The following is a 65,010-nucleotide window of genomic DNA, read 5'->3' on the forward strand; positions in this document are numbered from 1 at the left end:
CGAATCCTTTACTAGAATTGGTCCAAACTGGCATCAACAATTAAATCGAATCACAATGTTCATAAGTACCTACGTGGTAGTTACAGTAACTCATTTTTTCTTCGTCCTGTGAGTGAACAGGATGTATTCATTGAAATCAAACACTTAGATATAAGCAAATCGTTTGAGCACGATAATATTCACCCTAAACTGGTTATACATTCGGCAAACATAATTAACATTCATAACATTTCTCGTCGTTTTGCCCACATTGTCAATTGTTCACTTAGTAAGGGTACTTTTTCCGCTTCACTTAAAATTACAAAAGTCCTCCTAATTTAAAAGGCTGTTGATACATTAAATCGTGACATATTATTATGTAAATTAAACCATTACGGTATCTGTGGGACTCAAAGGCTTTGGTTCAAAAAACTGTTTATCAAATCGCCAACGACATAGCCAACTCTTCTACTGCATTTGACTTTAGTCTTTTTGCAGACGTTACAAATTTGTTTAAATACTATAACACAAATTGTATTAATCTTCCCCTAATTAATAATAAACTTCATAGAGTCCGTGAATGGTGCAGTGCCAACAAAGCACCATAAATATGACAAAACAAACTATATGCTTATTACCACACCCCATAACTCATTGCGTATTCAGGGCAGGCTATGCATGGATGGTAAACAAATAGAGGTCGTACGTTCGTCTACTCACGTGGGAGTATCCATTGATCGTCATATGAACTGGAAGTCGCACATTGAAAAGGTTAAAAATCAGGTTGCCCCGAAAGTAGGTCTTATTTCGTCATTATGTCCCCCAGTATAATTATCCTTCTTCTATTGTACAATTCGTTATTATTACCACAAATTATCTATTGTATTGAAATCTGAGGACAATCACATTTTACTTCATTGAAACCTATCCTTTTATTGCAGAAAAAAGTTGTTCGCCTTGTCACTTTCTCTGACCACCATGCTCATTCTGCCCCTCTATTTAAACAACTCAGTCAATGATAATTTTAACATCCCACAACTTAACCTCTCATTATCCAAACACAGTTTCAAGTATGCTGCAACTAAACACTGGAATGCTCTTCCAATTGTATAAAAACTGTTAAAACTATCAAGGCTAATTTAAAGAAATACCTTCTTCAAAACTAATTATAATTTTATTTAGATTAGAATCTAATATTCTGAATTAACTTTTAATTTGAAATATTTATACATTTACTTCAGTTATTTATTTTGCATGTAAATCAATTACTCATTAGTTAATGCAATGCATTATGATGAAATACAGCTGTTATTATCTGTTATGCAGGTCATGCAAATTTATTCATTGTGGGGTCACAGACTCGATTAGTCCAACATGACTACAACTGTGATCCTCACCAAATTATTTTTTGAGAGTTTTTGCTTTCACTTTTTTTTCATTTTCTGTTTACTATTTTATTGTCATTTGAATTGTCTGTAGACATTTGTATTATTTGGTGAAATAAACAAACAAATTACAGACTCTGGCTAAAAGTATGACGCTATATTCAACAACCCATATTCTCTCGTTGTGTTCTATTAATAAACGTGCAGACAGAACGTCAGACAGAGTTTGTTGGTAAGAGGGCACTCATGCGACAGAGCGCCGGCACACACTGTGACACAAACTAATCATTGCGTGCTGCAGCGATTGAGTGCAGTATAGGGTAGGTTGTTGTTTTATATTCTCTACATATTCTATGTTTTAGACATCAATAGACAAGTTTCCATTGAATTCTGAGTTAAATCCTGAAACATATAATATGTGGCATTCCATTTGTCTTGACATTAGAAAGCCTATTGCCACACTGGAATTGTTGCAGTAGTTTAGCATACAATTGCATATGTAATTATGTACATGGTGGCTCACAATTAATAATAACAATACTAAATGTACATCGATATTGAATAGTGTTCACTGTATGTATATATCAACTAAATTCATGCGGGCAGGTTATGAACTATTTTTATACCACTAATGGCCACATGGCCTATTGTTCTGTCAGGCACGTGTATTAATGAAACACAACAAGAAAGTGTTGGATGTCGGATATAACGTCATAATTTGAGTCAGAGTCTATAAACCGCACATTTCAACGTCGAGTAGTGTGCATTGAACTATTCATGAGAGAATTACAAAACGGGCATTGCATATTTTGTTTTGTATATACATTTTTATACGTTCAGCGCTGAGCACTGGTATTGCAACTGATAGCTGAATCTTTCAATTTTAGATTTTCACTCGCCTTACAGCATGAGTAAAATTGATTTGCAAAATAATTTTACGATAATTCGTTGTATAAATGTTTTATAGGTATACAATTTTTAACATTCATTGTGTGTCTGGAATTTGTACTAATAATAGACCAGTTTCTGTTCACTGGAACATAGAAACAAGACAACTAAGGTCCTAGCGTCATCGTTATTTCTATACTTGATGACGCGTTTTTCAGATTCCTACAAACCAGGACAAGAATACCAATCTTTCACAAAAATACGGTCCGTTTGAGTCATATTAAGCCAACCGATAACAAAATTCGGCCTAATTCGTCGTTTTTGTGTGGAAAAATCCCTTCCTTGCATACGAACACCTAATTACGCGAAGAACCTGGAACACTTTCCTGGGGTATTTAAAACTAAAAAATTGCATTCCAGCTCAGCATCCAATCAGCGACGGCCTAACGCTTAGATGACAATTTCGGTTTCAAATACCCCGGCTTAGTGTTCTAGGTTCTTCGCGTAATTAGGTGTTCGTATGCAAGGGATTTTTCCACACAAAAACGACGAATTAGGTCGAATTTTGTTCTCGGTTGGCCTAATATAACCCCAACGGACCATATTTTTGTGAAAGATTGGTATTTTTGTCCTGATTTGTAGGAATCTGAAAAACGCGTTTCACAACTTGTCTCTTATTTAGTTTTATGCGTCATTCAAGATGGCGGCCCCATGTAGTAAATATTGTATTTATTTTATTATCACGTGTGCGCCAACTGACTGTGATTGAACTATAAAAATAGAAGTTTAAAATCAAATCATGCACCAGATGTTCGATCCGCGCCTTTCACACATCATGCCAGATCTCGCACCTATTCATTGTTGCATTCCATGGTTTAGTGTGTGCATTTCACTTTTGAATTATAGTTTCGAGAATTGTTTTATTTCGAGAATAGTTTGAATCTTAATTTTTTTAAATCTGTTTTTAATTTCCAATACTAAATTGTTCACCATATGTGTTATATTAACCAAATAATCATTGTGCTTCCCATCGGAGAACAATACTCGACACAATTTGACACTTATGCTGACAACAATAATACTACATGTGGCATATTTGTTCGTACATACAATAATGTGGTCATAAACGGTCCTCCAGTTGCAATTATACATATGTGATATATTTGTACATGCATATAAGTAACTTATTAAACACCAAATCACATGGGTTGAATTGTAAAACAAACTTAAGTTGTATAGCAATTGTTTCTGTTATGTTATGTTTCTGTTATAATACGGATTTCAGTGGAGTTAATAATACTAATAACAACTTATTTACTGATATTGCGAATGTGACAGACACGCCCGATGCATGACAGAAGAATAGAATATTACAAAAACAGAAAATAATAATATACAGAAACAAGCACTAATACATTTTCAAAAATGAACAAATGGTTATTGAAATGGTTAAAATAGTTCGATACTGTTTTTGATAGCGTGTGGTAAGCCGTTCAATAAAACTAAACCAGTAACAGGAAACGCCCTACCACCACAAGCTACTAAATTAGATTTTGGTACAACACACTGGCTAGAGAAGCGTAACCAAGATGCCAGTGGCATGTATCATATCATCATGTCGCTTATATAGACTGAGGCCTTGTATCTTGAATTCTAATTTTAACCAATGTAGTTTAATAATGGTTGGAGTGATATGGTCATATATTTCACTGCAAACGATAAGTCGAGAAGCAGATTCTGAGTCCTCTGCAATTTAGAAATCAGAACACTGAATAAATCAGGAAATTACAGTAGTCTATTCATGAACTGACAAGGCCGTGTACAAACATTTCGATAGTTTCAATGGATAAACATTTCATAATTTGTGATATTCTTTGAAGGTGATAAAATGACGTTTTACAGCTGTATACAATATGTATGGTTAGCACCATCTACCTGTTAAACATAACACCATGTGTCCGTACACTATTCGTCACGGAAACCAATGTACCATCAATGTTTACATAATTTATACTGTTTTTTGCTGTGGCTTTCCAATTAATACAAGTTGACAGCTTTTAATTTTGACATAAGTATGTATATACGGGACTTAATATCGTAAATTATCCTGGCCATTCATGGAATTGAGTTCAAACTTTATGTACCCAAATCAAATCCAGCACTCTAAAAGAACTGAAATAATAAAGTTTTGCACTCGCCCAAAATTTCTACAAGAACACTTTTAGTACTATAGAACCTCTTATTGGCTGACTATTGAATTCTTTCTAATGTGAAAAAAATGATATCCAGCCAAATCTATATTGCCTTATTCCTAATGTAAAAACAGTGGAGATAACATGATACAACTTTGACGACTGGTCCAGTTAGTCAATAGCACCTGGCTCTAAAACGAAACCAAACCTGTGCAACTATTTGACGGGTCGTATATTATCCCCACGAACCACATCATCACTCAGTTCTAAGCATTTGTGTTCACGCCACTCTCATACATAATCAACTGCACAATGATGGTGCAATTAAATTCACCGCCGTTTATCATCATCGTTTAATCTATATTGAGTATATATTTACAGACTATTCCGCATCAAGTTGTACCAAAATGGTTTTTGTGCCAACTGATCCTGTATCACTACTGGTGTTGTTGATGACAATGCTCTTAGCATGGATAACCACCCAACACTACCTGGTACCTTGCAAGAACTTCCCACCCGGACCTTGGGGCTTACCTATCATTGGCAGCTTTATGTACTTCGGATCTGACATACACACAGACATGATGAAACTCTCGAAGAAATATGGTGATGTTTATAGTCTGAAGATGGGATCTCATACAGCCATTGTTGTCAGTGGAGTGAAGGCTATACAAGAATGTCTCGTGCAGAAAGGAAATGATTTCGCTGATAGACCTGATACGTGGACGATCGACCTCTTTAACCCAAGATATGAAGGTACACATTTCTAGCAGTGGATTGTCAGTCGTTTCTCCAAATTTCAAATGATACAATGTTATGTAGTGTTATGGTATAAATGTATATCCTTCAACAGGTATTGTTCGTGGTCATTTCGACAATAAATGGCAACACCGTAGGCAATTCGCCCATGCAACGCTTAGAAGCTTCGGATTTGGTAAAACAAGTATGGAGAGTAAAATATGTGAGGAGATCTTGTTTTTGTTAGACGAATTTCGGGTAAGACTATACTATAAACCCAAAATCTAATATAATTCACTCTATTTAATAACAAATTGCTATTATCGCTGACAAGCTTTCAGTTCATGTCAATGGAAGGTTATCATATATCCCATGATTTGATTTGCATGTTTCTGCATGGCTATTCTGTGGCTAGACTATTCACTTAGCATGTATAATACGTAGTACAATACCCTTTGTATAAACAATTTCTCCAAAATAAATTCAGTTCACGCAAAAACAAAAATATCCACTGTGTGATAATAATTTTATCTTATTTTAGGATATTCAAAATCAACCTATCAACGCAGGCAATATCATTAACAGGAGTGTTTCCAACATAATTTGTTCAATAACGTTTGGTAAACGATTCAAATATTCTGATCCAAATTTTGTTTTTATTGTTGATATCTTGGGGAAATTATTTGAGAGCCACGGTAAAGTGTACGTCTTGGATTTTCTACCATTTCTGAGACCATTTAACCAGTCAAATATAAAAACTTTCATTGCAACTCGTAAAGATGTTGGGAAGTTCTGCAAACAGCAGATTGATGAGCATCGTGAAGTATTTGATTCAAACCACATTGGAGACTTCATCGATGCATGCTTGGCTGAGCGGACCAAACACAATAGCAAAGTAGATTTCACTGACGATCAGTTAAAATTTATGTTAGTGGATATCTTTGGCGCCGGCACTGAAACTGTAATGATTACACTTACATGGGGATTACTGTTTATGGTTCTACATCCAGAGATACAGGAGAGAGTGTATAATGAATTAGATCAGGTATGTGAGGTATATAATTATATATCTATATGATTATATATGATTTTCGAATGACCTGCTCAAATTCAACAGCATTCATGTAAATGATTCTAGCAATTGTACAAATTGGATAAAGTCCCAACTGATGTAATCTTGGTTTTTTAAATCTTGAACAAAGGTTGTTGGAGCAAATCGCCTTCCGAGACTCAATGATCGTAAACACTTGCCTTATACGGAAGCCACTCTTTTGGAGATACAACGAATTGGAAGTATTCTACCATTCGCACTACCACATCGTGCCTTGAGAGATACTGCTCTTGGTGGATACAATATTCCCAGTGGAACTGCAGTCACTATATTACTTTGGTGAGTGATATCTGTACGTATTCAGTGAGCAGCTGGCCTAATTATATGCGTATTATCGCCTGTGTATTATACATAATCACTATATATGAGCATAATATAATTAGAATAATTAGAAGAAATTGATCAACTGCATACAATGTACATTCAGGAATACTTGGTTAATAAATTAGTGTACAGTCGTACTCGAGATGTTATGAGGTGTATTATCTTTAACATGGTGCCAATTTGCACTAATTCTTTTTTATAATAACCCTTGCAACAGGTCGATTCATAGAGATCCAAATACGTGGCCAGATCCAGACAAATTTGACCCTATGAGGTTTTACGATGAAAAGAACAATACAGTCAAGAAGTCGGAAAATTTCATGCCTTTTTCTGCAGGTGAATAAGTTTTATTGTAAATGTTTTCTTGGTTGGTGTTTACGTTAGGAGTTTTGTAATACGTAATGTCACAATCCGATGGGGGTATAAGGCTCCAATTCATTTTTTATATATTTTATTGTAATTTATGAATAGTTTTTGATTTACTTGACGTTGTTTTGTTTTGTATATGTCGTACCTCGGTCGCCTTAACTACATCTGACTCAATGCAATATCGTGCAAATCTAGCTTAAGAGTCAACCTATCAGAGCAGGGGTTACCAACTTCTGAAAATATAAAGAGGAGAAAAACAAAATACCACGTGTTTCTAAAATCCAACTAGTTTAAAATAGTTTTATTATTTTTATCTATGGTGAATACACCATGTAAAATAAATCTGTAAAGTAAATCTTGCTAGGGAAGTAAATATTTATTCCATGTGATGAAAGATGTTCTGTATCTGTAACTTGTTCCCGAATAGTTGAAATAGGTCATTTTGCACTTGTGCATGTCTTTACCATGAAATATTAGATCAAAATACCAGTCCAATAAATGAATTGAAGATGATAAAGTATCACAAGTTCTGAACTGCAGAATTTCTCACTATAGCACCAGATTCCAAGCTTGTCCATTAAAAACAACCAGCTCAATTGCTCTGATACTTGGTATCAAATTGCGCTGGCAGTTTTCAAGAAGAATTCATTGCTCGACTTTGCTACCACAATGTTCTCATTGTAGTACAAATCACAGAAATCGACTCATGGACTGATATGATCGACAGTTTGCCAAATATAACCACAGATATGGGTGAATGCAAGTGTTGATGAAAACACAAGACCTGTGACACAACCCCACCGCCGTATTCTTTTCCATGTGAGAAAACAAGTTGAAGAAAACCTAAATTAGCTTGAAAAGAGGACACCATCGAGTGCGCACAAGGTCACCTTGAGTTCACCCAATTCTAGTATCAGAACCCAACAGGCCCAACAAGATTAGAATATGCTCGTAGTTTAAAATTGTTTTAAACCACTAGAAATATGTGTGACGATATCTACATTGGTGGCATCGATAAAACAGATCACGACAAGCACCTAGAGCAAGTTTGCAGACAACTGCACGACAATGACTTCACAATCAACCAACATTTTTGCATACAAATGGGTAAACTCGATACATTCCTCTACAAGCTAGCACCATAATTTGTCTGCTTTAAGCATGAACATGCTATTTACCGGACAACTGTTGAAGGAATGGAGGAATTAATCTGCCAGCAAGAAGCACAATGTGTTTCCATTGGAATGCCGATACTTTGTTAAAAATATATAATACTATATAGGTCACGTTTCACGATTTAACTGCACTTCTAATTAACGTTCGGAGAAGGTTGGAGGAAAATGCAATAGCCAGCTGGATTTAAGTCTCACGTCTTGATTGTGTTATGCATTTGTAGTTTTGTATTTCAATGTTGTATTTTTGTAGGTCGACGTGTCTGTATGGGTGAACAGTTGGCAAAACATGAATTATTTCTATACTTCTCAGCCATGATGCATCAGTTCAAGTTCACCTTGCCAGTCGGAACCAAGAAACCCTGCACTGAGGGTGTTCTGGGTATAACATTGGTCCCCAAACAATATGACGTTGTCATCAAAGAAAGACACACTTGATTTGTTTGTGTGATGTCATTATTTGTATTATATGGAACATGCACACACATGTGGATTTTGAATATTTTTACTAACATTAGTGTTGGATTTCAATAGAACATTGACATACAAAAGTATATATATATAACGTACATAACAAGGTAAAGACGTGTCATGTTTCAATGGGCACACATTAAAAACCATATAAAATAGTTTAGAACATTTTGGGATAATATAGGTTGGGAATTGCCATTGTACTATTATACAGTTAAGATGAATATTGTTTTAATCAAAAGGCGCCATTGCTGGCTATCACAAAATGCGTCAATATCGAAATAGGTTGGTTGTTTACTATATTATTTTATAGGAATTATATAATTTGAATATTTTTAGAAGCATAATATAAAGGCGCAAATATTCGAGACGACATTTCAAATACCCCCAAACTGAATTATTGGAACAAATATAATTTACTACACTATGTAATAAAGTAATAAATTTGATATTGTAGAGACACTCGTGAAATGTTTTCTATCTGTAACTCAAATTGGTTCCAACTGTCATTATTTTTATGTTTAGACTACATTTATGTTATGTAAATATCACTATATTGAAATAATGTATGCAGGAATAATAAAGGAAGTTGATATATTTATTGTGTGTTGTAAGACATGTGAAATGTTCTTATATGGAGGGGAAAATATACCTGTATGAAATATTCTGTATATAGTGATTTATTATAGAAAATAGCAAAAGCGCAGAGATAATATAAATTAACAATTATTTCAACTAATGGTATATATTTATCATGTCATGTTCTTTTCAGTACGTTGTTCGTGAAATTGTGTGGAACTGCTTTTTCCTATTGAGTTTGAATGAGTGTGAAAATCATGTGACGTTGTGCTATTTTAGCAATCAGGGTACCGCTCTTTACTGAGCATATAGTATTTGAAGTAATAACCATGCTCATTCAGGAATCCAAAGTTGTATTAATATGTTTATTTACAAAACGTGTAACGTACATAACACAAACTATTATACATTTCAAAAGTTAAGATCAATAATACCTAGTTTCTGTTGCAATTAGGGGAAATGTTAGTCCTGCTAAAGATAAAGTAATGTGACCACAAAAGCAAGATTGTTGCATATCTGTTGTCTTTTATCTGATCACAAATTTCTACATATTAATATGCAATCAAATTGGATATTAACATCATTGGTCATGTGACCATGTAAATTGTTTCTGAATAAATTTGTAGTGTCTGGTCAGTAATTGGGAGTGAATAATATGTTAATATAATGTCAATACAAATCAGATTTTCAAAATTTGCAATCTAATATATGGTCACAAACTTATTTGCTATTTTTTGTATCCAAACTCAAGTAAGGTGCATGTCTTTAGTATCGTAATCGTGTGTTATGGTATTACACAATTAAACAAACACAAATTAAAACACTTTACAAATTTATGAGTACGAAGAATAAACCCAACACGAACGTGTAACAAGTGACTAACATACAATGTATGTTTGGGATTATACAACTTTGTGTCAGTTAAAGTTTACTCATCAGATCTATATTTGTGATCTGTTGTATAAGTTGATATGCATGTAGGGGGTAATCGAACCATTCATAAATATATTTGCAACCAGAAACGCACATATCATTAATCAAATCACTAACTGGACATGTATCAATTTGTTTTAAATATCAATGAAGAGGGTAAATGTGTGAAAAGATATAATAATATAGCAAAATATTAAGGAAATTGCTGTCAGTCGATCATATTTGATGCAATTGTGAAACTAGATGCCTTGACACATTTAATTGAAGAAAAAACATGTTACCGATACATTTTGTAAAAAAAAGATGGCTGCCAGTCATCATGTATTATGTATGTACCAAATTTGAATGAGAACTGACAAAGCATTCCACATTTTCAAAAAAAAGATGTCTGCCAGTCGGCCACATTCGATTTGATTATGAAACCAACTGACGTAATTGTAATGTTGTTATCTGATATGTAAACATCGTATCTGTTCCTGCCATCTGGCGCATGAGTCATGGTCATTGCTATAAATAAATCACTTGTACTTTAGCATTGAAACGGGTTGTATCTAGTCTTACTTGCTCCCTATTACCCAGGCATTGATATACGGGGTTGTCAATACGTTACATTGGCGACGACGGATTCAGGAACTCATGGCGTCCGAAAGCATCCCTCACTATGAACCATTCCAAGTCCACGAGGAACCTAGCACCTCTGGAAAAAGGTGGGAGGAATGGTTGGAAGGATTTCAAATCCTGATGATCGCGTGTGACATCACGAGCACTAAGAGACAACGAGCTCTACTTATCCACTACGCGGAGAAAGAAGTACGACGTGAAATCAAAGCACTCCCAGACACCGGCGAAGAAGACGATGTCAAGAAACTCATCGAAGCTCTCAACAAACGTTTTGCTCCAAAACGAACGAAAGCGTACGAAAAACACGTGTTTCGTCAAGCAAAGCAAAAAGATGGTGAGTCGACGGTACCACGCCCGGTTACAACTTCTTGTGGCAAACTGCAATTATGCCAACCCTGACGAGGAAGTTTGCACACAAATCATTGAACACTGTACGTCGCAAAGACTAAGACGGCGAGCATTGAGAGAAGACATGAAGCTAGAAGACTTGTTAAACTTTGCCAAAACGATGGAAGTCTCTGAATCTCAGGCTGCGGACATCGAGGGCAACCTGCATGCGTCAACAGTCAACGCAGTTAGCCGAGGCTTCAAGTCTAAACATAATAAACGTGGAAAACCAAAACGGGTAGCCATCAATGAATCGCGATCAACCTCTCGATTATGCTACTTTTGTGGGGGCGATTATCCTCATGACGGACCGTGCCCGGCAAAAGGCAAGAAATGTAAATCATGCAGGAAAGATGGACATTTTGCCAAAGTTTGCAGATCCAAACCAAACAAGGAAAGAGACCGCAAACCAAAACGATCTATAAGGCGAGTGGACGCTGACACAGATTCGAGTAGTGAGTCCAGCCGAGACACCGACCAAGCGACATACGTATTCGGTATACGCACGGAAACTATTCACGCAACCAAGGCAAAGTTTCCAACAGCTGACATCACAATTCACGGTAAGAAAATTAAATTCTTGATTGATACTGGTGCATCGATCAACATAATGGATGAAAGTGACTTTGAAAAACGGGAAAGTCAAGTTGAGACAGACTTATACAAAAGTATTTCCATACAAGAGTCAATATCCAATCGAAACCCTAGGCGAATTCCGGACAGACATCAAATGTAAAACGAATACTGGAAGAAAATCGCTATCGAATATATTAATTCATGTCGTCAAGCGCAACGGTAATTTCGGGGAATCGCTACTAAGTTTTCAGACAGCAGAAGATTTGGGACTCATACAAATAATTAAACAAGTCGGGAGACAGACCGCAACAGACAAACTAGTGAGCGAATACAATGATTTATTCACAGGCCTAGGCCGACGACTGATGAAATCATTCAAGATCTGAACAACTCCACAGTGTTTTCCAAACTTGATCTGAATCAAGGCTATCATCAACTCGAGCTAACACCGGCATCGAGGTACATTACTACATTTAGTACACACGTTGGTCTACGCCGGTATAAGCGACTCAATTTTGGAATATTATCGGCATCCGAAATATTCCAAAACGCTATTAGACAAGCAATCGAGGGTATACCAGGCGCAAAGAACATTAGCGATGATATACTCATACACGGCAAAATGCAGGAAGACCATCAAAACAGTCTGAAAGCTGTATTCCAACGACTACGCAAAAGAAAACTTACTCTAAACAAACGAAAATGTGAATTCAACAAATCAAATCTCATATTCTACGGTCATCGATTTTCAGCGGAAGGTATGTCACCAGACCCAGATAAAGTCGCGGCTGTCAAGAATGCCGAAGCCCCAACAAACGCAACTGAGGTGAGAAGTTTACTCGGTATGGTAACATATTTCTCACGATTTATACCCGACCTAGCGACTATTACGCAACCCCTTCGATTATTAACCGTAAAAGACACGGTATGGGAATGGTCGAGTACTCATCGTAATGCGCTCAAAGATCGATTAACATGCAATTCATTCATGGCATACTTTGATCTGAATAAAGAGACTGAAATCGTAGTAGACGCAAGCCCTGTTGGTCTAGAAGCAATGCTCACTCAGAAAAATGGTGATGAAGACGCACCACGAGTTCTGAGTTACGCGAGCAGATAACTTACTCCAGTCGAACAAAGATATTCTCAGACAGAACGCCAGGCGTTAGCTGTTGTATGGGCGTGTGAACATTATCATTTATACGTATATGGCAAACCTGTAACCATAGTAACCGATCACAAACCGCTAGAGCGTCTCTACAACAACCCAAATGCTAAACCGCCAGCCAGAATCGAGAGATGGGCTCTACGGCTACAAGACTATTTATTCAAGATCGTGTATAGGCCGGGAAAAGACAATCCAGCTGATTAGATGTCGAGACACCCGAACACGAAAAGCACGCCAAACAGGAGACAAGAGAAAGTCACTAAAGAATATATCAACTTTATCGCTGGTCATGCAGCACCCACGGCGCTAACCTTGGATGAAATCAAAGAAGAAACAAAATCTGATCCCACACTGCAAGCCGTAAACATGGCGATTAAAACTGGTAGATGGTACGACCACACGAATTCTTCAGACATCGATTCTACAGACATCGACCGAATTTCTTTCGAAATGGTGCGAAAAGAAAGGGAATCTCTAACACTGGTGTCAACTCAAGATCTAATTTTACGCGGATCACGAATTATCATTCCAAAATCGTTACAAGAGCGGACAGTTAGTCTTGCCCACGAAGGACACCAGGGTGTAGTCAAAACGAAAAGATTACTGAGAGAAAAAGTTTATTTTCCCAACATTGACAAGCTGGTGGAAAATAAAATCAAAACCTGCTTAGCCTGTCAAGCCGCCACACCACAAAATAGGCGCGAACCGTTACAAATGACGTCACTTCCTGACTACGCATGGCAACACGTGTCGATGGACTTCTGTGGGCCGTTCCCCAGCGGAGATTATTTACTCGTGATAATAGATAACTATTCCAGATTTGTTGTTGTTGAAATAATACGATCTACTTCATCGCGAATCGTAATTCCGATACTCGACAAAGTATTCTCGGAATATGGTATCCCTGAAATCGCAACATCAGACAATGGACCGCCGTTCCAGGGCCACGAGTTTAGAGACTTTGCAAGACATCTTGGTTTTAAACACCGTAAAGTTACTCCCCTATGGCCACAGGCAAACGGAGAGGCGGAACAAATGATGAGAACGCTAGGAAAAGCCATCCGCACAGCGCAAGTTGAAGGGAAGTCGTGGAAACACGAAATGTACACATTTCTGAGAAATTATCATGCGACACCACACAGCACTACTGGTCAGTCAAAATGTGGGTCTACGGGGTCGATAAGGCGTCTCTGAGTCAGCAGTGTTATGTATGTTGGGAGCTCCACAGCTGAAAACAGCTGGGACTGACAACACAGCTAGGACTGACAGTGATGGGGAACGCGTCCCCCTCCTTGTAGGAGACCATCACTGTGTTGTCTGTGTGGAGCAGAACTCTGTGGTCTCGAACTACAGGTAGAAAGTGTGGTAGTGCTAAGTGCACTGCTTTCAGTTCAAGCCAGTTGATATGGCAGTCCCAAAACTAATGCGGGGGCCATATACATTGGTCTTGATCGTCCAATTGATGCGCTCCCAACCCAAGGGAGGCATCTGTTACCAGAGTCATAGCTGTGGTGAGTGGGTCCAAGGGAACCTCCTGTCCGATGCTGGCAAGTGACGACAACCAGGGCAGGGCTTCCTTCGCTTGGTCCGAGATCAATACCCACCTGTCTAGTTCCCATAGGTGAGCTCGGTGTTGTAGCAATAAGCATTGTACCCTTTGAGCGGCATTAGTTCTTGGAGGGACACTGAGGGAATGCTGACCAGGTGTTCGGCTAGGCTGCTTAGCACCAAGCAACATGCTTGAAATAGATATACCAAGCCTACCTATGTGTCAAACTCAATGCCCAGGAGCACCAACTGTTGCATTGGGTAGGAATGGAACTTGTCTGATTTACTAAAGAGCCCAACTGGTGAAGTCAATTCTGTGTAAGCCTTACTTGCTTGGCTAATAATCGCTTGTTTGAGTTATGTAATAACCAGTCGTCTAGGTACGGATTGATGTGTACCGACGTTTGGTGAAGCAGCAGCACCACCTGTCCCATCCATTCTGGTGAAACGAAGCGGGCTGTGCATAACCTGAAGGGGGCACCCGAGATTAAAATATATGGCCCAACTGGCCAACTCAAAGGAGATGGCAACTCGCCGGGTACATTGATATGTGCAGGTAGACCCCGCTCAACTCTAGTGAGGCTAGCCAGTTGAAAAGGTGGATGGAGAGAACGCTGAATGGCGTCTCCATGCAGAACCGATCGAGGAGCACATACTGATTCAGTCTGCATAGGTCCAGAACTGGATGCCCACCACCTGTAGATTTGGAACTACAAACACATTTGAGTAGAAGCCTTCACTCAATGCCGGCTGATCTACCTTGTGTATGGCGCTCTTTTCCAGCAAACAGTCTACTTCCTGTCTGATTGCCTCCACCTTGCGAGAGTCCCCTGGCAGTGCCCTCAATGGGGGAGACATTGACCGGGGAGATGGATAATTCAGCGGGATCCTGTAACCATATGTCACCACCTGTAAAATCCAGGGATCAGTCACCCGCCGCCTCCAAACTGGACTACACCGGCGAAATCTGTGTGCGACAGGGATATGTGTCCATGGGTTCAGCAGTTGCGAGGTGTGGGTGCTCTCTTCTCCAAAGAGGTGGATTTCCCCAAGGCCTGCAGTAGTCACTAAGTTGTGACCTGGCTATTCGCCGAACACATGCCCCCTGTTGCAGAGTAAAACAAGTGTAAAACATGCTTCCCTCGTTGCTGGAATGGACGATGGCCCATCAAGGATGATGAGCCACCACCTGGTTCCTTCTTCTCTGGGGGTGCACCACTACTCTTCCCTCCCGCTGAAGGGTATGAGCCCTTGCCTCCTGGCTGACTCTGGCTAGCGGATGTTGCCTTAGGGCGTTGTGTTTTCTGTGCTTGGGGCGCCCTCCGTTTACCCTTGTCAGTGACAAACTGGCTAGCAGATTTGATCTGAACCATCTGGTTTGTTGCATTCTGAAGCTCTGAGACTGCACCCGCCATCTCCCCCATCAAAGAGGGTGGAAGATGTCCAGTCTGTGTAACTGAGGTGGTGACATACTCCCTGACTCAGTTCGCAAGACAAAAACTCACGCGTCTAAGACAGCATCTCCTGACCCGAAAGTCCTGCCCCAAAATCGGAGGCTTGGCTGCCAGTATTCCCATTGATATTCAGTGCCGGAGGTTCCAGAAGCGACCCAGTGCAACTAGCCTGAGCCTTTGCCTCACCCAAATCAGTGGACGAGTCACAGCTGAGAATGGGAGGTTCACCGGAAGAGACATGTTTTGAATGCGAGCAATGCTTTTGTGTTTCTTCCTGCTTGTCGGCCGAAGGGCCGCAGTGGAGACAGCTCACTCCGACTGCATCTGATCTACCCAGCCTGCCAGGGACGATTTTTCATGGCTCTGGAAAACATCCCAGGCTTCAGAACTCCAGTGAAAAACACACGCCTTCAAGGCAAAAATCCTGAACGCTGCATGCAGTCATGGCAAAAATAGCATTTCAAATGCGGGTTCTATGCTGGTAAATTCTGATTATAACCACTGCACAGTCGCCTCGGAGACAAAACTGCATAAAATGAACACGACATGCATGAGGGAAGTGAAATACAGTTGGAAAATACGCAGAAAAAAACTTACAACGTGGTTAACCTGTGTTGCCGGGTTTTAAATTCTTGTAAAAAATTATACACAAAAACCGACACGGTGGTAAAAAAGAAGGTAGCAACTCAAGCCAGAAACCTGGACAGAAAACGGCAGCCTAGACTTCATCCCCATTGCTGTGGAGAAAAGAAAACAGTGAATGTCAAGGTGAGGTGGCGTAGCCACATTACCTCGGTCACGTGGTTCGTGACGTAAGGAAAAAATCTTAGGGTCATGGGGCTTCCCCTGACCTATATTGTATCTCTCCGTCATTTGCAGAATCGCTGATTAATGCCTACAGTTCAAAATATTCATTTTGACTGACCGGTGTCTATGGTGGGTAATTAAACGTAGTGAATTATCGTGCTGAGCGAAGACAAGGAAATCACTGATTTCATCTTGATACCACAAAAGGCTGACTAGAAAGACCATGACATTTGCTGCCGGTAACTCATACACACATTCGTATTAGTGTAGGGAATTCCAGAGGCTGTAGTAGTATTAATTGTTATTATTATCGATTGTATTGTTTGGAGATAATTATTTATTGTACGTGGTAATTTTACCAATATTGTGTTTTCATTACATGCGAGTGCCGTTATAGTCTGCATCTGGTTATTTATCGAAAGGTCCATATGACCCAGTTTATGAAGGGTAAAAAAAAAGGACCCAAAATCACGGGTATTGGGTGGTGTCCTTAACGGACCGGATTGTTTGTGCTGGCAATGTTGATAAAAAATCAAGAATATATTTATTCGCTAATCGACCGTTTTAATATTATCTAACTAAACATGTATATAGATTTATTTATTTATACAGACTACACAATTGTATATGTCCGTACAGCTACGGAAGTTCAGAGGAATACATATAGATGAAACCTACCATAGTAAAATAATTAGTTCCGTCCCCTTGGGAATAGTATATCCACCAAGTGAAGTGTCTTTCAACGCACAATGAGGTAGTGATAATGGTGCAATACTACCAAATCGCTGTATTTCCAAAAGCGTGGCTTCAGTATAAGACAAGTTTTTACGATCGTCAAGTCTCGGGAGACGGTTTGCACCAACAGCCTGGAATCATGAGAAACCGAATAGTGGTCGGGATTACAAACAACGTGCAACATAAGGACACTCAATAGTTTGAAGCAGATGTGGCTATTTCACAATTATGCGATTTAAGATACACCCTGCTTAATTTGCACATGCATGTTGTATAGTACGTACCTGATCAATTTCATTAAACACTCTGTCCTGTATTTCTGGATGAAGAACCATTAATAGTAACCCCCATTTAAGTGTTGTCGCTGTTGTTTCAGTTCCAGCAGCAAAAAGATCAGCTAATGTGTGTTTTAACTGGTCGTCTGTAAGATCTTTATTGCCGTCTTGTTTCATTGTCTCAGCTAAGCATGCATCGATGAAATCACCTATGTTGTCTGGGTCGAATACTTCACGGTGTTCATCAATTTGCTGCTTGCAGAATTTCCTCAGATCATCACCAAGTGTATTGTAGTTATGTATATTTGATTGATTAAATGGCCTTCGAAACGGTAGAAAATCAAGTTCATACATAGTGCCCATAAGCTCAGACCATTTGCCCATAGTGTCAATAATGAAACTGAATTTTGGGTCCGAATAGTGGAATCGTTTACCAAACGTTATCGAGCAAATTACGTTGGAAACACTTCTGTTAAGGATGGCGCTTGTATCGATAGATTTATCCTGAATATCCTTAAAATATAACATAATATAATGGTTTCACATGTATTATCGAGCAATTTCACAGACGATGTTCTAGCTAAGGATATATCCATAATTTTGCTGTCCATGTACAATGACTTTGCTACATAAACTTTTCTCACAAATTAGATCAAGTCTTAGCTAATGCATGTAACACGAGTTCTGATTGGTTGCACAGATGTATGGAGCGAATGGGGCCTGTGTCGATCGAATTTTAATAGTGATCCTTACCCTAAATTCATCCAACAAGAACGAGATTTCTTCACATATTTTACTCTCCATGCTGGTTTTACCAAATCCAAAGCCTCTAAGCGTTGTGTGGGCAAATTGTCGACGACGTTCCCATTTCTCATCGAAGCGTCCACTAGCAATACCTGGCGATAGACGGTTATTACATGAAATGAAACTATAGAGAATAAATGGCGCTAATCTACTTTTTTTTAGAATTAGTGGTCTCAATCGTTGGTTGTTTTAATTATTTTATTATTTTATTGAATACAGTTTTATTTGATTAGTACCTTCATATCTTGGATTATATTGTTCAACTGTCCAAGAATGTGGTCTATCAGCAAAATCGGTTCCTTTTTTTACCAGACATTCTTTGATGGCATTCACTTCATTTACAACAACGGCTGTATGAGATCCCATCTTCAGACTATAAACATTACCATATTTCTTTGAGAGTTTCATCATGTCTTTGTGTATATCAGATCCGAAGTACATAAAGCTGCCAATAATAGGTAAGCCCCAAGGTCCGGGTGGGAAGTTCTTACAAGGTACCAGGTAGTGTTGGGTGGTTATCCATGCTAACAACATTATCATCAACAACACCAGTAGTGATAACGGATCAGTTGGCACAGACACCATAACGTTACAACTGCATGAAAAACAGTCTGTAAACATATATTCAAATACGTAACGGAGATTAATCGATGATGACAGCTAATTTAATGGCACCATCATTGTTCAGTTATGTGGCACAAGTTTAGAACTAATACTTCAACGATGGTTATGACCATTCAAAAATATATGTGTATAGTAGGAATGATATACGACCTGTCAAATAGCTCCACGGGGTTGATTTTGCTTTCGGGCCAGGTGCTATCACAACATCAGGGAGAAAGTCATATAAATTTGGCCGCACTTCGTTGACTGGGACAGCAATAATGTCCACTTTGCGCTATAATAAAACTTAACGCACTGTACAAACAATTTTGTTTTGACTCTGGTGTGCCAGAAAGGTGTGCCAGAAATTGATCACAAATATTACAAATAAAATAAGTTGAGTAAATCGTGTCAAATGTAGCAGGACACGCTTTTCCTAACAGGTTGGAAACCAAATGTAAAGTAAACTTACGGAACAACAGAAGTAGATATATGGAATACCTAAATTATATTGAATACCTTTATTATCAATCTGATTTATACAACGAATCATTGTTAATAGTACTATAAAATATCATGCAAATACATTTTAGCCATGCTGTAAGGCAACTGAAAAATACAATGGAACGATTCAGTGATGAACGTATGCTATTTTATTTAAATACAGATATGTAATGTCCGCTTTGTAATTTGCCTGTGAATAATTCAATGCATACTACGACTATTCTAATACCTTTTCGCTTGTGTGATTTACTGGCTTAAATAATGACGTTATATTCGACAACCATCACTTTTTCGTTGTGTTCCATTATTGAACGTGCAGATAAAGCAATGGGTCATGTGACCAACGGTGGTATAAAAATAGTATAAAACCAACCTGCCATTGGTTTATATATACATACAGTTAACACAATTCAACATTTATGTACAGATTTCATTAAATAACATATTATTATTATTATTATTATTATTATTATTAATTGAGAATCATTATTTCAATTTACATAATTACATAGGTTAAAATATTGTTGTAATCTACATATTCGACACTGTAGATTTTTGCCATTTTTAGATTTTTTTAAATTTGCTAATAGTGTTACACTGGTTCGTGACAATGGACTCTCTGTTGTCCAGAGAGATCAAATGCCACATATTACATTTTTCAGGAATAAACTCAATGAATTCAATGGAAACTCGTCTCTCAATGGGTAAAACAGGGAATATGTAGAAAATACTAAAAATCAACCTACCCTTTAATGCTTTAATGATGGCTGAAATCACTCACTGCAGTCCACACAATGTTTAGTTTGTGCCACTATGTGTTTTGGCGCTCTCTTGCATGACGCCCTCATACCAACAAGCTATCGTGATGCAGATAAATTTTTAACACGTGTTACACATGTCGCATGGGACCCGTATCGAACTTGATGTAGCGTGACGACCATCGTCTTTTAGACGTTTGCAAAGCGCTTATTTTTAGTAAATTCATATTTAGACTCAGCTGTCATGACTACATCCATCATTTAAACAGATTTATTCCAATGTACGCTATAATAATCAATATAATATTCCCAAGTGTGGTTTGAACTAGATAATTATCGCAATTTTTGTCAGTTACTGTGGAGCTCGACCACATGCTGTAAATACAGGATATTGTTTCTAAAGTAACTTGATGGAGGACGAGTCCCACTGAAATACTAGATGTGAACCAGGATTTATACTTTACATCGCGTATCAATATCAAATTTGTGACAACTGTCACAAAGCAAATACGATAATTAAAAAAGATAAACAGATAAATATTAAACATAAGTTTCTTCTGATAAATCTTTTCTTGAACATACGAATCATACTTTATTTTCACTGTACGAGCGAATATATTGTAGCTTAACTAAAAATGCGACAATGGAATTTATTGTTAATAATGATTTAATCTAGTTATATGAACAATGAGATTTATGTATTATTAGCAAAAACATGAACATATGTCGCCTTTTTCCCGTCTAACTTTATAATATTATAATGAAAATTGTCAATGTATATAACCATGTCCACAATGCACTAAACCATTATATCCAGCTGATTTTAATATGGAACTCACTGAACACATCATTATTTAAGTTGATAGACTATTGGTCTGTCAGCAAAATCATTTTCCTCTTCACTAGGCATATGTATTGCATTCACTTCATTGACAACAAATATTTGAGAACCCATCACTATATTTATAGTTTCATCATGTCAGATAAATAAATAAATAAATAAAACTGCCAATGACTGATATAATATGGAATCAACAAAATCAATAAGTAGAATTACATCACTTTGTAACCATTTATAATATGAACACATATATATATAAATCAACATGCATTTGACACACAGAACAGTATGGCCATCGCGAATAAGTTTTCACCACCAAGTGATATAATTGTTTATACTAGATCTACAACACACTAAATCATGAAATGATGAGTGTTAATGTGTCTAGGTACACATTACTGCAGTTCTAAACCGTCACATTATGCACAAACAAACGCAATAACTCCACTTAGTAGTTTTTCTTTCAACAAAGTTGATAACATTGTGTACGATGAGATATTAGTTAATAGTTAGTTGCCATATTACGAACATGGCAGTTTATATGGTTGTTGCCATGGCCGATTGCAAATGTTACAAAACTCACGTAGGTCTACTATACATTTCTTTATTTCCATTTTTTAGCAAAAGTGGATGTAGGTGCAGACGAAGAATGAATGCATCCGCGGCAGCAATCACCTTTTTTAGCTCCGATCTTCAATGACAACAAAGCTAAATAAATAGATAATCCCATTTCAGTTGTATCACAGTTATATCTTCGACCTCAATAACACGAGCTACGTCTTTATAGACGGTATGTATGTGAGGACTATTGTGCATGTTGTAGATTCAACTCTGCTTGATATACATCTATGCTTCAAATATATTTCTCTTACAAAGATTTGATTGTTCAAATTGCGAGGTTGTCACCCTATTTTAACAGACCAAAACGTATAATACTCCATAAGTGGATCGATCTGTTTTTAGAAATAACACCTGGTATTTGAAACAAAATAAATATAATCAATATTATTCAAAATTTTTAATTTTTACTTTGAGTTATGTGGGAAAATCTGCTCTTTAAGTGCAAAAAGTGTAAGTAAATTTGAATGTAACACCAGTATTGCAGTGAGTCAAAGAGGTCACGAACTTATAACAATATAATGCCACGCTGACCTCTGGATGAGTGTGCATACATTCACAATTGACATTCCGATTGATAAGTCCCACGTTTAAACCCTGAAAGACTAACAAGATCATTGAAAAATGACCCTTTCATGTTCAAATACACAAGCCACTGAGATAACGTAATGCGTCTTAGACGTCATATTAATTCCTGTGATTAATAAACAGTGACAATGCGTTATATGTTGACATGGTTATTGGATATGTATAATAAATTGAATCAAAGTAACGAAATCTATTTAGTCGCTGTGGCCTAATTATATCATGGCATTGTCGATATGTGTAGAATGTTATATAATATTGCTATTTCAGACGATATATATTAATAATTTGTTTCGGAAAATTTCGTCGGCTATTTTGACAAATAAAAAAATGATTTAACATGTCAGGTATTCCGCGATCGTGGTGTAAGAATAAGACCACAATATTCTAAAAAAACACTTCACATGTAAATAACAGTAAATGCATCAATAACGAGATTTCGACTATAGGAGCTTTCTGGTAGTTTTAAATTAAAAAAAATATATTACGACTTCTATTTAAAGGCGTTATTCTCTTTCTCAAAACTGAACGGTTGGCGGTTTAGGTGAAATATACTTGTATACAATTTATACTGATGGATAATCAGCGTGATCGAAATCACAATCGAGCGTTATAATATCCCGAATATGACTACAAATCACAAACACGCATGAACTTTGAAGGCCGCCTACATTAAAAATACTTATGGGGTCTGAAGAGATCAGGGGGTACCTGATATTTATTTCTGTTGAGAGGGGGGGGGGGGTTTGAAATAAACTGTACTGTTCAGAGGGACTTAAAGTTTGTGTAATATCATCTACTGGTATGTACTTAAAATAATGTTAGTATCAACAACAAACTGCAGAAACTAACAATACTTTATTATTAAAGTAGTACACCATATCTTAATACATGGCCTACATGGGTTGTATTTAGATGTTCACATTTTACAATGGGTAAAACAATACTTAACATGCCAAAACTGTAACATAAGTAATATACTGTGTTCGTCACAAACACCTGAGTAATAAATCAGATACTTGGAACAAAGAAATTCTGTATATAAAATGATTAATTTGAGCAAAAGTAACTTATTAAAACAATTAATAACAAACAAAAGTTGATCAAAAGCATTTTGGAATAATTTTGACCTTTTTTCTATTTAGTTAAAGTCCCACAATCTGCAACAATTTTCTTCAATTTTTGTTTTCACTGTATAATTGTTGCAACTGAGTATCAATTAATTACCAACACATATTTTATTTTTAACCAGTTATGGCTGAAAATATATTAAAACGGCTCACCCCCAAAAAGATGGTGGACAACAAAAGTTCATTGAACTAACATGTTCAATAACATAAATAAATTTGTTATAAAAGTGGCTTTGGTTGCATAAACATGTTCAGTGAATTAATACAATGAAGGGAAGGGGTTTTTGTGATTTACCTGTGATCATTCTTAAGGAAATATCATATAAATATCAATTTACCAGTTTTAATATGTCAGTCATGAATTTCTGTTTTCATTGAAAATTTTACCAATTTGGCATTGTCATAAATCAGGCTAGGTTGCCGAAGCACGTCTTTTTGTTTCGCTATTTAATTCAATGTTGGTGACTAGCGGACATTTACTCGTTTTTCTGATACATTTTAAAAATTAGTTACATGAGTGAATGATAACCATGTTGGTTTAAACAAATCAAGTTTTAAAAAGCTTTAGATACTGGAGCTACTATATTCGGAACATGAATGAATCAAACAAAGCTAGATTGTCCATACACAAATCTGACATGTTAACCAAAATGACATGTCTAGTTTATGAAATTTTTGTGAACACAAGCGTTGTGTTCAGGGATCGGGGAACTTCGTCTCGCTTGGCTGATGTCACTTACACGTAGAGGTACCAGATTCGACCCTAATGAATACACATAAGTTCATTACAGGTAGTCCAGCTTTATTCACACAAGCAGTCAGCCGAGGTAACCCCTCGCTGCACCGTTCTCTCGTTCTCTCTCTCTCTCTTAACAAAGTTTACAAATTTTATATTATAAGTAAAATCTCTAAGGCGTGGCAAAGTAACCGTGCGACTAGCCAATCGCTGCAGTCGTTGGCACGATCACGTGATTACCATGGATGTGCCTCACGGTTAAAGACTTGCAAATTTGCCACTACTAAATACAATAAGTAAACAATCTATTAATAAAATTCCTGTAATATATGTTTAAATTCTCAACCCTAAACATGCAAGTTGTTTATTCTAAAAAATAGCCTAACGGCGTGTGAACCGTATGTGCAAACGTGAAGTCGCTATCATAACAAAATAAAAGGTACAATTGTGTTGATATTGTTACGAACGGGAATACGAGATAGTCTCCCGCGAACCTGGCCGCCAATATCTCGCACTCCAGAACGCAACACTAAAGGGTCAAACAAAGGCACACAGTCAGGATATGTCCAATAATACTAATTTAATAATACAATAAGCATAAACCAATAACAGGAGTGATATAAATCACAAACCGGTCAACAATATACATCACAATAAATATAACATTAATGATAATAGCCCAGCTCGGAATTGCCTACCCTACCTAAGTGCAGAACTCGTACTGCGTAGCTTCAGCGATAGTACAGTTAATCACAGCAACGTCGACGGCGATATCAGTTATACAGCTCCAAACTACGAGGTCTCGGGGAATGCAAATTACACGACACTGACCGTAATGTTACACGACCTCTATACCGTCCGTGCAGAGAAAAGACCAAGATCAGCAAACCACGCTTTCTGGCGAAAAACAGGTCTTTGAATAAGGCTGGTTTTACAGTGCAGAACCACAGAAGACTGTTTTGCATCTATTAGTCCCTCATGCCGAATTGGTCATGCATTATCTTGAGACATACGTTGGCTGCCACGTTGACACTGCACCGGAGTTGAGCTGAACTGCCCTGCACTGGTCGGGAGCTGGGTGACAACTTGACCAACTCGTGTTCACGTTCGTCTTGCACAAGCACGAACAAAAAAATATTAATTAGCAATGACAATACATGCTGTCTATTCTAATTCCGCAGCTGGGCAGGCCTCACTAGCTAACTGGGCATTATCAAAATACATTCATTTTACAGCAAAAATAGAATATCATAACAATATGTAGAATTAACAATATATCAACAAATTAATTATTGATTTATGCTTTAATACACAATTATTATGCCCAACTATTTGACTTATATCACGTATCCACACTCTGACAAATTTATTCAGTTCAGAAGCAGTCAACTAATCGTGTAAATAGCCAGGGGCCGACGGGTAAATATAGGTTTGCTGGCGGTATATTTTTTCGCATTTGGAATGGTAGTTTTATTGCTCTGTACATAGTTGAGTGGATAAAATACATTTTGGTGACATGGCGGTGAGATTTTTTTCTCGTTTGGGTTGGTATTTTTATTTTTATTCATGTAGTAGGCAGTTTACAATGAGCCACTAAACAACTCCCGAAGTTCATTTGGGCACATGTATTTTTATTTGTCAATATTTACGTGCGGTACAATACATACTCTTAGACCCCTCAGCGGGTAGGACATCCGTTCTTTTTACCATCGAACCGACCATTGTATCACTTCCCTTGATTGCAGAAGCTGTTTGACTAAAACGTTCAGTAGTAGGAGGGGGATGTATGTACCTCATGTTTTCTGAATGGAGTAGAGGGGAGGAACAACCGAGCAGCTTTTGGGGTATCATAACGTTCGTCAATAATATTCCAAATTGATAGAAACAATTACATGAGCATTACCAAATAATTTGAATAATCAACACAAGGAACCATTACCTAATGTATGTAGTTAACAATGGAAGTAATCTATTAGTTCATTTCACCCAGTGCTCGTATTGTGACAGTGACTATCATACGACCTCTTGATACGCCGCCAAAAATTGACAATCACGTACATTTGGTCAATTAGCGTCCTTACAAACGGCTCAAAGAATGACAAATGATAAGCCGGACTTATAAGTACGTATGTATATAATAAGGAAGCCCATGGTTGGCCAGTTGGAACATAACTTAGGAATGGATGTTCACTAAATATTTTCTTGTCCGATCTCCTCCATATTTGCAACAAAGCAATGATCATTATTATAAATGAGCATTAATAAACGTATTAAACGTGAATTCCTTTACATAGATTAGAAAATCTTTAACACTACAAACTACACATGACAAATTATTCCGTTTTAACTGTACGATTTTGATCAGAGACACATAATACATATAGTTTTATAGATAATTTTCCGTTCACTCCGAGATCTCGCGTAATGCATACTATGAACTTGTTAGGCATGAAATAACCAACAGTTTTGCGTTTGTCGAATCCCACGTTGAAGTCACAGCGACACTATGACCTTTGTATGTTCTGTTTTACGTTCGGTTTGTATATAACATACAAATCAATTTGAAAGCTATTCTGCAAATTAATGGACATATATCCTCATTTACCTAACACGAAGACTCAAGTCAGTTACTATTTAAAAGATCTGTATGTATCATCAACAATATATAAAGATAGTAAGATAGACATTATGAAGTAATTACGAGAATAACTTTAAGTAAATACAGCAGGGCGTGTTCATATCACACAATCGTTTTATATTTGGAATTTACGCTTCCTAACAGGGTATGATATAAAAACCACAACATTACGATTCTCACAAGTATAGAGATACTCTGATTGATGTATACTCCTATCATATATAGTAAGCAAGGTTTTTAGATTCTGGCATTTTGAATTGTTATACACAAACATCAAGTGCTTCTCTCTCTCTGATCACAACTTGATATGGTTCAGGAACCAATGTTAGCCCTAAAACACCATCAGTGCTGGGTTTCTTGGTTCCAACTGGCAAGCTGAACTTGAATTGGTTTATCATGGCTGAGAAGTATAGAAACAATTCATGTTTTGCCAACTGTTCACCCATACAGACACGTCGACCTATAAGAAGCAAAGCAATGAGTGGTACACACAGAAATTACTTACAAATATATTATAAGCAAGTTACTGGTTTTCAGTAAAGTGGTTACAGTGGTATAAGTAACAGTATCAAATACCTATGTATGCATGTATCAAACTGAAATCCCCTCTGGCTAAATACTATCGAATAATAATTATCAACTGTATTCAATGTGGTTTGAAATACGCTTTATATCAGTATCATGGAGATAGATTTGCTACAGTTTCTGAGTTAATATTTGTAAACATAACAACATGCACTTAAATACCTGCAGAAAATGGCATGAAATTCTCAGACTTCTTGACTGCATTGTTCTTTTCATCATAAAATCTCATAGGGTCAAATTTGTCTGGATCTGGCCAAATAGTTGGCTCTTTGTGAATTGACCTGCGTTAAAATTGTAAAATAACGTTGGTGTTAGGAATAGTAAACTCTCAGATGTCGAATATTTTCTTATAAATATCGGAACACGTCTTAGAGTTCTATACTGTTTTACCGTATAAATATGTTGACAAAACATCATAAATATATTTTTTCGCCAATTGACCGTTTTAACATTATCTAATTAAACATGTATATAGATTTATTTATTTATACGGACTACACCATTGTATATGTCCGTACAGCTACGGAAGTTCAGAGGAATACGCATAGATGAAACCTACCATAGTAAAATAATTACTTCCGTTCCCTTAGGAATATTATATCCTCCAAGTGAAGTGTCTTTCAACGCACAATGAGGAAGTGTGAATGGTGCAATACTACCAAATCGCTGTATTTCCAAAAGCGTAGCTTCAGTATAAGACAAGTTTTTACGATCGTCAAGTCTCGGGAGACGGTTTGCACCAACAGCCTGGAATCATGAGAAACCGAATAGTGGTCGGAATTACAAACAACGTTCAACATAAGGACACTCAATAGTTTGAAGCAGATGTGGCTATTTCACAATTATGCGATTCAAGATACACCTGGCTTAATTTGCAAATGCATTTTGTATAGTACGTACCTGATCAATTTCATTTCTGGATGAAGAACCATTAATAGTAACCCCCATTTAAGTGTTGTCGCTGTTGTTTCAGTTCCAGCACCAAAAAGGTCAATTAATGTATATTTTAACTAGTCGTCTGTAAGATCTTTATTGCCGTCTTGTTTCATTGTCTCAGCTAAGTATGCATCGATGAAATCACCTATGTTGTCTGGGTCGAATACTTCACGGTGTTCATCAATTTGCTGCTTGCAGAATTTCCTCAGATCATCACCAAGTGTATTGTAATTATTTATAATTGATTGATTTAACGGCCTTCGAAACGGTAGAAAACCAAGTTCACACATAGTGCCCATAAGCTCAAACAATTTGCCAATAGTGTCAATAATGAAACTGAATTTTGGGTCCGAATAGTTGAATCGTTTGCGAAACATTATCGAGCAAATTACGTTGGAAATACTCCTGTTAAGGATGGCGCCTGTATCGATAGATTTATCTTGAATATCCTTGAAATATAACATAATATAATGGTTTCACATTTATTATCGAGCAATTTCAGAGACGATGTTCTAGCTAAGGATAAATCCATAATGTTGCTGACCATGTACAATAACTTTGCTACATAAACTTTTCTTCACAAATTAGATCAAGTCTTAGCTAATGCATGTAACAGGAGTTGTATGTAACGAATGGGCCTGTGTCGATCGAATTTTAATAGTGGTCCTTACCCTAAATTCATCCAGCAAGAAAGAGATGTCCTCACATATTTTACTTTCCATGCTGGTTTTACCAAATCCAAAGCTTCTAAGCGTTGTGTGGGCAAATTGTCGGCGACGTTACCATTTCTCATCGAAGTGGGCATCAGTAATACCTGGCGATAGACTGGCAGTTATTACATGAAAAGAAACTATAGAGAATAAATGGCGCTAATCTACCTTTTTTTAGAATTAGTGGTCCCAATCGTTGGCTGTTTTAATTAGTTAATTATTTTATTGATTACAGTTTAATTATTACCTTCATATCTTGGATTATCTAGTTCAACTATCCAAGAATATGGTCTATCAGCAAAATCGGTTCCTTTTTTTACCAGGCATTCTTTGATGGCATTCACTCCATTTACAACAACGGCTGTATGACATCCCATCTTCAGACTATAAATATCACCATATTTCTTTGAGAGTTTCATCATGTCTTAGTGTATATCAGATCCGAAGTACATAAAGCTGCCAATGATAGGTAATCCCCAAGGTCCGGGTGGGAAGTTCTTGCAAGGTGCCAGGTAGTGTTGGGTGGTTATTCATGCTAACAGCATTATCATCAACAACACCAGTAGTGATAACGGATCAGTTGGCACTGAGACCATAACGTTAGACCTGCGTGCAAAACAGTCTGTAAAGATACAGTCAAATACGTAACGGAGATTAAACGATGTTGATAGCTAGCGAATTTAATTCCACCATCATTGTCCAGTTATGTGGCACAAGTTTCGAACTCATACTTCAATGATGATTATGACCATTCAAAAATATACGTGCGTAGTAGGGATGATATACGACCTGTAAAATAGTTCCACGGGTTTGATTTTGGTTTTGGGTCAGGTGCTATCAGGAAGAAAGCCATATAGATTTGGCCACACTTCGTTGACTGGGACAGCAATAATTTCAAATTTGCGCTATAATAAAACTTAACGCACTGTACAAACAATTTTGTTTTGACTCTGGTGTGCCAGAAATTGATCACAAATATTACCAATACAATAAGTTGAGTAAATCGTGTCAAATGTAGCAGGATACGCTTTTCCTAACAGGTTGGAAACCAAATGGGAAGTAAACCTACCGAACAACAGCAGTAGATATATGGAATACCTAAATTATATGGAATACCTAAATTATCTGATTTATACAACGAATCATTGTTAATAGTACTATAAAATATCATGCAAATACATTTTAGCCATGCTGTAAGGCAACTGAAAAAATAAAATGGAGTGATTCAGTGCTGAACATGTGCTAATTTATATAAATACAAATATGTAATGTCCGCTTTGTAATTTGCCCGTGATTAATTCAATGCATACTACGACTATTCTAATACCTTTTCGCTTGTGTGATTTACTGGCTTAAATAATGACGTTATATTCGACAACCATCACTTTTTCGTTGTGTTCCATTATTGAACGTGCAGATAAAGCAATGGGTCATGTGACCAAAGGTGGTATAAAAATAGTATAAAACCAACCTGCCATTGGTTTATATATACATACAGTTAACACAATTCAACATTTATGTACAGATTTCATTAAATAACATCAGTATTATTATTATTAATTGAGAATCATTATTTCAATTTACATAATTACATAGGTTAAAATATTGTTGTAATCTACATATTCGACACTGTAGATTTTTGCCATTTTTAGATTTTTTTAAATTTGCTAATAGTGTTACACTGGTTCGTGACAATGGACTCTCTGTTGTCCAGAGAGATCAAATGCCACATATTACATTTTTCAGGAATAAACTCAATGAATTCAATGGAAACTCGTCTCTCAATGGGTAAAACAGGGAATATGTAGAAAATACTAAAAATCAACCTACCCTTTAATGCTTTAATGATGGCTGAAATCACTCACTGCAGTCCACACAATGTTTAGTTTGTGCCACTATGTGTTTTGGCGCTCTCTTGCATGACGCCCTCATACCAATTTTTAACACGTGTTACACATGTCGCATGGGACCCGTATCGAACTTGATGTAGCGTGACGACCATCGTCTTTTAGACGTTTGCAAAGCACTTATTTTTAGTAAATTCATATTTAGACTCAGCTGTCATGACTACATCCATCATTTAAACAGATTTATTCCAATGTACGCTATAATAATCAATATAATATTCCCAAGTGTGGTTTGAACTAGATAATTATCGCAATTTTTTTCAGTTACTGTGGAGCTCGACCACATGCTGTAAATACAGGATATTGTTTCTAAAGTAACTTGATGGAGGACGAGTCCCACTGAAATACTAGATGTGAACCAGGATTTATACTTTACATCGCGTATCAATATCAAATTTGTGACCACTGTCACAAAGCAAATACGATAAACAAAAAAGATAAACAGATAAATATTAAACATAAGTTTCTTCTGATAAATCTTTTCTTGAACATACGAATCATACTTTATTTTCACTGTACGAGCGAATATATTGTAGCTTAACTAAAAATGCGACAATGGAATTTATTGTTAATAATGATTTAATCTAGTTATATGAACAATGAGATTTATGTATTATTAGCAAAAACATGATAATGAAAATTGTCAATGTATATAACCATGTCCACAATGCACTAAACCATTATATCCAGCTGATTTTAATATGGAACTCACTGAACACATCATTATTTAAGTTGATAGACTATTGGTCTGTCAGCAAAATCATTTTCCTCTTCACTAGGCATGTGTATTGCATTCACTTCATTGACAACAAATATTTGAGAACCCATCACTATATTTATAGTTTCATCATGTCAGATAAATAAATAAATAAAACTGCCAATGACTGATATAATATGGAATCAACAAAATCAATAAGTAGAATTACATCACTTTGTAACCATTTATAATATAAACACATATATATATAAATCAACATGCATTTGACACACAGAACAGTATGGCCAACACACTAAATCATGAAATGATGAGTGTTAATGTGTCTAGGTACACATTACTGCAGTTCTAAACCGTCACATTATGCACAAACAAACGCAATAACTCCACTTAGTAGTTTTTCTTTCAACAAAGTTGAAAACATTGTGTACGATGAGATATTAGTTAATAGTTAGTTGCCATATCACGAACATGGCAGTTTATATGGTTGTTGCCATGGCCTATTGCAAATGTTACAAAACTCACGTAGGTCTACTAAACATTTCTTTATTTCCATTTTTTAGCAACAGTGGATGTAGGTGCAGACGAAGAATGAATGCATCCGCGGCAGCAATCACCTTTTTTAGCTCCGATCTTCAATGACAACAAAGCTAAATAAATAGATAATCCCATTTCAGTTGTATCACAGTTATATCTTCGACCTCAATAACACGAGCTACGTCTTTATAGACGGTATGTATGTGAGGAATATTGTGCATGTTGTAGATTCAACTCTGCTTGATATACATCTATGCTTCAAATATATTTCTCTTACAAAGATTTGATTGTTCAAATTGCGAGGTTGTCACCCTATTTTAACAGACCAAAACGTATAATACTCCATAAGTGGATCGATCTGTTTTTAGAAATAACACCTGGTATTTGAAACAAAATAAATATAATCAATATTATTCAAAATTTTTAATTTTTACTTTGAGTTATGTGGGAAAATCTGCTCTTTAAGTGCAAAAAGTGTAAGTAAATTTGAAAGTAACACCAGTATTGCAGTGAGTCAAAGAGGTCACGAACTTATAACAATATAATGCCACGCTGACCTCTGGATGAGTGTGCATACATTCACAGTTGACATTCCGATTGATAAGTCCCACGTTTAAACCCTGAAAGACTAACAAAATCATTGAAAAATGACCCTTTCATGTTCAAATACACAAGCCACTGAGATAACGTAATGCGTCTTAGACGTCATATTAATTCCTGTGATTAATAAACAGTGACAATGCGTTATATGTTGACATGGTTATTGGATATGTATAATAAATTTAATCAAAGTAACGAAATCTATTTAGTCGCTGTGGCCTAATTATATCATGGCATTGTCGATATGTGTAGAATGTTATATAATATTGCTATTTCAGACGATATATATTAATAATTTGTTTCGGAAAATTTCGTCGGCTATTTTGACAAATAAAAAAATGATTTAACATGTCAGGTATTCCGCGATCGTGGTGTAAGAATAAGACCACAATATTCTAAAAAAACACTTCACATGTAAATTACAGTAAATGCATCAATAACGAGATTTCGACTATAGGAGCTTTCTGGGAGTTTTAAATTAAAAAAAATATATTACGACTTCTATTTAAAGGCGTTATTCTCTTTCTCAAAACTGAACGGTTGGCGGTTTAGGTGAAATATACTTGTATACAATTTATACTGATGGGTAATCAGCGTGATCGAAATCACAATCGAGCGTTATAATATCCCGAATATGACTACAAATCACAAACCCGCATGAACTTTGAAGGCCGCCTACATTAAAAATACTTATGGGGTCTGAAGAGATCAGGGGGTACCTGATATTTATTTCAGTTGAGAGGGGGGGTTTGAAATAAACTGTACTGTTCAGAGGGACTTAAAGTTTGTGTAATATCATCTACTGGTATGTACTTAAAATAATGTTAGTATCAACAACAACTAACAATACTTTATTATTATTATATATATATATATGGTCTTTATTTATCATAGAAGGCCATCGGCCCATAATATCTACATACATTATTTATATTTAAAAATAAAATTACAATTTTTAAACAATTGACAATACTTGTAGCTCTTTTTGCAATTTCATTGCGTGAAAAGTAAAGGCTCTCAGTCTTTGAAGAAGATCTGTATTTTTTGTACCCATTAATTTGTAATATTTACTGACTGTTGGGGGATTTAAAAAGTTAGCAGGAATATACTTTATTCTTAAATTAACAAAAAAGGAACAAATAAGTAAAAAATGGTATTCATTTTCAATGTTGTTACTGTTACAAAGCAAGCAAATGCGTTCACTCCTATCTACATTATTTTTTCTATCTGTCTCAATACGAAGATAGTGGCATGAACAGCGGAGTCGAGCTAACATTTGAACATGAGAATGCACTTTCACACAAAATAAATACTTTTCAGGTTCCAATGAAAATTTAAATTCCCTATAAAATGTCAGTTTCTCTAAAGTGCATACCTAGCTGAACCAATCAGTATATAAAACTTGTTTCATTTTTTTCTTAAAAATGCGCAAAAACACATTTACGTTATTGACAGTTTGTGATTCCCAAACATCATCTAAATTACATAAAAAATAATATATTTTTGACATGACTAACCCAGGTTAACCTGGATCTAAGATTGGATTTTTCAATATTATATAACATAAGGTAGCATTTCTTTGGGTAACGGGTTTCTGGCATTTTTAATAATTTTGTCCAATACCTAATGCATTTTAATGCCGTGTGAAAATAAATAGGAAATCTGCCACACTCACCCAATACTGCAACATTTGGAGCATTGCAGGAGATACCCAAAAAATAACGACAGGCTAGAGATTGTACACGTTCCAAACATAAATGATTTTCAAAGCCCCATACCTCGGAACCATAAGTTAATATTGGTAACACCATAGTGTCAAACATTTTAAAAAATACATCAAAGGATAACATACCAGTAATTTTTGTAACCCTGGTAATATTGAAAAATGCCTTCTTTGCCTGTTGTGATAATATTTTTGTTGGCTTCAGACCAAGAAAGTCGGTTTGAAAAAATAACACCTAAATATTTATAATATGGCACCATTTCGATTTGTTCCCCATCGTAAGTCTATTCCTCATTGTTTGAAAGTTTACCCCCAGCTTTGAATACAATCACTTTAGTTTTAGATAAATTTACAATTAGTTTCCACTTATTACAATAAGAACTCAATGTGTTAAAGTGTCGCTGTAAGCCAATGACAGTGTCAGAGAATAAAGCGACATCATCTGCAAAAAGCAAGCACATAATTTCAACCAAATCCGGTGAAAGTTGTATGCCCCTCTGAACCCCAGAATGTATCTCGTGTGCCAATTCATTTATAAAAAAGGAAAACAAAAAGGGACTAAGCATACAACCCTGACGCACACCGGTTGGGCAGTTAAAATACTCAGTACAACTAGTAATAGATGTGCGCACGCACGACTTGACATCTTTGTACATAGCATAAAGCATTTTGAACATTTTACCTGTAACACCACCCCTCAGCAGAATATACCACAATCGTTGGCGTTCAACCGTGTCGAAGGCCTTGGAAAAATCGACAAATGCACAGTAAAATTTTCCACGTTTTTTAGACAGATATTTTTGAATAACGCACTGTAAAATGAAGATACTATCAACAGTTGAATAACCAACACGAAAACCAGCCTGTGATTCATCAATTTTTCCGAAGGCCTCCGACCAGAACCCGAGACGTCGGTTTAAAATAGACGTGAATATTTTGCTAAATATACTTAGTAGAGATATTCCCCTGTAATTATCGGGTCTGTTTAGTGAACCGTTTTTGTGAAGTGGTACAATGATAGCCCTTGACCACTGCTGAGGAAAAATACTTAATCAAATAATCTGTTAAATAGCACAATTAAGTACGGCAAAAGATAATCTATATTCGATTTAAAAAATTCCCCTAGTAATCCATCCGGTCCGGGTGATTTGCCATATTTTAACTTGCGAACCGCTACTATAATTTCTTCACCCAATATCGGACTATTTAAAAACTCGCAGTTTGCTTCCGACTCTACTCCAAAAGAAATATCAACACTGTTAATTAAATTTAAAAACTCGTCAGAAGGAGGGAAATCATCCTGTCCTGGTGAATCACAGGGAGTAAATAATTTACTAAAATAATCAAACCACTCATCAGGTTGGATAGAGTTAATACTAACAGGTATGGACGATAAACGTCGCAAAATGCTCCAGAACTTTTTTGAATCTTTCAATCCCAATTCCAATTCAATCCTTTTTTCACAGAAAAAGGCACGTTTTTTCTCTCTACACACAAGTTTGAAATTTCTTTTCGCGGCTTTATACAAATTTAGCGAATCAAAGCTATTATCAACTCGGAAATTTCTCAACAATTTATACTTCCCATACTTCAAAGCTTTACACTCGTTGTGAAACCAAGATGGCTGACTAGGATACTGTGATACGTTTTCGGGTGTCCGCCGACCCATTCCACACAAATCAGCTGTCCTCGTAAAGATATTACTCAGATTATCAACAAAATTAAAAATGTCATAATTAGGGTCGGAAATAAAGCTGTCAAGACCTTTGTCAACTAAACTAGATTTGGGTTTGTGAGAAAAAACATGTTCTTTACTCAGTGACCAAACGTAACGTTTTAAAACTAATTCATTTGTTTCATTCTGAGTGGTAGTCACATTTGGTACACTGGCATTTAATGAAAAAACAAGGGAAGGTGATCGGATTCCGTACCAACTGCAAAAGTGGACAATATTGTAAACAAAATAGAGGACATAATAGTATAATCAACCACGCTGGCACCCGAATTGGCGATGCAAGTGAATTCCCCGTGTTTGGCATCCTCGCCTAAGCGGCCATTTATAATATGCAAGTTAAACGTACAACACAGGGAAAGTAGCGACCTCCCGAAACTATTTACTGTTTTGTCTTTTGAAACCCGTGTTAACGCAAAATCATCTTTGTCATAAAGGAAATCGGAATCAAGCATATATTTCGTATCATCATCTATTATATAATCAGGTAATTCGCCTGTTCGAGCATTCAGGTCACCAGTAATTATAATGTAAACATCGTTCAATTTAGTTAGAATGTCCACAAGTTCATTTTCTAAAAGTTCTATGCCATTTGACGAAGAAAGACTATTATAGATGACTGAATACTGAATAAATGCTACAAAAGAGAACATCTTTATCTAACCCAAAAATATTTCTATCAAACAAAAGAAATATACAATCATGTAAAGCAGAATTTAAGCGTTTGACATACCTGGATAGATGGTTACGCACTATAGTGCAGACACCCCCAGCGTATCTACCACGTGTAGTGTTACGTTTACGGGATGTACTGTAAAATGTAAATCCTGGGAAATGTTGGTCAAACTGATCATCATTTTCTGCCCATGTTTCAATAAAAGATACTACATCAAAATTTTTAAAATTTAAAGAACTAATTTTGTTATTCAAACCTTGAACATTCCAAGTTTGAAAACTTACTATGTTTGGGCCAAGGCCACACCCCTAGTTTGTTATGTTTGTAGCCGTGTTTCTGGACCTTGTAACTCTGTTGTTTTCTTTGTACTATTCATTTCTATCTTCTTATCTATTACAACCAATTTTCCACTCTTGTAATAAGCAATTTTACCTTGCTTCTTATAATCCGTAACGGTTTTACGTTGTCGCTTTGTAAGGTCGTTGCCAATGCCGATACCAACCTCCTTAAGTTCCGATCTGGCCGCCAACGCAATCATTTTATCGTCCCAGTGGTGAAACTTTACGATAACAGGACGCGCACTATTTGTTCTACTACCTGGTGCTCGATGTGCTCTAACTATATCACGAGGTACCCACTGCTTTTTGTTCACATGCATATTCAAAATACGCAATACTTGCTCCTTGCATTGGTCAAACGATTCATCCGGTATCTCCTCAATTCCGTCCAGCCGAACATTTTCTCTCCGCAAGATCGATTCCGATTTATCTGCATCATTTTCTACGGTTTCTATGCGATCAAATAAAAGTAGTACACCATATCTTAATACATGGCCTACATGGGTTGTATTTAGATGTTCACAAAAGTTCATTGAACTAACATGTTCAATAACATAAATAAATTTGTTATAAAAGTGGCTTTGGTTGCATAAACATGTTCAGTGAATTAATACAATGAAGGGAAGGGGTTTTTGTGATTTACCTGTGATCATTCTTAAGGAAATATCATATAACTATCAATTTACCAGTTTTAATATGTCAGTCATGGATTTCTGTTTTCATTGAAAATTTTACCAATTTGGCATTGTCATAAATCAGGCTAGGTTGCCGAAGCACGTCTTTTTGTTTCGCTATTTAATTCAATGTTGGTGACTAGCGGACATTTACTCGTTTTTCTGATACATTTTAAAAATTAGTTACATGAGTGAATGATAACCATGTTGGTTTAAACAAATCAAGTTTAAAAAAGCTTTAGATACTGGAGCTACTATATTCGGAACATGAATGAATCAAACAAGGCTAGATTGTCCATACACAAATCTGACATGTTAACCAAAATGACATGTCTAGTTTATGAAATTTTTGTGAACACAATTCTCAACCCTAAACATGCAAGTTGTTTATTCTAAAAAATAGCATAACGGCGTGTGAACCGTATGTGCAAACGTGAAGTCGCTATCATAACAAAATAAAAGGTACAATTGTGTTGATATGTAGAATTAACAATATATCAACAAATTAATTATTGATTTATGCTTTAATACACAATTATTATGCCCAACTATTTGACTTATATCACGTATCCACACTCTGACAAATTTATTCAGTTCAGAAGCAGTCAACTAATCGTGTAAATAGCCAGGGGCCGACGGGTAAATATAGGTTTGCTGGCGGTATATTTTTTTCGCATTTGGAATGGTAGTTTTATTGCTCTGTACATAGTTGAGTGGATAAAATAAATTTTGGTGACATGGCGGTGAGATTTTTTTCTCGTTTGGGTTGTTATTTTTATTTTTATTCATGTTGTAGGCAGTTTACAATGAGCCACTAAACAACTCCCGAAGTTCATTTGGGCACATGTATTTTTATTTGTCAATATTTACGTTCGGTACAATACATACTCTGAGAGCCCTCAGCGGGTAGGACATCCGTTCTTTTTACCATCGAACCGACCATTGTATCACTTCCCTTGATTGCAGAAGCTGTTTGACTAAAACGTTCAGTAATAGGAGGGGGATGCATGCACCTCATGTTTTCTGAATGGAGTAGAGGGGAGGAACAACCGAGCAGCTTTTGGGGTATCATAACGTTCGTCAATAATATTCCAAATTGATAGAAACAATTACATGAGCATTACCAAATAATTTGAATAATCAACATAAGGAACCATTACCTAATGTATGTAGTTAACAATGGAAGTAATTTATTAGTTCATTTCACCCAGTGCTCGTATTGTGACAGTAACTATCATACGACCTCTTAATACTCCGCCAAAAATTGACAATCACGTACATTTGGTAAATTAGCGTCCTTACAAACGGCTCAAAGAATGACAAATGATAAACCGGACTTATAATTATGTATGTATATAATAAGGAAGCCCATGGTTGGCCAGTTGGAACATAACTTAGGAATGGATGTTCACTAAATATTTTTTTGTCCGATCTCCTCCATAATTGTAACAAAGCAATGATCATTATTATAAATGAGCATTAATAAACGGATTAAACGTGAATTCCATTACATAGATTAGAAAATCTTTAACACTACAAACTACACATGACAAATTATTCAGTTTTAACTGTACGATTTTGATCAGAGACACATAATACATATAGTTTTATAGATAATTTTCCGTTCACTCCGAGATCTCGCGTAATGCATACTATGAACTTGTTAGGCATGAAATAACCAACAGTTTTGCGGTTGTCGAATCCCACGTTGAAGTCACTGCGACACTATGACCTTTGTTTGTTCTGTTTTACGTTCGCATGCATGTATGTATGTATGTATGTATGTATGTAAATGAGCATACACACGCCTTCACGTCGCTCTCCTGGTAAATCGATTTTTCATCCTTTTATAGGTCAGTTATTACACTTTATTTCACTGCACCTTTTTTGTAACCTTCCCGTTTTTGGTTGGTGCTTCTCTTGGTTGTTTTGGCAAAAATCTGCCTTGTTCTCAGTTGTTTTAGTTTTCTCTGTTTGTGTTACTCGTCAAGAGGCCTGCCAAGATGGCCGCCTCCATGACGAGTACACGTGTCAACCCCTTTGCCGGGTTGACACGAAAACATGGAGTTAAATGCATGTCACTGGATGGCGTTAAAATTGAAAAATATGTTGAGGCTTTCTCACAGCTTTGTGGTCCGGAAAAAATTGTTGCAGCTTCTCGTGCTAATGGCAGCGTAATTGTTTTCTTTAATTCACTTGAGTCTGCCGAATCTGTGTGTGCATCTGGGTGTGGAATTGAGCACACATTTATTACTGTACAACCACTCGTGAAACCCGCAACGAAAGTCGTGCTATCTGGTGTACCCCCGTTTATACCCGATTACCTACTACAAGAACAACTTTTACGGTATGGTAAAGTAGTGAGCAAAATAAATACAATCCCACTAGGCTGCAAAAGTCCCAATTTGAGACATGTTAAAAGTTTTCGCAGACAAGTATACATGCTGTGCGATCAGGATAAACTAGAAGGTGTTCTTAATATCGTTTTTGAGGAGCGTACTTATCGTATTTATTTGTCAACGGACGAAATTATTTGTTATAAATGCCACAAAAAAGGCCACACTCAACGTAACTGTATTCAGACTATAACACCTGTACCTACACCCGCAGTCACTAACAATACAAACCCACAAACTGGTATTCAAAACGATAATAACGTAAATCAAAACCCAAACCATGACGATAGCACTCCCCCAAATGATATGCAAATCGATAATGTTACAGATAGTGAAAACAACACAATCGATACCATACAAAACGTTAATATAAATAAAGACACAAATATGAACGAAGCGATCGACACAACGTCATCTGAACCAGCTCAAAACAAACAATCTGCCACGCGTTCAGTCCTTTCTAATGCAAATGATGCCTCTCAAAATGAGTGTGTCAATGACAATACACCCACACCGTCACTCATTCAAACAGACCCGCATTCCACTGAAACAATTGACACAACCACTCGCTCAACTGAATCTGAACCAAACGGCTCAACAACTACCACTGGTGCGGCAGAGGTACAAACCCTCTCCGCTTCTCCTCTCTCTTACGCTGCTGTCACTGCAACGCCCATTGATGTCTTTGACAGGAAGCAGACCTCATCATCCTTTCCCTTTCACGACATGGACGATGTGGAGTCTGTCGCTTCTGACGTGTCAGATGTGTCCCAATTTCTCCAGGAGGAGAGTGCAGCTGATTTAGAAGTTTCTCTACTTCCACATGACTCTTTGCAGAAATTTCTAGACGAGTCCTACAACTCAAAACATCTTATGGAACAAGCAAGCCAGTTTTGTCCTGACCTCCGCTTACTAATAAGATCGCTAACTGATTTCCGCAAAAACAATGACCTGCCTTCCAAGGAAAAGGTCCGCATCCAACGACTATCCTGCAGAATCGCTAAAAATATTGGGATCACAAGAACACCAGTTGAAAACAAACGGAGCAATGAAATCCTCGATAAAAAGCGTGGTATTTCTACTACCTGTAGTAGAAGGTCAAAAAGAGATAAACAGTAATTGTATCAACTATAATAATGGATTCTCCACTTGTGACGTATCAATGGTCTATTTGTTGTTCTCATATTCATCCATATATGAGTCTTAGTTTTATTATATTATTTATTGTTCCAATAACTGGATATATGTTCTTCATAGTCATTGCTTGTCAGATTTTAACATCTGTCTTCTTGCCTACATTGTGCTATTTAATATCCTTATTTGTCACAATCATCAAATCGATTTTGGGGAGTGTTTTCACAGTTGAAATGAAACTCTGCTCTGCTACTAGTCTTTCAGGTATGGTCACTATGGCAACAATGCTTCTTGGGTATAATTTGTACTGCTCAGTCGTTGATATTATAAAATCAAACATGCAGATTGCTCTTGCAGTCGATATTCAACTATCCTCCGTTATTTGTATGATAATTTTGCCAGCTATGTTCACCATAGCAACAACGTCCGAGCTCTTCGGGTATTGTCTACTCTGTTCATGGTTTAATAATGTAAAACCATGCCTGGAAATTAATTCCGGAGTTGATGTTCAACTCTTTTATGTTACATCAAAGATTGTAACTGGTGTGTCAACTATCACCGTAGCAGCAATGTTTGTACTCTGTGGCAATTTTTTACATTGCTCATTGCTTAATACTATATACACAGTTTTTGGTTTCACAGCTGACTTTCAACTATTCTATGTTACACCTGAGTGTGTAACGAGTGTACAAGCTATTGTCACCATGACAGCAACGTCGTTATCTGGGCTGTGTCTATATCACGCATCGTTTAATATTTTAAAATCAAAATTGAAACTGGTTCTCATAGTTGAATTTCAACTCTCCTATGTTACACCCGAGTGTGTAACAAGTGTACAAACCATGTTCACCATGGCAACAACGTCGTTATCTGGGCTGTGTCTATCTCACGCATCTTTTAATATTTTAAAATCAAAATTGAAACTGGTTCTCATAGTTGGGTTTCAACTATTCTATGTTACACCTGAGTGTGTAACAAGTGTACAAACCATGTTCACCATGGCAACAACGTCGTTATCTGGGCTGTGTCTATATAACGTATTTTTTAATATTTTAAAATCAAACTTGAAACTGGTTCTCATAGTTGGGTTTCAACTATTCCATGTTACACCTGAATGTGTAACAAGTGTACAAGCTATTGTCACCATGACAACAACGTCGTTATCTGTGTTTTTCCTATATCAGGCACTGTTTAATATTTTAAAATCAAACTTGAAACTGGTTCTCATAGTTGGGTTTCAACTATTCCATGTTACACCTGAATGTGTAACAAGTGTACAAACCATGTTCACCATGGCAACAACGTCGTTATCTGGGCTATGTCTATATAACGTATCTTTTAATATTTTAAAATCAAACTTGAAACTGGTTCTCATAGTTGGGTTTCAACCATTCCATGTTACACCTGAATGTGTAACAAGTGTACAAGCTATTGTCACCATGACAACAACGTCGTTATCTGTGTTTTTCCTATATCAGGCATTGTTTAATATTTTAAAATCAAACTTGAAACTGGTTCTCATAGTTGGGTTTCAACTATTCTATGTTATGCCTGAGTGTGTAACAAGTGTACAAGATATTGAATTGGTTTTTCCTGGTCTTGTTCTCTGTTTCGTACATGGCTGATGTATCTGCGCTGACATGGAACGTCCATGGATGTCGTGACGCATTTAAACGATACCAACTTTTCGAGTTTCTCAAAATTAATCATCCTAGTTCATTTTATTTTCTACAAGAAACACACACCATCCAATCCGATGAATCTACTTGGCAAGTTGTCTGGAGAGGACCGATTATTTTTAGTCACGAAAACACACACTCAGCTGGGGTGGCAATATTATTAAACCCAAACAGAAATTTCACTATTTTAAATGTTGACAATGTGATCACAGGACGACTATTGCATGTTCATGTTGATATCAACGGTCTCCCGGTTCATTTAATAAATGTTTATGCACCCACCAATGGCCCAGAACGTGTAGAATTTTTTCAACACGTAAAAAGTCTCATTAATAGATTGAATAATGACCCCATTATAATGGGAGGGGACTTTAACTGTACTCTCAATGCTAATGTAGACAGAGCTGACAGCTCTGAACCACATGCTCACTCTTCAACATCTTTGCAACACATTATCCGTCGTTTCAAGCTCGCAGACGCATGGCGTACTCTTCATGCTACCGCTAAACAATTCACGTGGTCAAGGCATGAGAGTAAATCGCGGATTGATACATTTTATATCTCGAAATCTATTGTATCAAGAGTCAAATCATCATCAATTCAACCACACTGTAATATGTCTGATCACTGCCCTGTTAAAATACTTGTATCTTTTAATCACACGAGTACTCGGAATCCTGTATGGCATCTCAATCTCAGCCTCCTCCAGGATCAAGAATACTGTAATATAATAAATGAGTACTGGTTAAAATGGCGTCGAGAAAAAGCTCGCTTTGAGTCTCTATCTGTATGGTGGGACATTGGTAAACTTAAAATTCAACAGCTGACTAAACAATACTCTGCTAGACTTGCAAATACATACAAACAGAATAAAATCAAATTAAATGATGAAATTAAATCTATTGAACAGGAAATAGCTAACAATCCTGCACTTAGCAACAAGCTGGACGAAACAAAGTCACTTCTTGAAAAATTAATGATGACAGAATCTAAAGGAGCCGCTATTAGATCACGCTATAAAATGTTAAATGAAAACGACGCCCCAACATCGTTTTTCTTTGATCTTGAGAAATACAAAGGAAATAGGAAAATGATGTCGCAGCTAAAACAACCGAACGGCGAAGTTACTGAACTACAAAGTGGAATGCGAAAACTAGCATGGGACTTCTACAGCGATCTTTTCTCTCCAGACAATGTCTCACCAGAGTGCCAAAATGTAATCTTGGCGGATCTACCCCAACTGAACAGTATCAAGCGTGAAAATTGTGACGCACCTATCACTCACGAGGAACTGACAAATGCAATGAAATTAATCTCTAGCAACAAAACTCCGGGAATAGATGGTCTGCCCGTTGAATATTACAAACACTTTTGGCCCATTTTGGGCACTGATCTTCACCAGGTATTTGAAGCTTCGATCGAGGTTAATCAGCTTCCTATTTCTTGTAGGCGAGCGGTCATAACGCTTCTACCAAAGAAAGGGAACACCAATCTTTTAAAAAATTGGCGACCAGTGAGCTTGATGTGCGCTGATTATAAGATCTTAACAAAGGCACTATCCCTCCGTTTAAAAACCGTCTTAGGTGATATTATTCATTCTGATCAAAGTTATTCCATTCCTGGTCGACAGATATACGACAATATACACCTCGTCAGAGACGTCGTTACATATGGTAATGAACTAAATATAACATTGGGTATTGTATCCCTCGATCAAGAAAAAGCTTTTGATCGGGTGCACCACGGATACCTTTTAGAAACCTTAAAAGCATTTGGGTTTGGCCCAGAGCTGATTAAGTATATACGACTTTTATACACCGACACACAAAGTCTTGTTCGCATAAATGACTCTTTGACCAGTCCCGTGCAGTTTATGCGTGGTATCCGACAGGGATGTTCACTGTCAGGACAATTGTACAGTATTGCTATCGAGCCGCTCCTGCACAAAATTCGTACCCAAAGCGGCATTCGCGGTATCATAATTGATAACATGCCTGAACAAAAAGTAAACCAAACTGCATATGCTGATGATATCAGTTTTTTCATCACCGAAAACTCCGATTTTGCCAAACTGCAGGAGTGGCTTTCAATTTACGAGAAAGCTAGCAACTCGCGCATCAACTATGGTAAATCGCAGGGCTTATGGGTTGGTGCATGGAAAACTAGAACTGACAAACCACTTAATATAGGTTGGAACAATAACGGGTTGAAAATCCTTGGTATCTATATCGGAAATAATCCCACGTTCGTGGATAAAAACTGGTCCGGTATCTTAGAAAAAGTTGAGGTAAAGCTAGGTCAGTGGAGCAAATATGCACCTGTCATGTCCTATAGAGGGCGTGCTATTGTAATTAATAACCTTGTAGTATCCAAATTGCTTCATGGGTTGATATGTCTGTCCCCGCCCACACATATTGTTGAGTCTGTCCAACGAAAGCTCCTTGACTTTTTTTGGCAAGGTAAACACTGGGTAAATGCAGAAGTTGTCTACTTACCAATAAATGAGGGTGGACAAGGACTGACGCATCTACCAACGCGCATTACTTCATACCGTCTGCAATTTATACAGCGATATCTTTACTTCAGTCCAGGTCACCCTTGTTTCATGTTTACTGACTTCTTTCTTAGAAAGTTCCAACACCTGAAATATGACAAACAATTGTTTATTACTGAATTCCCACAACATTCGTATAATATGCCTGATTTCTATCGTAACTTACTAAAAACCTGGCGGTCAGTCACATATATTCGTAAAGATACGCCATCTAATATGCATAATCTATGTCAAGAACCGTTGTTTCACAATAAACTAATCCTACACCATCTACATAAAACGCCATTGAATCTCACACACTTTATCGAGGCCGGCTTCACAAAAATTGGTGATCTCATCGATGGTAATGAATGGCGCTCAGCTGAACTGCTCCATCCTCATATTAATATGTACTCCAAACGTGTTCTTAATATCGCATTGAATGTAATACACAAAGCAATCCCAGCTCAATTTAAAGAAATATTACAAAAAACTAACAATGCGCCAAATACGAATGTCACGACTACCACATATTCTCTTGAATTAATCTATAGAGATGACGATAATGACATATTAATAAACTGTCCACTGTATAAATTAGAAAAGGGCACAATTTATAAATTTCTAATCTATACCCGAAAACTGATAAAAGATCCCACCCACCCAGGCACACTTTGGTGTGATCTGTTATCTCTTGACCCCGACAAACCAATATTTCAAGATTGCTACATTGCACCGCTAACGAAAAAAGATGGAGATTTACAGTGGCGACTTCTTCATGGGGCATACCCTACTGGAGGTTTTCTGGTTAAGTCTGGTTTACAACAAACAGATAACTGTCCATTTTGCCAGGATAAAGACGATCTCGTCCATATTTTTGTAGAGTGTACAAGACTTGAACCACTCTTCAAATTGTTCAACAGCATCATACAAAATCTATTTGACGGAGAAAGAATACCACTATCACAGTATCTACTAGGCGCCACTAGAGGCAAGAGCATAACACAGAACCATAGATTACTATGCTACATACTCGTCTCATTGAAAGCAGCTATCCACGTGACACGGGTAAAGAAAATGAAAGGACTACCGAAAACGGACGTCACTCAAGCCTTTAAGGCGAGACTAAAATGGAGAATTAACACAGAGTACAACTACCACTATCTCAACCATACCGTTGACCAGTTCAAGTATCGGTGGTGTAACAACAATGCGCTGGCATCCATTGCAGAAGATATACTCGTCTACGCGGATTATTTGAAATAACACCCTTATGAACATTATCATCATCGTATTTGTTAATAACAATGAGAGCTGTATTATTTATAACGATTAATACTTAAATAGTATCTTTACTACCTACCTGAACAATACTTACTCGTCGTATTTATTCGAATTTGATATCTTGGTTTTCATGTAAACCTATATTTTTATCTTTTTTAGTTATGTAATAACAGAAATGTAAATATCTTTTTTATACCTGCGAATAAAAATTAGAAATGTATGTATGTATGTATGTATGTATGTATGTATGTATGTATGTATGTATGTATGTATGTATGTATGTATGTATGTATGTATGTATGTATCAAATAGAAATCTCCTGTATTGTGGCTAAATACTATCGAATGATAATTATAAACTGTATCCAATGTGGTTTGAAATGCGCTTTATATCAGTGTCTTGGAGATAGATTTGCTACAGTTTCTGAGTTAAGATTTGTAAACATAACAACATGCACTTAAATACCTGCAGAAAATGGCATGAAATTCTCAGACTTCTTGACTGCATTGTTCTTTTCATCATAAAATCTCATAGGGTCAAATTTGTCTGGATCTGGCCAAATAGTTGGCTCTTTGTGAATTGACCTGAGTTAAAATTGTAAAATAACGTTGGTGTTAGGAATAGTAAACTCTCAGATGTCGAATATTTTCTTATAAATATCGGAACACGTCTTAAAGTTCTATACTGTTTTACCGTATAAATATGTTGACAAAACATCATAAATATATTTATTCGCCAATTGACCGTTTTAACATTATCTAATTAAACATGTATATAGATAGATTTATTTTTTATACAGACTACACAATTGTATATGTCCGCGCAGATACGAAAGTAAGGAATACGTATAGATGAAACCTACCATAGTAAAATAATTACTTCCGTTCCCTTAGGAATATTATATCCTCCAAGTGAAGTGTCTTTCAACGCACAATGAGGAAGTGTGAATGGTGCAATACTACCAAATCGCTGTATTTCCAAAAGCGTAGCTTCAGTATAAGACAAGTTTTTACGATCGTCAAGTCTCGGGAGACGGTTTGCACCAACAGCCTGGAATCATGAGAAACCGAATAGTGGTCGGGATTACAAACAACGTTCAACATAAGGACACTCAATAGTTTGAAGCAGATGTGGCTATTTCACAATTATGCGATTCAAGATACACCCTGCTTAATTTGCAAATGCATTTTGTATAGTACGTACCTGATCAATTTCATTAAACACTCTGTCCTGTATTTCTGGATGAAGAACCATTAATAGTAACCCCCATTTAAGTGTTGTCGCTGTTGTTTCAGTTCCAGCAGCAAAAAGGTCAGCTAATGTATATTTTAACTGGTCGTATGTAAGATCTTTATTGCCGTCTTGTTTCATTGTCTCAGCTAAGTATGCATCGATGAAATCACCTATGTTGTCTGGGTCGAATACTTCACGGTGTTCATCAATTTGCTGCTTGCAGAATTTCCTCAGATCATCACCAAGTGTATTGTAGTTATTTATATTTGATTGATTAAACGGCCTTCGAAACGGTAGAAAACCAAGTTCATACATAGTGCCCATAAGCTCAAACCATTTGCCCATAGTGTCAATAATGAAACTGAATTTTGGGTCCGAATAGTTGAATCGTTTACCAAACATTATCGAGCAAATTACGTTGGAAACACTCCTGTTAAGGATGGCGCCTGTATCGATCGATTTATCTTGAATATCCTTAAAATATAACATAATATAATGGTTTCACATGTAATATCGAGAAATTTCAGAGACAATGTTCTAGCTAAGGATATATCCATAATTTTGCTGCCCATGTACAATGACTTTGCTACATAAACTTTTCTCACAAATTAGATCAAGTCTTCCCTAATGCATGCAACAGGAATTCTGGTTGGTTGCACAGATGTATGGAACGAATGGGGCCTGTGTCGATCGAATTTTAATAGTGATCCTTACCCTAAATTCATCCAATAAAAAAGAGATTTCCTCACATATTTTACTTTCCATGCTGGTTTTACCAAATCCAAAGCCTCTAAGCGTTGTGTGGGCAAATTGTCGACGACGTTGCCATTTATCATTGAAGCGTCCATCAGCAATACCTGGCGATAGACTGGCAGTTATTACATGAAATGAAACTATAGAGAATAATTGGCGCTAGTCTACCTTTTTTTTAGAATTAGTGGTCCCAATCGTTGGCTGTTTTAATTAGTTTTAAATTATTATAGTACCTTTATATCTTGGATTATATTGTTCAACTGACCAAGAATGTGGTCTATCAGCAAAATCGGTTCCTTTTTTTACCAGACATTCTTTGATGGCATTCACTCCCTTTACAACAACGGCTGTATGACATCCCATCTTCAGACTATACACATCACCATATTTCTTTGAGAGTTTCGTCATGTCTTTGTGTACATCAGATCCGAAGTACATAAAGCTGCCAATGATAGGTAATCCCCAAGGTCCGGGTGGGAAGTTCTTGCAAGGTGCCAGGTAGTGTTGGGTGGTTATCCATGCTAAGAGCATTGTCATCAACAACACCAGTAGTGATAACGGATCAGTTGGCACAAAAATCATTTTGGTACAACTTGATGCGGAATAGTCTGTAAATATATACTCAATATAGATTAAACGATGATGATAAACGGCGGTGAATCTAATTGCACCATCATTGTCCAGTAGTGATAACGGATCAGTTGGCACTGAGACCATAACGTTAGACCTGCGTGCAAAACAGTCTGTAAACATATATTCAAATACGTAACGGAGATTAATCGATGATGACAGCTAATTTAATGGCACCATCATTGTTCAGTTATGTGGCACAAGTTTAGAACTAATACTTCAACGATGGTTATGACCATTCAAAAATATATGTGTATAGTAGGAATGATATACGACCTGTCAAATAGCTCCACGGGGTGGATTTTGGTTTCGGGCCAGGTGCTATCACAACATCAGGGAGAAAGTCATATAAATTTGGCCGCACTTCGTTGACTGGGACAGCAATAATGTCCACTTTGCGCTATAATAAAACTTGATGCACTGTACAAAGAATTTAGTTTTGACTCTGGTGTGCCAGAAATTGATCACAAATACTACCAATAAAATAAGTTGAGTAAATCGTGTCAAATGTAGCAGAATACGCTTTTCCTAACAGGTTGGAAACCAAATGGGAAGTAAACCTACGGAACTACGGCAGTAGATATATGGAATACCTAAATTATCAATCTGATTTATACAACGAATCATTGTTAATAGTATTATAAAATATTAGGCAAATACATTTAGCCATGCTGTAAGGCAACTGAAAAAATAAAATGGAACGATTCAGTGCTGAACATGTGCTAATTTATATACATACAAATATGTAATGTCCGCTTTGTAATTTGCCCATGAATAATTCAATGCATACTACGACTATTCTCGCTTGTGTGATTTACAGACTCTGACTCAAATAATGACGTTATTTCCGACAAGCATCACTTTTTTGTCGTGTTCCATTAATGAACGGTCAGATAAAGCAATGGGTCATGTGAGCAAAGGTGGTATAAAAATAGTATAAAACCAACCCGCCATTGGTATATATACATACAGTTAACACAATTCAACATTTATGTACAGATTTCATTAAATAACATTCAGTATTATTATTATTATTATTATTAATAAACTCAGGAATAAACTCAATGAATTCAATGGAAACTCGTCTCTCAATGGGTAAAACAGGGAATATGTAGAAAATACTAAAAAACAACCTACCCTTTAATGCTTTAATGATGGCTGAAATCACTCACTGCAGTCCACACAATGTTTAGTTTTGTCGCTGTGTGTTTGTTGGCGCTCTATTGCATGACGCCCTCATACCAACAAGCTATCATGATGCAGATAAATAACAAAAATTGTTAACACGTGTTATACATGTCGCATGCGACCCGCATCCTACTTGATGTAGCGTGACGACCATCGTCCTTTAGACGTTTTTCAAGCGCGGGCTGCGGCTATCTTGAATTCACAAATAGTCCCTCTAGAATTTCTGTGCTATGAGTATATTATTGCATGGTATGCTAGGTTGAAATACCGGCATCTCCGCTGTTCGTAATGTACCGATTTTGTCGTATATCCTTGCCGAGGTTGTTGTGGTTGTCGGCAAATAAAGACTCGATTGATGCAGAAAACTGATTCTGATTAAGTGCTCTAATTTAAAGTAATGCGATTAACAACTTGGTATATTACCGAGCATCACTCACTCCCCAGTTTTACTGTAACTAGCCCACTTATTTTTAGTAAATTCATACTTAGATCCAGCTTTCACAACTACATACATCGTTTAAACAGATTCGATCCAACGTACGCTATGATAATCAATATAATATTCCCAAGTATGTTTTGAACTAGATAATTACTGCAACTTTTGTCAGTTACTGTGGAGCTCAACCACATGCTGTAAATAAAGGATATTGTTTCTAAAGTAACTTGATGGAGGACGAGTTCCACTGAAATACTAGATGTGAACCAGGATTTATACTTTACATCGCGTATCAATATCAAATTTGTGACAACTGTCACAAAGCAAATACGACAAACAAAAAAGATAAACAGATAAATATTAAACACAAGTTTCTTCTGATATATCATTTCGTGAACATACCAATCTTACTTTATTTTCACTGTACGAGCAAATACATTGTAGCTTAACTGAACATGCCACAATGTAACTTATTGTTAATAATGATTTAATCTAGTTATATGAACAACGAGATTTTAAAGTATTATTCAGCAAAAACATGAACATATGTCGCCCTTTTTCCGTCTAACCTTATATTATAATGGAAATTGTCAATGCATATAATCATCTCCACAATGCACTAAACCATTATATCTAGCTGATTTTAATATACAACTCACTGAAACACATCATTATTTAAGTTGGTGTATTGCATTCACTTCATTGACAACAACAAATATTTGGAAACCCTTGCTATATTTATAGTTCGACCATGTCAGATAAATTAAACTGCCAATGATTAATAGACCAATATGGACTCATATAATATGAACACATATATACAAATCAACATGCAATTGACAGTATGGCCATGTCGCATACGACTTGTTTACCACTTCCGTGTGACTGAGAATGTTCTAGAACCGTACTGTGTCTGGGTGGAATTTTTAGTTGGTTGAATTGGTAATAGGACACTGTAGAAGGCAATAGAAGGTAATGGAACATTCTAGAAATTTGTAGTAAGTTCCAGACTCATTATGTATGCTGATGTAATGGTCTATTTATAGACAGTGTGGGTATATATAGGGGAGTTGTTCAGCACTGAGATCAGATCGGAGATCTCGTTGAATTGTATTGAAGTTTAAGTATCTAGTTATTGGAGTAGTGGAGTTTCACCGCGTTATTGTACTTGATGTTTGCAGAGTATAATAATACCAGTACCAGTTGAAACCTCATCTGTTGGCTCTGTGTTCGTATTTTATCATCGCCGCCAGGGAAGTCTTTTTGTTACTGTTGCCATTTTGGTATTTGAACCATCACATCTGTACTATACCAATTACGGTAACATTACGTTGTGTGTGACATCTGGGGGCTCGTCCGGAATAGTGAAGACATATAGAAGACAACATGGCCAGCGAGATAAAAGATATGTCGAAACAAGTGTTGATGGAATGGGCGGATGAACTGGAAATGACTGGAGAAGAAAGGAAAAGTTTCGTCTGGAAGCAGAAGCAAAACAGCGAGAAAAAGAAAGGGAGATTGAGGAAAGAAAGGAAAAGTTACGGCTGGAAGCCGAAGCAGAACAGCGAGAAAAGGAAAGGGAGATTGAGGAAAGAAGGGAAAAGTTACGATTGGAAGCGGAAGAAAAGGAAAGAAAATTTGAGTTGAGGAAATTAGAGCTGCAAGCAACAATGCCGGGGTTTCAACAGGCTGATTTCGGTGGTCAACGAAATGTGGTCAGTGATGCGCAGTCACCAAAGTTGCCTGCATTTGTTGATGGTAAGGACGAACTTGATAGTTATTTATTGCAGTTGACTATGATCGTGTGAAGGTGGCGCTGTTGACAAGCTACGATTTCACAGAGGATGGGTACAGGAAGCGATTCCGTGAAATTAAACCTGAAAGTTCCGAGAGTCCTGACCAGTTAATTGTGCGGCTTAAGAATTATTTTGCTAAATGGGTTGAGTTGTCAGGCACTGCAGCAACATATGATGGTGTTACCGACTTGATGGTGAAGGAGCAGTTTATTGGTGCCTGTACAAAAGATCTTGCAGTTTATCTTAAAGAAAGAGCACCCAAAGATTTAGATGAGTTGGCAGTAATAGCAAAGCAGTACCTAGTGACACATGGTCGACAGTTATCCACAAAGGACCAGGTGAGGCGTAACGATAATAAGACGGCCATTAGAAATACTGATGTGGGACAGGGTAGTAGTATCCGGTGTTATGTATGTCAGGGTGTTGGTCATCGAGCAGTACAATGTCCATCCCGCGTTACTGATGTCAACCATGACAAAGATGGACAGTGCCTTCAATGTGGTGCTATAGGACATGTGGCTAAGTTCTGCCGTAGTGGACAACACAGGGGTCAAGAAAGAACGAGTGTCAAATCCAGCACTACTACTGGTGCAGCTGCAGTGGTTAAAGAGGAGTCTAATATCAGTGCTAGCTGTGCTGTTCAAATTAACGGTGACGTGCCTAAAATGGTTGAGAAGGACCATTTGTTGTTAGCATCGGGGAGCAGTTAAAGGTTGTGAATGGTGCATGTATGGAACGGAGTGGCGTTGTGAAGGACAGGACTTTGCCTGTGGGTCAAGGGAAGGTTGGTGACACAGTTGTGACCATGTTGAAAGACACTGGGTGTAATGGCATTATAGTCAAGAAGAGCTTGGTACCAGATGACCAGTATACAAAAAAGATGGGTCATATGTTGATGGTTGATCATACTGTAAGAAGGGTTCCAGTCGCCATGGTGGAAATTGATACACCATATTTGAGAGGCACGGTTGAAGCATTATGTGTGCAGGACCCAATCTATGAGTTAATTGTTGGAATGTGCCCGGAGCAAGACCACCAGATGACCCGGATCCAGTGTGGAATGTGAGTGAAGCAGTAACAACCAGAGTGCAAGCGAAGAAATCTGGTAAGGTGAAGCCACTCAAAGTGTGTGATGTAAAGACTGGAGCACATGTAACAAAAGACAAATTAATCGAGATGCAGCAAGCAGACACATCATTGAAGAAGTATTATAGTAAGAGAGAACCAGAAGTGAGAGGGCATCATACAACCGAGTTCCAAGTATATGGAGGCTTGTTATATCGTGTGTATCGAGATCGTTCAGTTCCAGGAGGCAAGACGGTACGTCAAGTGGTTGTGCCGAAACTGTTGAGGACTCGTGTTATGGAGATTGCCCATGATTCAATATTTGGTGGACACATGGGGATAAAGAAGACAGAAGACCGGATTGTGACTAGCTTTTATTGGCCTGGGCTACATCAAGATGTTACCAGTTTTTGTAGGTCGTGTGAAGTGTGCCAGAAGACTGTTTCAAAGGGATCAGTTGTGAAGGCCCCATTAGGTAAGATGCCTTTAATTGATATGCCATTCAAGCGTGTGGCTATAGATTTGGTTGGACCAATTACACCAGCCAGTGACGGGGGTCATCGATACATCTTAACTATGGTGGACTATGCTACACGGTATCCAGAGGTCGTTCCACTTAAAAATATAGATACGGAGACTGTAGCCGAGGCGTTGATTGACTTTTATAGCCGATTGGAGGTTCCAGAAAAAGTACTAAATGACATGGGGACTCAGTTTGTGTCAGAATGCATGCGAGAAGTATCAAGATTGCTCAGCATTAAGAGACTGACGTCTACGCCCTATCACCCCATCTGTAATGAACTGGTGGAAAAGTTTAATGGTACTTTGAAAAAGATGTTAAAGCGGTTGTGCCATGAACAACCAAGGCAATGGCATCGGTATATTAGTGCTTTACTCTTCGCATATAGAGAGGTACCACAGGAGTCAACTGGTTTTCCCCATTTGAGCTGTTATATGGTCGAACAGTTAGAGGCCCGATGAAGATCCTTAAAGAGTTATGGACCGATGAGAGCGATACTCCTGAGATAGTTAATAGTTACCAGTATGTGTTTGAGTTGAGAGATCGGTTAGAACAGACTTTAGAGATTGCTCGAGAGGAATTACAAAAGGCACAGAACTGATACAAGTGTTACTATGATTGTAAAACGAAGAAACGAGTGCTTAAGGAAGGAGATAGGGTGTTAATTTTGCTGCCAACTGACAACAACAAGCTATTGATGCAGTGGAAGGGTCCTTATGTGGTGGAGCAGGTAATAGGCGAAAACGATTATCGAGTGAGGGTAGATGACAAAGTGAAGACGTATCATATAAATATGTTAAAGTTGTATGTTGAGCGGGAGATGTCACCTCAACCAGATGGAAGTGAGACAAGTTACTCACCAAATACGGCCATAGACTTGATGAATGCTATGCGCGCAGCTACATTCAGATGAAGAGAATGCTGTAGACGAAGATGATCTTCTAGAGATGATCTTCTAGAGTTAGGAACTTGTAAACCCAAGGAGTCAGGTAAAGATGTTCAAATTGGTACAGACCTGACAGAACACCAGAAAAAAGAACTGGTGGGTTTAGTCAATACTTATGATAAGGTGTTTACTGACTTGCCAGGAAAGACCAAGATAATCAGTCATAAGATTGACCTGACAAATGATACACCAATACGATCTAAGCCATACTCACTACCATATGCAATAAGGGAGAACCTTAGGCAAGATATTGACGATATGTTAAAAATGGGAGTAATCAGGAAGTCCACATCACCCTATGCGTCACCGGTGGTGATTGTAAAGAGGAAGGATGGATCGAATCGCATATGTGTAGATTATAGGAAATTAAATAATGTCACTGTAACCGACCCTGAGCCAATGGTAACAACAGGGGACATATTTCAGAGGCTACATAATAGTAAGTTCCTGTCAAAAATTGATTTAAGTAAGGGTTATTGGCAGATACTAGTAGCTGAAGAAGATATACCAAAGACAGCATTTGTTACTCCTGATGGAACTTATGAATTTTTAAGGATGCCATTTGGAATGACGAATTCGGGAGCTACTCTGGTGCGGGGAGTCAGAAAATTATTGTCAGGTATGGAGGGGGTTGGAAGCTATATAGATGACCTGATAGTTTATTCAAGCTGCTGGGATGAGCATGTGCAAGTATTATCTGAGTTGTTACGAAGACTGAGGGCAGAGAACATAACAGCTAGACCATCCAAGTGTGTTCTGGGTGCAACATCAGTAGAATTCCTGGGTCATGAAATTGGACACAATTGGGTGAGTCCAAGTCACGACAACATGGAGAAAATTCGAGAAGAAAAAGACCAAGATTACTACAGAGACCACATCCCCTTATTCGCAACTATTGCAGCACCCCTGAGTGATCTACTAAGGAAAGGACAACCCAACAAAGTTGTATGGGGAGAGGCCCAGGAGAAAGCATATAACACTTTGCGGGAATACTTATTGGGCAAACCAATTTTGAAGTTTCCAGACCCACAAAAACCGTTTGTGTTGCGGACGGACGCGTCTCAGGTAGGAATTGGAGCAGTACTTATGCAGAATCATGGTGAGAAGCTTCATCCAGTTGCGTATGCAAGTAAGAAGTTATCCGATGCAGAAAAGAAATATTCAACTGTAGAAAGGGAATGTTCAGCCATTGTATGGGCGTGAATAAATTTCGCCTATATTTAGCCGGTGTGGAGTTCATTTTGCAGACGGATCATAAACCATTGTCTTACCTGGATAGAGCCAAGTTTGCAAATGACCGAGTGATGAGATGGGCGATGACTCTGCAAGGATATAATTATCGTGTTGAGGATATTCTTGGACGGGACAATGTAGTAGCAGACTACCTGAGTAGATTGATGGACTGAGGAACTTCTGAACAGTATAGTAGAATGTTATTCGTTTATGACTGTATTTCATATTTTATTATGTTCTACTGTATGTGATTTTCGAATTTTTATACTCAGAGCTTTATTCAGTTCGATTTGATATATTGTATTGTTGTTTTATTTGGAATTGTTATCGTATTCGTATCATTGACGTCGTTGCTAGTCATGTAATATTATATGTTATAATATTCTTGAGAGGGGAGGCATGTCGCATACGACTTGTTTACCACTTCCGTGTGACTGAGAATGTTCTAGAACCGTACTGTGTCTGGGTGGAATTTTTAGAAGTTGGTTGAATAGGTAATAGGACACTGTAGAAGGCAATAGAAGGTAATGGAACATTCTAGAAATTTGTAGTAAGTTCCAGACTCATTATGTATGCTGATGTAATGGTGTGGGTATATATAGGGGAGTTGTTCAGCACTGAGATGAGATCGGGGATCTCGTTGAATTGTATTGGAGTTTAAGTATCTAGTTATTGGAGTAGTGGAGTTTTACCGCGTTATTGTACTTGATGTTTGCAGAGTATAATAATACCAGTACCAGTTGAAACCTCATCTGTTGGCTCCGTGTTCGTATTTTATCATCGCCGCCAGGGAAGTCTTTTTGTTACTGTTGTCATTTTGGTATTTGAACCATCACACCTGTACTATACCAATTACAGTAACATTACGTTGCGTGTGACAGGCCATCACGAATACGTTTTTACCACCAAGTGATATAATTGTTTCCACCAGCTCCACAACACACCACATTTTGAAATGATGAGAATTTGTCGAGGTGTGATATTTAAACAACCAGCGAATTGCACAAGAAACACGTTCTTTTACCAGAGGGATGGGATAGACACACATGGATTCATCTTTGGATCACCCTTCCCATTTCCTCTAAAGCCTGCAGTGAACTTGTGAAGTATCGTTGCAAAAGCCAGCGTGGTTGAAGTGGCAGGTGTGGATGCAAAAAGGCAAACTGGATGTGCACAAAACTGTGTCATTATAACTGCGAGATAAAGTACCTGATTACATAATACTGTCCAACATGCCATTAATAGGTCCCAGGTGAGATTCGACTATTTACTTTTCCACACAAAGAATGGTTGTACAATACAAACATCTGTATCTACATGACTAGCAAGAACATTAATTCACCTTTGAGTCACAGTACAAAATGGAACGTTAACATTTTGAAAGTAATATTTTAAGATATGTATGGGTTACACAAATTGTGTAACTTGCTTGAGCGACCATTTTGTGAATAGAACTTCCTTTATAAGTACATAATATTGATCATTATTACGCCATTGACATGCTCATGCCATCAGAAGTATATTACCACCCTATAGCACCCACCAATTATCATAAAATGACCTTTAGCTGTAATTTTAGTATTTTGGCGGTCACTAATTTTTGCTTGATAGGTGAATATTGATACAATATGTTTCTCATCACACTGATCACATATTGTTACATATACAGCACTAAAGTATCCATTTCAGACCAATTGTACGACTTTTTGATGTGTCGTAATGTATCAAGGGAGGTGATAGCCAGTGTCTGTGTGTCCGAATACATCTTTAGTACAGCTGGATATAATAATACACTGCACTAATGTGAATATATTACAGTAAACATATATGTGAAGTAATTTTCAACTGTTTTTAATTCATGTTTAGATTTATCCAGCTGTGGTTATTATGATGTAGGAGACATGTTATCCAAATACATGCCTTATTATGGTGATCATTTAGCAACTATTAAAGGGTGGTGGTTTTCTTGCAGCGCATGCTTGAATTCAATATAAATAAACAATGTATTTTAAGCTCGTTATGTATGTCGCCATGCGATCGATATCGAACAGGACGAAAGATGGTTGGCTTTGCAGCAGATGGGGCTAACGTTATGGATTCAGATATGAATGGGGTAAGTGTTTTAATTCATCAGGACAACCCTTATTCTGTATGCATACATTGTGTATGTCATCGTTTACATCTAGCAGTCAGTCAAGCATATCAAAATATCCCTGAAATGGTGCTACCTTATGGTACCTTATCTACACTGTATGTCTATACAGGCTCTAGCCAGAATATAAAAAAATCTGTAAAAAAAATTATGAAGTCCTACCGACGCCCGAACAAATTTCTGACACTTCCCAATGCCAACAATCCACCCTCAAAGCCTTTAGAAATTTCAGAACTGCTATTTTGCAAATAATAAATCTTTTGTCAATTGACGAATGACAACAATTAAAAAAAATCAAATCAGTATATAAATGTATTTTATTGTTAAATTTGTACACTGTTAGTAATAGTAAAATTCAAAGAACTGAGCTGAATGGCATATCATATTTATATTCTTCTGACAACTTACCTGTTTATAGCACTCCTATAACACATTTTACACATTTCTTTTTATTTATTTTTGAAAATAGGCATGTTCAACCTGATGTTGCTGGTCTTGTGAATATTGGTTGGGAATGCAGAGGCAGAAAGGGTGTTTGGATCAGCTCATTCGTTTAAGCTATGAGGCAATACTTATTGAGGAATTCCCCTTTCAAAGGGCACTATTGTTGTTTGATGCCTAGCTTGATAACTAGGGGAGTGTCAGAAATTTGTTCGGTCCAAAAATTGCATAAAAAAACATCTGCAGCAGTGTTATATTCCCAAAGTGCCCATACCAAAAGAGGGGGACACTACTCTCCCTAGACCCACTTTCTTTGGCCTCGGGCGATGGGCGACGCATTTTGTCAACAACCAATCACAAGACTGGTTACGAACCAGTTGAGCAAGGCTAACTGAGCCGTGGCCTCTGCTGAACAGGCCACGCCTCCAACTGTGCCGTGCGTTCGGGCAAACCGTTAGGAATTCCTAAATGGAGTCAATTTGTGTAGTTTTCTTGATTTATTCCGCAGATATCGGTAAAATGTAGGCAAGGCTTTGGCGAAATTTGAAGGAGCAACTAATATTATTCAACCTGGTATTTTTTTAGATTTTATTTTTCATTCTTTTCGTCTGTTTTTCCGAGTTTAAAAAATATGAGCTAGCTAAAGCCTTCATCCCTTGTCTATTTATTACACTAGATACCAGCCGATACCCCCCCCCCCCCCGCTCATAGGGAGTGCGTACAGTTGATCATAGTTCCTGGGCTCTCGTGCTTCAGTGCTTGGAAGTGTTGAGTGATATAATATTAACGGTTGACCCGAACGCACGGCACACTGGCCTATTCAGAATTTGTCAAGAACCAATCTCAAAACTGGTTACGAACCAGTTGAGCGAGGCTAACCGAGTCGTAACCTCGGCGTGGTTCGTAACCAGTCTTATGATTGGGTGTTGACAAAGTCTGAACTGGCCACGCCTCCAACTGTGTCGTGCGTTCGGACCAACCGTTAATTATTCATAAATGGAGTCAATTTGTGTAGTTTTCTTGATTTATTTCAAATTTAATAGTTGATCCAGGTTTGGCACACAGCAAACGTGTTCGCCATGTTCGCTACCGCTGTACACATGGACGTACACACGATGACAAACCCGGAAGTGAGATTACAATTCCAGGCACTGATTTGACGCTGAAGTAGTGCTAGATGTTGATAACTTACTACAATAGGTTACACACTTTGTTTTCAAATTTACAGAAGTTGTAACTAGAAATATAAACATCGGCTGCAAAACAGAGGAATGATTGACAGATATTGCCCACAATGTTTTCTATTTTTGATAAAAAGTTCGATGCCTTGTATTTTCGTGGACTGTCATTTCAAAGCAGACAGCTTATAATATCGTCAAACGGTTTGTTACCACCGAGAGTATCCTGCCAGGAAAGCGTAAGAGCGACAAATCCGCGACTAAAAAACTAACTGACAACGTTATAGACTACATATATGTCGAATATTATAAAACATTGAGACCGCGCATTTACGGACGGGAATTTCGACAAAAAATACTTGAAGATAAGCTTTTTAAATTCCTCCTTATATAACATCCCAGCATTCTATTTACTTACTTCTAATCGAAAAACACCCAAGGGAGGGAGGAGTATGTGGCACTGTATGTTCACAGCTATATGTTCACAGCCTTCTGTCTTTTACCACCATTAAAACAATTAATATTATGCACTGTGAATCGATCTTTGTGGAGACACTCATTAATAACAAAATTATTGCAGGCGTCATTTACCGTAAACCAACTACCCCTTCCAATGAATTCCTTGACAGTTTGGAGGAATGTCTTCACCTGTTGTCGGTCAAGGGCACCGAGTGTATTATTGTTGGCGACGTAAACATTGACACAACACAGAATATCCCCTCCCCCTTCGACACAGTACCAGCCCCGATTTAACACGTATGATTTTCTTCAAATAATCAACACTCCCACTGACGTTTATTGAGTCAGAAATCATCGAGCATTTTCCTGTATTTTGCACAATCAAAGGCCTTAAGCATATTTTTTCGCCAAATAATATAAATAGAATTTACGACTTTAGTAAATATGATCTATGCGACATGGTCAATGAGTCATGGCAGTCGGTTTATGACTGCTCAGACCCAAATGAAGCTTATTCGGCATTCTACGACAAATATTACAAAATCCAAATTTCGAATCCACTCGTATTAAGTTTAAATTAAACGGAAAACCCTGGCTCACTAACGGTATATAAACGAACAATTTACAAAACTACTCAAGTCGGCAAAGAAACGCTCATGAATTGTGATCAGTCCAAGGTAAAACTTGGAAAGTAAATAATGAAAATTTGAATAAAACATCTACTAACATAGACCTTTCCAGGCTTGACAGTATATTCCCTAACAAGTATAACTAGTGGATATATAGCTACCGAGTTTAACGAATCCTTTACTAGAATTGGTCCAAACTGGCATCAACAATTAAATCGAATCACAATGTTCATAAGTACCTACGTGGTAGTTACAGTAACTCATTTTTTCTTCGTCCTGTGAGTGAACAGGATGTATTCAATGAAATCAAACACTTAGATATAAGCAAATCGTTTGAGCACGATAATATTCACCCTAAACTGGTTATACATTCGGCAAACATAATTAACATTCCTAACATTTCTCGTCGTTTTGCCCACATTGTCAATTGTTCACTTAGTAAGGGTACTTTTTCCGCTTCACTTAAAATTACAAAAGTCCTCCTAATTTAAAAGGCTGTTGATACATTAAATCGTGACATATTATTATGTAAATTAAACCATTACGGTATCTGTGGGACTCAAAGGCTTTGGTTCAAAAAACTGTTTATCAAATCGCCAACGACATAGCCAACTCTTCTACTGCATTTGACTTTAGTCTTTTTGCAGACGTTACACATTTGTTTAAATACTATAACACAAATTGTATTAATCTTCCCCTAATTAATAATAAACTTCATAGAGTCCGTGAATGGTGCAGTGCCAACAAAGCACCATAAATATGACAAAACAAACTATATGCTTATTACCACACCCCATAACTCATTGCGTATTCAGGGCAGGCTATGCATGGATGGTAAACAAATAGAGGTCGTACGTTCGTCTACTCACGTTGGAGTATCCATTGATCGTCATATGAACTGGAAGTCGCACATTGAAAAGGTTAAAAATCAGGTTGCCCCGAAAGTAGGTCTTATTTCGTCATTATGTCCCCCAGTATAATTATCCTTCTTCTATTGTACAATTCGTTATTATTACCACAAATTATCTATTGTATTGAAATCTGAGGACAATCACATTTTACTTCATTGAAACCTATCCTTTTATTGCAGAAAAAAGTTGTTCGCCTTGTCACTTTCTCTGACCACCATGCTCATTCTGCCCCTCTATTTAAACAACTCAGTCAATGATAATTTTAACATCCCACAACTTAACCTCTCATTATCCAAACACAGTTTCAAGTATGCTGCAACTAAACACTGGAATGCTCTTCCAATTGTATAAAAACTGTTAAAACTATCAAGGCTAATTTAAAGAAATACCTACTTCAAAACTAATTATAATTTTATTTAGATTAGAATCTAATATTCTGAATTAACTTTTAATTTGAAATATTTATACATTTACTTCAGTTATTTATTTTGCATGTAAATCAATTACTCATTAGTTAATGCAATGCATTATGATGAAATACAGCTGTTATTATCTGTTATGCAGGTCATGCAAATTTATTCATTGTGGGGTCACAGACTCGATTAGTCCAACATGACTACAACTGTGATCCTCACCAAATTATTTTTTGAGAGTTTTTGCTTTCACTTTTTTTTCATTTTCTGTTTACTATTTTATTGTCATTTGAATTGTCTGTAGACATTTGTATTATTTGGTGAAATAAACACACAAATTACAGACTCTGGCTAAAAGTATGACGCTATATTCAACAACCCATATTCTCTCGTTGTGTTCTATTAATAAACGTGCAGACAGAACGTCAGACAGAGTTTGTTGGTAAGAGGGCACTCGTGCGACAGAGCGCCGGCACACACTGTGACACAAACTAATCATTGCGTGCTGCAGCGATTGAGTGCAGTATAGGGTAGGTTGTTGTTTTATATTCTCTACATATTCTATGTTTTAGACATCAATAGACAAGTTTCCATTGAATTCTGAGTTAAACCCTGAAACATATAATATGTGGCATTCCATTTGTCTTGACATTAGAAAGCCTATTGCCACACTGGAATTGTTGCAGTAGTTTAGCATACAATTGCATATGTAATTATGTACATGGTGGCTCACAATTAATAATAACAATACTAAATGTACATCGATATTGAATAGTGTTCACTGTATGTATATATCAACTAAATTCATGCGGGCAGGTTATGAACTATTTTTATACCACTAATGGCCACATGGCCTATTGTTCTGTCAGGCACGTGTATTAATGAAACACAACAAGAAAGTGTTGGATGTCGGATATAACGTCATAATTTGAGTCAGAGTCTATAAACCGCACATTTCAACGTCGAGTAGTGTGCATTGAACTATTCATGAGAGAATTACAAAACGGGCATTGCATATTTTGTTTTGTATATACATTTTTATACGTTCAGCGCTGAGCACTGGTATTGCAACTGATTGCTGAATCTTTCAATTTTATATTTTCACTCGCCTTACAGCATGAGTAAAATTGATTTGCAAAATAATTTTACGATAATTCGTTGTATAAATGTTTTATAGGTATACAATTTTTAACATTCATTGTGTGTCTGGAATTTGTACTAATAATAGACCAGCTTCTGTAGTATTTTGCGGGTATTTCTACGTTTCATAATGTTCTATACACATTTCATGATGGTCGCACTTCCCTCTGACAGCTCGGCATTTGGATATTGAACTCACAGTCAGCTGGCGCACACGTGATAATAAAATAAATACGATATTTACTACATGGAGGCCGCCATCTTGAATGACGCATAAAACTAAATAAGAGACAAGTTGTGAAACGCGTTTTTCAGATTCCTACAAACCAGGACAAGAATACCAATCTTTCACAAAAATACGGTCCGTTGGGGTCATATTAAGCCAACCGATAACAAAATTCGGCCTAATTCGTCGTTTTTGTGTGGAAAAATCCCTTCCTTGCATACGAACACCTAATTACGCGAAGAACCTGGAACACTTTCCTGGGGTATTTAAAACTAAAAAAATTGCATTCCAGCTCAGCATCCAATCAGCGACGGCCTAACGCTTAGATGACAATTTCGGTTTCAAATACCCCGGCTTAGTGTTCTAGTGTTCGTATGCAAGGGATTTTTCTACACAAAAACGACGAATTAGGTCGAATTTTGTTCTCGGTTGGCCTAATATAACCCCAACGGACCATATTTTTGTGAAAGATTGGTATTTTTGTCCTGATTTGTAGGAATCTGAAAAACGCGTTTCACAACTTGTCTCTTATTTAGTTTTATGCGTCATTCAAGATGGCGGCCCCATGTAGTA

General features: G+C 37.1%; 5 protein-coding genes across 9 annotated transcripts; 1 reads left to right on the top strand and 4 right to left on the bottom strand.

Annotated features, from left to right (window-relative positions):
- Positions 1 to 1,595: 1,595 nt before the first annotated feature.
- LOC100370324 (cytochrome P450 2U1-like) lies at positions 1,596 to 9,091 on the top strand. The gene is made up of 7 exons (XM_085507347.1): positions 1,596 to 1,684; positions 4,826 to 5,200; positions 5,298 to 5,440; positions 5,724 to 6,227; positions 6,385 to 6,572; positions 6,835 to 6,953; positions 8,412 to 9,091. Exons 2-7 carry the CDS (start codon positions 4,852 to 4,854, stop codon positions 8,594 to 8,596), a joined length of 1,488 nt encoding a protein of 495 aa, XP_085363473.1. The 5' UTR covers positions 1,596 to 1,684; positions 4,826 to 4,851; the 3' UTR covers positions 8,597 to 9,091.
- A 7,043-nt stretch (positions 9,092 to 16,134) lies between these two features.
- On the bottom strand, positions 16,135 to 20,426 carry LOC146735060 (cytochrome P450 2J6-like). Of its 2 annotated transcripts, XM_085506749.1 has the most exons (6): positions 20,370 to 20,426; positions 18,753 to 19,127; positions 18,466 to 18,608; positions 17,722 to 18,225; positions 17,381 to 17,568; positions 16,135 to 16,632 (listed from the first exon to the last, which is right to left on the bottom strand). In XM_085506749.1, the coding sequence occupies exons 2-6, from the start codon at positions 19,099 to 19,101 to the stop codon at positions 16,614 to 16,616; spliced, it is 1,203 nt and encodes a 400-aa protein (XP_085362875.1). In that variant the 5' UTR covers positions 19,102 to 19,127; positions 20,370 to 20,426; the 3' UTR covers positions 16,135 to 16,613. The 2 variants fall into 2 exon arrangements, with proteins under 2 accessions (XP_085362875.1, XP_085362874.1); XM_085506748.1 differs by lacking the exon at positions 20,370 to 20,426 and having other exon boundaries at positions 18,753 to 19,218.
- Positions 20,427 to 27,025: 6,599 nt separating this feature from the next.
- On the bottom strand, positions 27,026 to 28,462 carry LOC146735061 (cytochrome P450 2U1-like). Its single transcript, XM_085507348.1, has 4 exons — positions 28,415 to 28,462; positions 28,074 to 28,261; positions 27,677 to 27,795; positions 27,026 to 27,389 (listed from the first exon to the last, which is right to left on the bottom strand). The coding sequence occupies exons 1-4, from the start codon at positions 28,460 to 28,462 to the stop codon at positions 27,190 to 27,192; spliced, it is 555 nt and encodes a 184-aa protein (XP_085363474.1). The 3' UTR covers positions 27,026 to 27,189.
- A 62-nt stretch (positions 28,463 to 28,524) lies between these two features.
- LOC146735062 (cytochrome P450 2J2-like) lies at positions 28,525 to 29,582 on the bottom strand. The gene is made up of 3 exons (XM_085507349.1): positions 29,408 to 29,582; positions 29,166 to 29,275; positions 28,525 to 28,899 (listed from the first exon to the last, which is right to left on the bottom strand). Exons 1-3 carry the CDS (start codon positions 29,580 to 29,582, stop codon positions 28,525 to 28,527), a joined length of 660 nt encoding a protein of 219 aa, XP_085363475.1.
- A 13,694-nt stretch (positions 29,583 to 43,276) lies between these two features.
- LOC100366330 (cytochrome P450 2U1-like) lies at positions 43,277 to 49,808 on the bottom strand. Of its 4 annotated transcripts, none has more exons than XM_085507038.1 (7): positions 49,308 to 49,808; positions 49,036 to 49,178; positions 48,292 to 48,795; positions 47,951 to 48,138; positions 47,554 to 47,672; positions 45,767 to 45,912; positions 43,277 to 43,991 (listed from the first exon to the last, which is right to left on the bottom strand). In XM_085507038.1, exons 1-6 carry the CDS (start codon positions 49,789 to 49,791, stop codon positions 45,896 to 45,898), a joined length of 1,455 nt encoding a protein of 484 aa, XP_085363164.1. In that variant the 5' UTR covers positions 49,792 to 49,808; the 3' UTR covers positions 43,277 to 43,991; positions 45,767 to 45,895. The 4 variants fall into 4 exon arrangements, with proteins under 4 accessions (XP_085363164.1, XP_085363161.1, XP_085363162.1 ...); XM_085507035.1 differs by lacking the exon at positions 43,277 to 43,991 and adding an exon at positions 47,183 to 47,238 and having other exon boundaries at positions 45,776 to 45,912; XM_085507036.1 differs by lacking the exon at positions 43,277 to 43,991 and adding an exon at positions 47,168 to 47,284 and having other exon boundaries at positions 45,776 to 45,912.
- Positions 49,809 to 65,010: the final 15,202 nt, after the last annotated feature.

The sequence above is a fragment of the Saccoglossus kowalevskii genome, chromosome 13, assembly GCF_978046115.1.
Source record: "Saccoglossus kowalevskii chromosome 13, keSacKowa6.1, whole genome shotgun sequence".
NCBI classification, from domain to species: Eukaryota; Metazoa; Hemichordata; class Enteropneusta; family Harrimaniidae; genus Saccoglossus; species Saccoglossus kowalevskii.

What these genes read in the sequence shown, in the direction of transcription:
- LOC146735061 (XM_085507348.1), bottom strand. Translation starts at nt 28,462, where the DNA reads ATGGGGGTTACTATTAATGGTTCTTCATCCAGAAATGAAATTGATCAG. An exon ending in CCAGAAATGAAATTGATCAG is followed by an intron (nt 28,262 to 28,414) that starts GTACGTACTATA and finishes TCATGATTCCAG; the next exon opens with GCTGTTGGTGCAAACCGTCT. An exon ending in GAAGTAATTATTTTACTATG is followed by an intron (nt 27,796 to 28,073) that starts GTAGGTTTCATC and finishes ATTTTAACGCAG; the next exon opens with GTCAATTCACAAAGAGCCAA.
- LOC146735060 (XM_085506748.1), bottom strand. Translation starts at nt 19,137, where the DNA reads ATGTTTACAGACTGTTTTTCATGCAGTTGTAACGTTATGGTGTCTGTG. An exon ending in TCTTGTTGGATGAATTTAGG is followed by an intron (nt 18,226 to 18,465) that starts GTAAGGATCACT and finishes TTATATTTTAAG; the next exon opens with GATATTCAGGATAAATCTAT. An exon ending in TGTTTAATGAAATTGATCAG is followed by an intron (nt 17,569 to 17,721) that starts GTACGTACTATA and finishes TCATGATTCCAG; the next exon opens with GCTGTTGGTGCAAACCGTCT.
- LOC100366330 (XM_085507035.1), bottom strand. Translation starts at nt 49,791, where the DNA reads ATGGTCTCAGTGCCAACTGATCCGTTATCACTACTGGACAATGATGGT. An exon ending in ATATAATCCAAGATATAAAG is followed by an intron (nt 49,179 to 49,307) that starts GTACTATAATAA and finishes GTCTATCGCCAG; the next exon opens with GTATTGCTGATGGACGCTTC. An exon ending in TTTTATTGGATGAATTTAGG is followed by an intron (nt 48,796 to 49,035) that starts GTAAGGATCACT and finishes TTATATTTTAAG; the next exon opens with GATATTCAAGATAAATCGAT.
- LOC146735062 (XM_085507349.1), bottom strand. Translation starts at nt 29,582, where the DNA reads ATGATGAAACTCTCAAAGAAATATGGTGATATTTATAGTCTGAAGATG. An exon ending in AGATAATCCAAGATATGAAG is followed by an intron (nt 29,276 to 29,407) that starts GTAATAATTAAA and finishes AATAACTGCCAG; the next exon opens with TCTATCGCCAGGTATTACTG. An exon ending in TGGTAAAACCAGCATGGAAA is followed by an intron (nt 28,900 to 29,165) that starts GTAAAATATGTG and finishes TTATATTTCAAG; the next exon opens with GATATTCAAGATAAATCTAT.
- LOC100370324 (XM_085507347.1), top strand. Translation starts at nt 4,852, where the DNA reads ATGGTTTTTGTGCCAACTGATCCTGTATCACTACTGGTGTTGTTGATG. An exon ending in CTTTAACCCAAGATATGAAG is followed by an intron (nt 5,201 to 5,297) that starts GTACACATTTCT and finishes ATCCTTCAACAG; the next exon opens with GTATTGTTCGTGGTCATTTC. An exon ending in TTTTGTTAGACGAATTTCGG is followed by an intron (nt 5,441 to 5,723) that starts GTAAGACTATAC and finishes ATCTTATTTTAG; the next exon opens with GATATTCAAAATCAACCTAT.